Source organism: Anabrus simplex, chromosome 5 (assembly GCF_040414725.1).
Source record: "Anabrus simplex isolate iqAnaSimp1 chromosome 5, ASM4041472v1, whole genome shotgun sequence".
In the NCBI taxonomy this organism is placed as follows: domain Eukaryota; kingdom Metazoa; phylum Arthropoda; class Insecta; order Orthoptera; family Tettigoniidae; genus Anabrus; species Anabrus simplex.
Window position 1 is genome coordinate 406,516,238 of NC_090269.1, and position 72,089 is coordinate 406,588,326.

General features: G+C 40.9%; 1 protein-coding gene across 1 annotated transcript; it reads right to left on the reverse strand.

Moving 5' to 3' along the window:
* Positions 1-8,263: 8,263 nt before the first annotated feature.
* LOC136874577 (uncharacterized) lies at positions 8,264-44,568 on the reverse strand. Its single transcript, XM_067148213.2, has 5 exons — positions 44,545-44,568; positions 38,218-38,371; positions 28,868-28,938; positions 23,037-23,306; positions 8,264-8,380 (listed from the first exon to the last, which is right to left on the reverse strand). Exons 1-5 carry the CDS (start codon positions 44,566-44,568, stop codon positions 8,264-8,266), a joined length of 636 nt encoding a protein of 211 aa, XP_067004314.2.
* Positions 44,569-72,089: the final 27,521 nt, after the last annotated feature.

Genomic DNA, 72,089 nt, shown 5'->3' on the forward strand with positions numbered 1-72,089 from the left:
TCTTGGTAGTGGTGGTGGTGATTACTGTTTTAAGAGGAACTACAACTGGGCAGTCATTCTCTACTGTCCCCCTGTGGGTGGGGGCGGTAGAATAACACCCACGGTATCCCCTACCTGTCGTAAGAGGCGACTAAAAGGGGCCCCAGGGGCTCTGAACTTTGGAGCGTGGGTTGGCGACCACGGGGCCCTTAGCTGAGTCCTGGCATTGCTTCCACTTACCTGTGTCAGACTCCTCATTTTCATCCATCCTATCCGACCTCCCTTGGTCAGCTCTTGTTCTTCCCCCCCCCCCGAAGCTATTAGGTTTGCGAGGGCTAGGGAATCTTTTAATTTTCACGCCCTTCGTGGCCCTTGTCTTCCTTTGGCCGATACCTTCAATTTTCGAAGTGTGGGACCCCTTCCATTTTTCTCTCTGATTAGTGTTATATAGAGGATGGTTGCCTAGTTGTACTTCCTCTTAAAACAATAATCACCACCACCACCAGCATTCTCTACTGAAACTAATCAGAGAGAGGAAATGGAAGGGGTCCGTCACTTCAAAAAGTGCAAGTCAGCCAAAGGAAGGAAGGGCCACGAAGGGCCTTCATACATAAAAGCGTCCCGGTAGGAAAACAACAAGAGTTGACCAAGGGAGATCAGGTAGTATAGATGAAAGTAAGGAGCCTGGCACAAGTAACAGGAAGCTATGCCATGACTCAGCAAAGAGGCCCGTGGTTGCCAACCCACAATCCCAAGTTTAAAGCCTCTGAAGCTCCTGTTAGTCGCCTCTTACGACAGGTAGGGGATACTGTGAGAGTTATTCCATCGCTCCCACACACAGTGGTTGAACTCTCTTGGCCAACGTCTATTCTCTTCCAAACCTGACAATATCAGGTTTTCGATACCTAGGCGAGTCTTTTAATTCCACGCCCATCCCGATCCATTCCTTCTTTTAGCCAATGCTTCATTTTTCGAAGTGTCATACCACTTAAAATTTTCTCTCTGGTTAGTGTTAATAGAGGATGGCTGTCAAGTTGTACTTCCTCTGAAAGCAATAATCACCACCACCGCTGATAACATAGAAAGCCCGCCTGGTAGCCATGATCATTAAAGTGTCGAGTCTATATGATCTGACACCGTGGCTAGCCTGTTCGAGTCCCGTTGGTTGACAAAATGTACACCATCAGAATGTAGGCCGCTACAATTTCTAATCGCTGGATTGCGTGACAAAAGCCTGGTTTCAATTCTAAATCTCTCCACAATGCGTATATGGAGGAAGGCAGATGACGCTTTTGATGGCGATTAGTACGTCGGAGCGCCAAGTTAAGCTTTGAGCACACCCCTTGGTGTTATTCGACAGGAGTAGGCTATGTGCCGGCACCAGGTTTAATGCTCTTCCTATCCACTATCATATATTACGTCGTTCATTTCTGCTCATTAATTCTATTCACGAAGTTGACATCAGGAAGGGCATCCGGTTTTGAAACTCGTTACGAAGTTTCATTTCATTACACACCCGGCCCTGTAGAGAAACGGGACGTATATACATAAACTGTTATTATAGAAAATATATACATCACAATTTTGTTACACAAGTATCTTAATTGATATAACTTGTTGAAGAAGCACTTGCGGTTACAGAGTACACCTCTGCCTACGAATTGGCACGGCTGGTCCGTAGTCTGGCATCTCCACACTCCGACAGGCCAACCGAGCAGAGGAGTGGTGGCCGCGGCTCTGCCATGGCTCTACGCCTCTGTATTCGGGAGAGAGAGAGCGGCTAGTTCCCACCGCCGGCTGTCCTGAGAATGGCTTTCTATACTACTGCATTTAGGTGAATGCCGGGACAGGTCCTAGTAGCCTATAGGCCAAGGCGGCCAACCCCCTCACCTTCTCCGAGCATCTCCTTCACCGTAACAAATCTCCTGGTCTGAGAGACGGCGTCACCGTCTAGAAGGCCCGCCTCTCCCTTCAGGGAAGGAATTAAAATATTTAGTAGTTGAAGTAGTAAGCACTTGAGTAATTGTCAAGTACATAGGGATAGAGGGCGTCACACCCCAAGTACATATCTCGTCGTTGGGGGCATTGCCGCAGACCCAATGTCATTACAGAAAAAAATCTGTCTACGTACCGAGTAGTAAATACATTTGTTTAGATAATTACTTCAAGCTCTTCTAGGTTACATCAAGTCACAAATCATAATATTATAGCCTCAGCTGTACCGTTTAGCATTGGTGATGAGAGAAAATGAAAGTATGCACTAGGGCGGCTTTCTGACGATTTTATACATGCTGGTGAAGTTTGGGTACGCTGTTGACAGTGTACAAAAGGATAGTTTTAACGAAGAAATTTTGTTTCCAAATTCCAAAACATAGTTGCATTCATGAAATTTGGCCATGAATTCAATAGATTTAAATCGTGTGTACTCACGATTCTTATGTCCACCTGTACAGCAGAACCTTGAGGCATTTAGGAACTTTCCTTCGATCGGCAATGAGTAAAGATTGTCTCAATGATCTAGCTGTTCACAGTGAGAAAACAAATTCCATCAACTCCGACGAAATTTTCAATGAGTTCATTGAGCTGCGACAATTTCAATCTTTACCACAGAAATGTTACCACCGTTCCCAACTTCAGTTCATTGGTTAAAGTGGAAAATGCATGCGTTCAGAACGTAATATGTCTTCGTTATACGTAATGCGTCTGAATGTTATGAAAGGTCACTCGTGCTGCAATAGCACTTTCTAGCCCAGTGAGGAAAGCAATGGCAAACTACCTCATTCCTTGTCTTGTGTTGTACGCCTCATTTTGGCGCCCCCATCGGTTGTTGTGGTTTCCCCTTAACTGCATAGACTTTGGTGGTGCTATATGAAAATGTGTTCATAAGGGAAACATGCGCCTGGAAAGCTAACACCACTCGATCATTGTATGATGCCGATCAGAGGAAAGGAAAGTTTTTTTTGTTTTACTCTCCAACCTCCTATGGATGGGGTGGTTGAATACCTTCACGGCATCGCATGCCTGTCGTAAGAGGGACTCTAAATTTGGGAGCGTGGATTGGCGACCACGGGGCCCTTAGCTGAGTCTGGCATTGCTTCCACTTACTTGTACCAGCCTCCTCATTGTCATCTATTCTATCCTACTTTCTGCGGTCAACTCTAGACCTTTCCCGATCCCGAATCATAGGGAGTCTTCATTTTCACACCCTTCACCGCCCCTGTCTTTCTTTGGTCCATTCCTTCAATTTGGAAGTGCGGATCCCTTCCATTATTTCCCTCTAATTGGAGTTAATAGAGAATGGTTGCCCAGTTTCACTTCCTCTTAAAACAATGATCACCACCACCGCTATCAACAAATATATCTTTCTCTGAGTGTAATTACATTTTTTTTTAAACCTATACTAAGTCGAAATCTCTCCACAATTAACTTGAAGCAAATATAATATGAAAACTTATTACAAGTAAACTGACCAATTAATGACCTCTCTCAGACGTTCTCTTCCTTAACATCTGGAAGAGGCAAGAAATATTGTAAGGAGTGAATATGAACATACACGCCAATTAAGAAAAACATCAGCTGAAGTTTCTGCTGATACGATATCAAACGACAATAAAGGAGATATTGTCGCTGCACAGACGATTGTTCGTTGTGTCCATTTTCGTTATTTTAATGTGTAGAGAAATATTAACCTACTGTACCGCGCTGTAGGAATGTATGTTGTTATGACGTATTTACGCACTCCTACACTATAATGAATTTAAGGTTCATTTTCGTTTACTCGTCAGTATAGGAAAACGAACACAACGAAAATTGTTCTGAAGGACTGCATATCCATATGTGGTTGGGAGAGGTGACCAGTCTTACGGAGAATAATGGATAGGAAGACCATTGTAGAATAAGAGATTTTGCCGGTGCAGCGACGATAAAATATTTGGCACTATGTACAACTTATATAGGAAGACAATAATTTCCAAAACAGAAAATTGATGACATTAACATATGATAGACCTATATAATAATAATATACTATGTAGGTTTAATAAATGCAAAATATTTCAGTTCAGCATTTGTCTTGGACATGACTATGAATGCCATGAATAAGTGTAAGATTTTACTGATGTTTGACTGTGACACATTACATAAAGAAAGTTTGTTAAATCAAATACAAAATGTATAGGAATTTTACTATTACTTAAGTTTTATTTTCATTCTCTTCATTACAATTTTAGTCTCCTTGGAGGTAACAGCTCAATTTGGATTTAGTTTTATGAGTTACAAAATACTAAGGAAGAAGTTTCTGGTAATTATTTCAGGATGCAAAGGCCTGATTTACAGTATTTATCTAAAAGTGGCACCTCTGGAGCGGCTGAAATTGGTGTGCAAGAACATAGCTTATACAGGCAAACGTTTTACAACCAGACAATGAAGTATGCTAGAATGATTTCTGCAGAACACCAACTTCTGCACAATGAGATTACCACTGGACTGTTACAAAGATTAATTTTAGAATAAAATCACAATACAAAGTTTGAATTAACTCTTCGGTATTCTGAAGTAAATAAATACATATGAAATAGCTCAATTATATATAAACTATGTCCATAAAAGTCATCACTTTTCTATAATTTTATCGGAAAAATTATGGATATTTACATCCTGAACCATAACATAAAAATAGGAGTTGCCTACAAATTGCTTGGGACCCCCGGTTTATTCAGCAAGAGAATCTGTTATACCAAAATATAGCCTATGTGAAAGAAAAGGAGATGCACCTGAAACATTCAGAATTTTATTGAATAGCCATTGGTAGACAGTGGGTGGGGGACAGTAGAACAGTATCCGCGGTATTCACTGCCTGTCGTAAGAGGCGGCTAAAAGGGAGACCAAGGGTTTTCAACTGGGAGCGTGGTTTGGCGACCATGGGGCCCCTATCTGAGTCCCAGCATTGCTTCCACTTACTTGTGCCAGGCTCCTCACCTTCATCTATCCTATCCGACCTCCCTTGTTCAACTCTTGTTTTATTTTCCGAACCCGACCGTATTACGTAAGGAGGCGTAGGGATTATTTCATTTTGGTGGCCTTCGTGACCCTTGTCTTTCTATGGCCAAAACCTTCACTTTCCGAAATGTTGGGTCCCATCCAGGTTTTCCCTCTAGTTAAAGTTAATAGAGGATGGTTACCCAGTTGTACTTCCTCTTAAAACAATCACACCACCACTTGTATCAGGCTCCTGACTTTGAAATGTCCTGTTCAACCTCACCTGGTCAACTATTGTTCTCTTCCGACCCCGGCGATATTAGGTTTGCGAGGCCTAGGGAGTATTTCGTTTTCAATCCTTCGTGACCTTCTTCCTCCCGTTGGGCGATACCTTCATTCTTCGATTAACGGAGATTTTCTATGCAATTAGATGACTGGGACAAAGGATTTTCCATTGGGAATGCAACAACTTGAGATTTGCTGATGACACCCCTTGATATCATCATCTGAAGAGAAGTTGTCAGAGCTGATCAAGAGAGTGGAGGAAGCAAGCCTTGAAATTGGATTACGCCTATATCGACAGAAAACCAAAGTCATGATTGTTGATCGTAAGAACAAGAAAAGTCCACATATCCAACAGATTGGAGGTTGTGAAGTTGTACATCAGTATGTATACCTAGGCTCCTTATTATCCAATTCTGGTGGTTCCAAAGCTGATATAAAGAGAAGAATTGAAATAGCAAAGGTAGCTATGATCCGTCTGCGGAAGACCTGGAAAGATAACAACAGCTCGTTGAATCTCTAGTCTTCTCAGTCTTCTTGTATGGCGCAGATTCGTGGACCATCCTCAAACGTGATCGTGAACGGATAGAAAGCTTTGAAATGTGGTGCTGGACAAAAATATTGAGGATTCCTTGGACAGCTCATCGCACGAACACATCAATCCTGAACCAACTTCAAATGAATGTTCGTCCATCGTGTACGGTCTCCCAGCGGATCGTACGCTACTTTGGACATATAATGCGTCGAGATGGTAGTCTTCAAAAGTTGATTGTTGAGGGCAAAGTCCAGGGAACCAGACAACGAGGACGAGTACCAACGCGATGGACTGACATGGTGAATGGCCCCCTGCAGAGTTCCCTCGGAGCAACCACATTGAAAGCTTTAGACAGGGAAGAATGGCGGAGTATGGTTCATCGGCTAGATGGCTGAATATTATGATAGTCACGACGCCTCAGTCACGAGGCAAAACAAAGAAGAAGAAGAAGAACAGTACTTGAACCGTGTAATATGTGAGGAGGGCGCTAACGTTTTTTGCAAGTAAGCATTCAAGTGAAGATTAATGGAAAATGGAGCCGCAGTAGAAGACGAAATTATTGGTTGAAAAAAAAAATGAAATTCATCTCCGTACAGGACATGAAGGTCATTCGAGGGGTAAAAGTTAAAGGCTTCTTAATCCGTAACCTCGGCACTTGATACGGTACAGTGATTAGCTCTACGACCGTCCGCTTTTGTGCCAGGAATTAACCTGGTACTTATTTTTGGTGTAGGCTGAATGAACCTCAGAACCATGTGCATTCGAAAAGTGGAAATCTCATTTCACTGTTTGACTTGCAGACGGGGAATTGAACCCATGTCCTTCCGAGTGAATCGAGCTCGCCTTTTCCGCCTTCACAACTTTTAAAATTGGTTCTATTTAGTTGCAATGAACTGCTAGATCTAAGGATCAGATTATTTTGATGATTGCCAACTTTCTCAGAGCAGACAACAGAAGAAGGAGAAGAAGAAGAAGAAGAAGAAGGAGAAGAAGACGAAGAAGAAGAAGACGAAGAAGAATCAGAAGGAGGAGGAGAAGAAGAAGAAGGCATTTCTAGTAACTGGAAATACTTATCCTACTTAGTGTACTGACATGTATTGTCTTGCAAAGGAGTTTTACTGTGCTGTTTCAATAGTGTGTAATCAACGTCACTTGCAAAATGTGACAATCCAGCTGACGAGCCCACTATCACACTGGGACAAAGAAACGATTTTTTTAAGTCTTAACTTATCAATTTTGATTACAGTAGTTTGTGAAATAATTGTGGTTCCCATCCACAAACCTAATTTTTTAAATAAAATAAATCATGATAATGTCACAGTTCACCAGTCGCTCCAAAACACACGACCGTGTCCTTCTTTATCCTCGATATTCTCCAGCAGATTACCACCTGTTGCCCATATTCAGAATCCTGCTCAAGGTGAAGGTAAATGGCGCACTCACCCTACAGAACTAACAACCAAGGATGGACACTATGACTGCTTCGAAAAGTGGTAGGTGGCCGACAAAGCGCGTCACTGACCAAGAGGATTATTTTGAAGGTAGTTTTGTGTAAAGAATTCCACTTCTCTAATAGAAGCGGGTAAATGTATTCGGTTACTTTTTGGCTCTTTTGGTACCGTTATGTTCTCTCCCTGTGGAACGGGATAGTAGTATACATCCGCGGTATTCCTTGCCTGTTGTAAGAGACTAGTAACAGGGAGAATAGAGGCTCTGAACTTGGGAGCGTGGGTTGGCAGTCACAGTTCTCTAGCTGTGTCCGGGAATTTTTCATTTACTTGTATCAGACTCATAACTTTCAAATGTCCTATTCGACCTCCCTTGGTCAACTCTTGTTCTTTTTAGACCCCGATGGTTTAGGAGGCTTAGGGAGTCTTTCATTTTCACGACTTACATGGCTCTTCCCGCTCTTCTCCCGATACCTTCATTATTCGAGGCATCTTCCTTTTTCCTCCTGATTAGTGTTAATAAAGAATGGTTACCCAGTTGTACTTTCTCTTAAAACAGTAATCGCCACCACCTGTCCGAAACAGGAAGTGTAAATGGGTACTTGGTTATACGAAGAACAAATGCTACATTTTTCACATTGAGAAATAATCTTTGACGTGTATATTGAAAAAAAATTATAACCACACGTAGCTTTAATATTCCAATGTAAAGTTCTTTAAATGCCTTTGTTAAGAATAATAAATAATGAGTAAGGCAGTATTAAATCTATGTCTTCCTCAATAATTTGAAACCAAAGTGGCTACACCTGACCAGCTACTGATCGCAATGGAAGTTTTAGGCTCTTCAATATAGGACATTTCATAACCATAAAATATGTATTATGAGGGCAACTTTTTGGGCGCCATCTGATTCGGTGTAGCAAAGCATAGAATAAACTAAGAATTATCCCACAAAGGATTTGAGTCATGAACCATACACTTGCATTCTGGGGGTCCCATTCCTTAAAACTAGCATAATTAGGCATTCTTGACCTGAGTAGTCTCACTGCAGAGTGCAAGTGAGTGGGTGTGTGAGCACGTGATCTAGTAGGGCTGGTGTTCCGGCGGCGAGACTCGTGTCCGTCCTAGAATCGTCGTCATCACAGTCAAAATAATGACTCTGTAACAAGACACAACAAAATAAATTGTAAGTATTCAAATAATATAATTCACACATGAACACATGACATTTCCATGGAGTTGCTGACAAGGCAGGTTTCATTTTTGAGACATAGTATTCCTATACTTGACACAAAAAGCCATAGGAGTACAAGCTGGTGTAATAAAGACTCGTTTTACATCTTCCAATACATTCATTTTACAATTGGATTACACAAGAACCTCGTTTATCCGGATCTCCGGTTCATCCGGATCGAAAATAATAAAAAAGTATTTTTACTTGTATAGTATTTCTTTTACGGGGGCCGGGCTGAGTTGCTCAGACGGTTAAGGCGCTGGCCTTCTAACCCCAACTTGGCAGGTTCGATCCTGGCTCAGTCCGGTGGTATTTGAAGGTGCTCAAATACGACAGCCCCGTGTCGGTAGCTTCACTGGCACGTTAAAGAACTCCTGCGGGACTAAATCCCGGCAGCTCGGCGTCTCCGAAGACCTTAAAAGTAGTTAGTGGGACGTAAAACAAATAACATCATTTATATTATTATTATATTTGACGGGGTCGATTCTACTTGAATGTCTTTTCCGCCAAGGATATTTAAGGACAGGAATTGGAAGTAAGTCGGCCGCGGTCTATGAAAGGTATCATCCCGGCATTCGCCTGGAATTGAGAATGGGAAACCGTGGACTTTTCTGAGTTCCTTGACACATTTGCATGCATTCCCGGATGCTCGAACGTTGAAGTGAACGACGTAAATGTGTGGTTGAAATATGACTGTAATTCAGGCTACGGCACAATGATAGATGAATAAATTATCGCCTCTTGTTCCTCGGCAGTAATCACGAGAGTGATGGTGAATTCGAAAATGAACCTGGCGCTCCATCAGAAGAAACAATGACTCATGGAGACGCTACAATGCAGCTGGACAAACTAATATCTCATGAGAGACTACTGGCAAAAGTGAGTGCAATTGGACTAGACAAAAGAGTGATTCAGAGGGTTGCTATATTTCTAGAAAATAGACCTCAGAGAATTAGAGTACGCGAAGCTTTATCTGACCCTGTAATAATTAAAAGGGGAATTCCACAGGGGAGTATTATTGGACCTTTATGTTTTCATATATATATAAATGATATGGGTAAAGGAGTGGAATCAGAGGTAAGGCTTTTTGCAGATGATGTTATTCCATATAGAGTAATAAATAGGTTACAAGATTGTGAGCAACTGCAAAATGACCTCGATAATGTTGTGAGATGGACAGCAGACAATGGAATAATGATAAACGGGGTTAAAAGTCAGGTTGTGAGTTTCAGAAATAGGAAAAGTCCTCTCAGTTTTAATTACTGCGTTGATAGGGTGAAAGTTCCTTTTGGGGACCATTGTGAGTATATAGGTGTTAATATAAGGAAAGATCTTCATTGCGGTAATCACATAAATGGGATTGTAAATAAAGGGTACAGATCTCTGCACATGGTCATGAGGGTGTTCAGGGATTGGAGTAAGGATGTAAAGGAGAGGGTCTCTGGTAAGGCCCCAACTAGAGTATGGTTCCAATGAATGGGACCCTCACCATGATTACCTGATTCAAGAACTGGAAAAAGTCCAAAGAAAAGCAGCTCGATTTGTTCTGGGTGATTTCCGACAGAAGAGAAGCGTTACATAAGTGTTGCAAAGTTTGGGCTACGAAGAATTGGGAGAAAGAAGATGAGCTACACGACTGAGTGGTATGTTCCCAACTATCAGCGGAGAGATGGCGTGAAGTGACATTAGTAGAAGAATAAGTTTGGGTGGCGTCTTTAAAAGTAGGAAAGATCACAATATGAAGATAAAGTTGGAATTCAGGAGGACAAATTGGGGCAAATATTCATTTATAGGAAGGCGAGTTAGGGATTGGAATAACTTACCAAGGGAGATGTTCAGTAAATTTCCAATTTCGTTGAAATCATTTAAGAAAATGCTAGGAAAACAACAGATAGGGAATCTGTCACCTGGACGACTGCCCTAAATGCAGATCAGTATTGATTGATTGATTGATTGATTGATTTATTGATTGATTGATTGATTGATTGATTGATTGATTGATTGATTGATTGATTGATTGCCTATTTAGCATCCCAGACTGAAACCACACCAGCAGGACTGATGTTAGTAAAACGTCTTCGTGATCATGCTACGCGCAATCGCTACACAAATGTAAAACAGAAAAATATCACACATGTTTAGTGGATAAAACAGAGTCGTAAATGTAAGAAATGTGTTTTTATAATTTTTTTTCAATTTAAAAAATGTATTACTATAGAACTTATGTTAATATATTCTATAACAAGTATTGTATTTGTTTTTTTGTTTTCCGGATTTTCGATAATCCGGATCAGTTCCGGTCCCACTTAGTCCGGATGAACGAAGTTCTTGTATACTTACATTGCTAAAGGGTTATCAAAATAATTTGTAGTAATAGCGATAGATCTAAAGTATCACCGCCCTTAATTTTGTTGTACGAGACATTTTAAATTTGTAACTGAAATTAATTTTAAGTTCCACAGGGTGTTCGGAGGCAACGTGAACTGGGTATATAAGCATTACAGGACTGGTCATGCTGTTCATTAATTTCAAAGAAATAATTCGATATCTTGCACCATTGTTAGCCAGTCAGATCGCTTCACGGGTGAGACGGCGTTGTTCAATCTGCACATGACTTAACAACGGCCTGAGTGTCATGTCGAGAAAGAAGTATCGAATACAAGCACATCGTTGGTTTCAGCCAGTGTCACCGTAGCGTACTTGCTTTGGCGCGATCCTCTCAGCTCGGAGATGTGTACTCAAACCGCTCCCCTGGAGAAGTTTCATTCTTCGACTGGTGCTGTACGAATTTAGAAACATCCCCTCACAAAGACCATTTGAATTCACCCGCGAAGCGATGTGATTAGCCAGATTCAGCAGCTGATAAAGTGACAACGGTGCGAGCTATCGAATTATACATTTCTACGTATCTATCAGTCTGACCAACCCTCTAACGTTCATATACATGGTTCACGTTTTTCCTGACCACCCTGTATATTAGGTGCACTTGGATTATAGGCATAGAGTTCTCCATTTCATTGTAAATTGTTAAAATGAGTGCTTACTTTTCAGATCATAATGAAATCATCCATAAAATTAACAATTATGAACCACATTCTTTCTTCAAAAAAGGTTGTTGCCATTCTGATGATGTTAAAATGCATTTTGGGGCCGATGACATTCGATGTTAGGCTCCTTAAAACAACAAGTGTCATCACCATCATCAATAGGCACTTTAAATATATCTCCACTGATTCTGTAAAACAGCATGGTTTTCAACACCAAGCCAAAAATCAAACCTTTATCTTTAGTATTTTCTGAGAAAAGTGTACGCCAAGCGTACCTGTAAAATATTAGTCAATAGTCATCATGTATATAACTGCTGTAAGGTAGTGATGGGTAGGTCGTGAATGAGTAGTTCAAAATGAACGCTTCACTCCTATGAAGTGTGAACAAACCACTCAATTTCAATGAACTGGTAGTTCAAACACTCCACAGTACTCACACTTCATAACATTCACAACTCATTCGATTCGTCTGATTCGTCTGTCGCTCGCTCGCTCTCTTCCCACACCCATGATCTGCGTCGTTCATTACCCATTCGCTCCCAAGCCCATCCTACATGACAACTGTGTTCTTGCACGTATGTCTTTATGAGACATGCTTCTCTGCCCTTATCAACGAGGTAAGCCCTTACATAGCTCTGCCATCTGTTGGTAATATTCTTAACTACTATCAAGATTTCTTGAGTGACTGGAGATACTACGAACGAGGACGCTGCTAGTGAACAGTTTCATAGGCTTCTACTTCATGAACGAACTACTTCATTTGAACGATTCACAGTAAAGCATGTGCTTGAGTTAAGTCGTTCATACGAACGGACTGGTTCGACCCATCGCTACTGTACAGTAGACCACCAGTGATTTCTTCATTGAAATGTGACCTTCAGAAAGATGTTTTTCAAACCATTTACGTTAGACCTTCGGGTTTTGTGTCTTTCTAAATATCTAGGTTGTTTTTGATTGCAACACTGAAAAATAATTCGACGAATAAGGTTGAAATGAGCTGAACATCACTGATTTTATCTCAGGTGGTGGTGGTGGTGATTATTGTTTTAAGAGGAAGTACAGCTGGGCAGCCATCCTCTGTTAACATTAATCACAGAGAAGAAACTGAAGGGGTGCGACACTTCGAGAAATGAAGGTATCGAAGAAAGAAAGACAAGAGCCACGAAGGGCCTTAAAATGAAAAATTCCCTAGGCCTCGGAAACATAATACCGTCAGGTTCGCAAAAGAACAACAGTTGACCATGGGAGGTCGGATAGGATAGACGAAATTGAGGAGCCTTGCACAAGTAAGTGAAAACAATGTCAGGACTCGGCTAAGGACCCCGTGGTCTTCAATCCACGCGTCCAAGTTAAGAGCCCCTGGGGCCCATTTTAATCGCATCTTACGACAGGCAGGGGATACCGAGGGTGTTATTCTACCACCCCCACCCACAGGGAGTAGATTTTATCTCATGTTATCAGACAAACCTCGTCATTTCCTGATACAGCAGGGGGAATTATTTCCAGTTTTCGTTACACAAGTTGATTTTTATATTGTGAAGCGGTGATCAAAGGCAGCGAATAACCGTGAAATGTTTAGATAACTTTAGGACAGAGGAAATTGGTTTCGGTTGAGCAACAGTTTTAAGAAAAGTCTCTAATTACTCCCGAGGAGGACAGCTTGTCGTTTAGAATATCAGAGGCCCCCGTGAAGGTAGCGGCGAGAGAATGCATCAAAGGTATCCCTTGCCTGTCGTAAGTGGCGACCAAAAGGGACCCCACGAACTCACAACTTGGAGCGTGGATGGCAACCATGTGGCCCTAGCTGAGCCTGGATTGCCTCCACTTATGTCAGTCTCCTCACTTTAATCTTTCCTGTTCGACCTCGCTAGGTCAACTATTGTTCTCTAGGCCTAGAGAATCTTTCATTTTCACGTGCTTCGTGATCCATGTCTTGATTTTGCCGATAACATCATTCTTCGAAGTGTCGGAACCCATCAATATTTTCTCTCTGATTAGAGGATGACTGCTTAGTTACACAACCTCCAAAAACAATAATAATAATAATAATAATATTTTTCAACAAGTGAAGTAACCAGTGAAGCCTCCTTCCATTTCTTCTTTATGAAATACTATTTCTTTCACCTGGGTCCATTTCTCATCAACTTCAGCAGCTTTTTCAGATTTCTTCTCTTGTCCATGGACTTTTTTTCGATGTAATTTAACCTTTTCACCCTCTTTTCGTTCCCATGCAATTTTTCTTTCCCTTCGGATCTCCATCTTATTAGTGATATGCATTACCAGCAACCTGCGCTGTCCAACACATATGCTTCTCCTAGCATTACCGGTACCTTGCAGTCCCGTACTGTTGGTATTTCACTTTTCGATACATAGATATAATCTATGCTATCCTGGTGTCTTTCGTTGTACTTTATTGTATTTTAACAGTTTATATTTATTTCTTCCACCACATTCGCCCCTGATTCGTCTGATTTTCTTTCAGATAGGCTATTTCTCACATCTTAATTGATTGGAGCACCGCCGTCTCGATCCTCTTATACTGCCTGCTCTATGCCACTAGTTTAACACAGGAAGGCGCGAATACCAATATTTCTTCAAGTCACCGTAAGAGTGCAGTAGTAGACGCACGATCTTCGCTGTCAGTGTGGGTGTAGCACTGTGTTACTGGTGCATGAATGTATGAAAAGCTGAGTTATTTCGTGCAATGAGTAAACGTATCTGGTCACTTCCCTTCGTACAAGAGATATTTTGCATAGAACTGTGAACTTAATTAATCATGTTATGTTTATATATATTTCAAAAATGATTTTAAGGTGAACTTGTTTCTTTCCATTTGTGCAAGGTATATTTTATTGTAGAACTGAAACGTCAGATTCTTTCCCCGAAATATTCAACTGTTGTGTACCATTTTACCAATCTCGGCAAGGTGGTTCGCAGCCAGAAAAGACACGACTCCATGAAATACCGTCTAGAAGGGAATTAAGAGAAAAGCGGTTGTCGGCTTTATCTCGACAAGGACCTAATAAAGGAAGTAATTGGATATCCTCAGATTACTCTAGTATCTGTGCCTTTACACCTTATTTCAGAAGGTGATGGAGTATCCGTAGCTCAGGTGCCAGCGCGCCGGCCTCTCACCACTGGGTTTTGTGGTTGAAATCTCGGCCCCTCCATGTGAGATTTGTGCTGGACAAAGCGGAGGCGGGACAGATTTCTCTCCGAGTTCTCTGGTTTTCTCTGTCATATTTCATTCCAGAACCACTCTCGAACATAATTTCAATTCATCTGTCATTCATTAATCATTGCCCCAGAAGAGTGCGACAGGCTTCGGCAGCCGGCACAATTCCTATCCTCGCCGCTAGATGGGGGCTTCATTCATTCCATTCCTGACCCGGCCGAATAACTCGAAACTGGCTGCGGATTTTTTTTCAGAAGGTGATTTTGGACAACCTTAAATATACCAATCAAACTAGAAACAGAAAATCCAATCCTATTTTGCGGGTACTTGGTTCGTGTTGTTGAAAAGAGGATGGAGTGTGACATTTGCGTCAGCAACATCTCACTGCCTAGAGCTTCGACACCGCTAAATGGAACCAAATACAGTAGAGACAATACGCGACAGTCTGCGAAATATCGAGGGACAGCGATTAGAGCTCTGTCTAGCGGAGTGACCTGGAGTTACTGATTCTGTCATAAGAGCACGTGTATTTGTGAAGTTTTTGGCGTTATTTATGCGTTTGCAGTAAGTTGAAATAAGTAAATAGTAGCGTGTGTCATTCCTTTATATCTCCTCTAAACCTGAGTGGAAATATATGTGCTGTGTTCGGCTGCAATAACTATGAAGTGCAGAAGGATTCGCGGTCTTTCTCCTGTTTCCCTCGTGACAAGAAAAGGTAAGTAAATATTGTGTTTGCATATCTATTATTCATGTGACACGAGAATTTTATAGTACTTCCTAAACTTCTGAACTGCGCGACCCATATTTTAACCGGCTTAAAATGTAATAAGCTTATTTTATTGTATAGTGCAATAGTTAACTTTCAGTACCGATGTGTTGTTGTAGATGTGATCTGTGGATGTTGTATTAATTCAGGAAAATGCATGTGTGTGTGGCTGCTTGTGTTCCAAGTTACCCCATTTGGAACGCCGTAACGCGTTGTCAAGCACTGAAGAAAATATGGGTGACTTAAGAAATGTACATATTTTGTTGAAACGAAGTTATACTAATTTGATTTACCCTAATATAATGGCAAGTATTGCTTTTAGGGAAATTTTTAATGTTTTTCAGTCTAAATTTATAGATTTTCTTTCTGTTAGTAGGCTTCAAGTTAAGAGGAAAATTGTCCAGCTCTAAAATGTTAATCCATTGAATCATGTGTGTAAGAAATGTGCCGATAATTTTATTGACAAGTGTCTTAATGTGAATATACAATGTTTTAAATGAGAAAAAAATGACAGATCTAGCCGTAAACGTTCAGGCACGAATGCTAAAACTAAAAAACTAATGCATAAATGAAAGATCAAGCCCTTTCACAGCAGTCCATTTCACATCTTGATTATACGTCTAGTTTCAGTTTTTAAATAATAACCTGTTGAATAATTCTTCATTCATTTATCCAGAATTGTTTTACCAACTTTGAAGTTAATATCTTACTAACACTTTCTTTCTAGACGTTATTTATTTATCCATTTTCTTATGTGCATTTCCATTGATATTTGAATTTAGCGCGAATTTCCAGGTCACGCCACTACGAGCGCATATTGCGAAATATCTCCCATTTTAACAAGGCTAAATACGGAAGTGTCGCATATTGTCTCTGCTGTATTTGATGTAACTGATTATGCATCAGAACAGCGGAGCAGTTCGATACCTAAAACCTTGTTTTGTTGCTCAGGTGAAGCATCTGCAGAAGTTCTGCTGTGCTCTGCTGTCGAAGTCCTTCAAACGCACGACCGTAATACGAGGACTTGTGACGTCTTCCCTTTCAGAATGTATTTTGTTACAGTGTGAGGTCAAAGAACCAAGTTCGTAAGACCTCTGTTAACTGATATTGCGTTGGCAAGAACACAAAAAGTACGATACCACTCCAAGCCTTTGTCGAGGAAAATCTTTAAATTGTGACATGAAGAGGCCAACTGCGACTTCATACAGGTAATATTGCCGATATTTAATATTACTGATGTAATTTAAGAGCTTCAGTGAACATATGACCATACTGCATAGTATTTTGTAGGCAGTCGTCATTAGAATAAGTTTGGAAAATTGTGCATCTACGCCTGCCATCTAGCGGAGAAATTTTGTCGTACCCTATTCCACGGCCGACTTGATGCGTCGCTCTGCGTCGCTCTAGCTAGCTCCTTACCGGCCTTGACAATCGGGTCCACGTACTGTAATCGGAGTAGTTACACAACTCGACACGTGGCGCTGGCGGCCGACCTATTTGCGGTAGAAATGCATACTTCTTTATGGAAAATATATTGACTTTGGTTGCCGATTTATCGTAATTTAGAGCTATGGAGAATATTACATGGGTTAATACTGTTAAAATGAGTAATCTTAAAGGTTACTTTCGTTGATATTTGCCAAAATGATGTCGTGAAATGAAACTGCGGGGAGATGACTTAGTCCAGCTGACGTTCTGATATTGACTCTGATTGCCGATGTATCTTAATTCAGGGAATAAAATAGTATGTTACATTGACTAATATTGTTAAAATGATTAATCCTAAAGGCTACTTTCATTGATATGTGCCAAAACAACGTCGTGAAATGAAACTGTGGAGGATGGAGTAGTCCAACTTACGTTCCTTAATTGTGAGGAATAATAGTAATCGTTTTTATTATCATGGCATTCAGATACATAGCAGAATTTACCACAATGCTTTTGTCTTCTGATGTTAATATCGAGATTAAGAGTCATTGTTCAATTAGAGTTTTAAAATTATTCAAGCACTGCTCTCAGGAAGGGGGCTGGACAAAACATAAGAGTCTTACTTTTTCCATATTCGTTGTATGCAGAACATAAATATTTTGACTCAAACATGTTTAAATGTTAATTTCAATATATATAGTTTCAGATTATATTTCATTCATACCTTTCACTAGAATATTAAATACCGGGCAAGCTGGCCATGCTAAATTCAGAAAATAAATTTTACTTGAAATGCAGTAGGGTGGAACAAGTTGGCCGCGCGGCGTGGAGCTGTGAGCTTGCATCCGGGAGATAGTGGGTTCGAACCCCACTGTCGGCAGCTCTGGAGACGGTTTTCCGTGGTTTCCCATTTTCACATCAAGCTGTACCTCAATTAAGGCCACGGCCGATTCCTTCCCACTGCTAGCCCTTTCCTATTCCATCGGCGTCATAAGACCTATCTGTGTCGGTGTGACGTAAAACAAATAGCGAAAGAAGAAGAATTTTAAATAAAAATTCAGTGAGAGAAAAGTATTTTGAGTAAATAAAGTGTAAACTGTTCTCTGCTCGATGATGATGATGATGATGATGATGCTTGTTGTCTAAAGGGGCCTAACATCTAGGTCATCGGCCCCATTGCTCAGGTAACAACACTTCATACGCTGGCCTTACCGTCATAGCAGTAGTGATTCTTACTTGTCAATGTTTAAATGTTAAAGTTCAGATTATCTTGAACAAAAATATGTTGTGTTGCTGTCATATGGCAAATACGACACCGCCTAAAGGATTATTCTATGAAAGAAAATTCATGGGTAAAATTGATTAGCGGCCACTCACGGAGGCCCGGGTTCGATTCCTGGCCTTGCCACGAAATTTCAAAAGTGGTACGAAGGCTGGATCGGGGTCTACTCAGCCTTGGGAGGTCAACTGTGTAGAGAGTGGTATCGATTCCCACCTCAGACATCCTCGAAGTGGTTTCCCATAGTTTCCCACTTCTCCTCCAAGCAAATGCCGGGATGGTAACTAACTTAAGGCCACGGCTGATGCCTTCCCTCTTCCTTGGATATGCCTTCCAATCTTCCCATCCTCGACACAAGGCCCCTGTTCAGCATATAAGTTGCGGCCGCCTGGGCGAGGTACTGGTCATCCTTCCCAGTTGTATCCCCCGACCCGCAGTCTCACGCTCCACGATACTACCCTTGAGGTGGTAGAGGTGGGATCCCTCACTGAGTCCGAGAGAAAAGCCAACGCTGGAGGGGTAAACAGAGTAAGAAAAGAGAAAGAAAGAACGAAGGTAAATACCCGACATAGAAACGGAAAACTAAGACGTAGTTTTGTCCTGGTCTACAGAGAATTCGTAAAATGATAGTGTCCCTTTGCTTTTTTTTTCCTGTTCGGAATACAAAAAAGGCACACAGCAATATATATTCGAATATTTCCTAACACAGTTAAAGGAAAGCAAATCAACACACCATTAAAAAACGAATTAGCACATAAATTAAAATCCTTGTTCAGGACGAAGTTACAGCGAGAAATCACTTTGTTCTTGTTTCCATAAAATTTCTGCTCGAAGTACGAAAAGGTGCACAAGAATGTCTCAAATTCCAAGATTTGTAAACACAATTTAAAAAAATATAATCACCACACTACACAATAAAAAATAAACTCACTAGCGCATAACTATCAGATTTCATTGTCAAGTCAACAAGCACCTCATTGCGAACACATTGCTAACATTTACGACAGCAAAACCAAAAAATAAAACTGGAAATGCGGCAATTTGCGGTATACAGCATCCTGTCAATGGGTAGTAGGCCAGCGCTCCAGCGGCATTATGGCGAAACTTTCCAATTACAGCTTTATGCTGGGCTTCACAAGCGATTGTCAAGGCCGGTATAAGGAGCGCAGCGAGGTATCCAGTCGGCCGTGCCTATTCGCACAAAGCCTCGCATAGAGCCGTTGCCTACGAGATACACAAGGCCGGGAAATACAGCACACTAGACTCGTCCTCGAGATACTTCCGGCAAGTGCCGCTAGAGTTCTCTTTACCGATCTGTCTCGCCCGCTCATTGCAACACGTTCGAATATGAAAAAACTATAAAAATTCATTAAAACTAGTAAATTCAGAAGGCAGCAAACAGATTTGAGATCAAAGATAGACTAAGAGCAATTGTTTGTCTTATTTTCTACAACGTATTTCTTACAATATGCTTAAACGAAATAAGTACGGTAATTCACGAAAGAAGCAAAGAAATCTGATAGCGAGTTTGTCTCTTCTTACCGATTACTTTAATTGTGCCTCAGAGTATCCGATAAGCGGATCGAGATTGCGATTATAAATAACTTTGGGTTTAATCGTCCTTTCACCAATTATCAGCGATCCAATCTTTTCCTCCGCACATCTGATATTTTGACATTCGTATTGAAGCCGCTGTTTGGTGAGCGATGTTATGCCCGTTACGTAAATATTTAGCGTCGTTTCACCGTATTTCTCTTTTTTCTTCCCGTAAAATTGAATTTGTGTTCGCCTCTGTGGTGTAGTGGTTAGTGTGATTAGCTGTCACCCCCGGAGGTCCGGGTTCGATTCTCGGCCCTGCTACGAAATTTTAAAAGTGGTACGAGGGCTGGAACGGGGTCCACTCAGCCTCGGGAGGTCAACTGAGTAGAGGTGGGTTCGATTCCATTCTCTGCCATCCTCTCAGTGGTTCTCTGTGGTTTCCCACTTCTCCTCCAGGCAAATGCCACCAGGATAGTACGTAACTTAAGACCACGGCCGCTTCCTTCCCTCTTCCCTGCCTGTCCTTTCCAATCTTCCCATCCCTCCACAAGGCCCCTGTTCAGCATTGCAAGTGAGGCTGCCCGGGCGAGGTACTGGTCATCCTCCCCAGCTGTATTCCCCAACCCAGAGTCTAGTGCTCCAGGACACTACCCTTGAGCGGTAGAGGTGGGATCCCTCGTTGAGTCCGACGGAAAAACCGACCCTGGAGGGTAAACGAATGAAGAAAGAAGAAGAAAATTAAATTCGTTCTATCAGGAATAAAGCTCCTAAATGACCAATTTTAGAATGCTTTTCAGTTTGGTTTGCTTTTTGGTCAAGTTCAGATACCGTAAAACTTTTTTTCTGATTTCATTACCCGTATCCTACTTCTCAATTTACAGATTATTTTCTGTAATCTGGTATTTAATTTTCTCATCCGTATATTTTTAGATTTAACAGAGATACTTATAGACTTTCCTTGATATAGAAACGAGACCTGTACTCATTTTTCGTTTGTGGCTGACGTATGAAGATATGGTATGTTCATCGTTATCTGAATCGGAACGTTTACTAAATTTTGATGGCAATACATCATTTTTGGGAGCTGGACGCTTCCTGCGTTTGACATTTTCCTGTTTGTGAACAGGATACACAATGAAAACAGAAGGAAATTTGATTGATGTGCTTACACTGAAATCTGTTTTATGAGAAGAATTGTTAGGTACCTAAAGAGATCCTTAGAACCTTGCCTAGAAATAGTTTGCTTCCATTTCTCCCTTAAACCGCACTCGGAAGGGAAACTATGGAACGTCAATTTTCATGCTTTTTTAGTGTCATCCGAAATACAGAGAGGTACATAACAGTGCACCTTCTTCTCAACCTCACAGATACTCACCGACAGAAACAATATTCACAATAAAGTGCACAAAATCAACACAGCATCACAGTTACTCCGCATATCACAATGTTAAAGTCAGCCAAGAACAGGACGGAAACCTGACATCTAGCGGCCAAACCGTGAACACGGTCGGGCCGCTTTTTCAGCGACAAATTAGTTAGCTTAATGTTGTCGTCAGCCCCCGCTTGGAGCGCTGTGCGATTGTACAGTGAGCCACCCGGTGACGAAAGAGTGTACAACTACAGCTTCAATGGTAAAGCAATCTTAAATTCACACCCTCATTATTATAGAAGGCTTATTCGCGAACAGTCGAGATTTTCTTCTGAAGAAACGGAGAGAAGTTCTCTGCGAAACGTAAAGAGTTTCACCTTGTTATCTTGACACGGTCTTTAACCCAAACGCCCAATTCATGTCTACAAGTACGATCGTGGAAGCATTAATGTTAACAAGAATACAGTCTATATGGCTGGTGATATTACCATTATTGTACACGTACATAATGATATGCTCTTCCCGTCTATTAACTCCTTATCGGTTATTGGCTAAAAATGTAGAGTCAACGCTTTTTTCTCCATGTGTTTAATTTAATTTTTTTCTCCCTGGTCTACAAGAAATTGTGCTAGTGTACAATAGTTTAGATAGGGGTAATTTCAACAGACGTGTTTTGACTGCTTATCATCACATTTTTCTCCGATAGTATCGTGAAGGATGAGGAAAGATCGAGCGTCCATCTGCAACCGTAACGGATGCCAATATTGAAGAAGTGCGTGATATGATCCTGAACAACAGACGAGTAACTGTTGATGACGTGGCAAACAATATGCACATTAGCCATGGTTCCGCACATGAAATCATGCATAACAGGCTTAAAATTCACAAAGTCTGTCCGAGATGGGCTGCAAAACAACTCAATGGAGAGCAGAAGTGCAATCATGTGAGAATCTGCCCGCACCTACTGGACCGTCATGCTAACGAAGGTGAAACGTTTCTGAAACGGATGAAATGAAATGAAATGTCGTATGGCTTTTAGTGCCGGGATATCCCAGGACGGGTTCGGCTCGCCAGGTGCAGGTCTTTCTTTTTGACTCCTGTAAGCGACCTGCGCGTCGTGATGAGGATGAAATGATGATGAAGACAACATATACACCCAGCCCCCGTGCCATTGGAATTAACCAATTAAGGTTAAAATCCCCGACCCGGCCGGGAATCTAACCCGGGACCCTCTGAACCGAAGGCTCATACGCTGACCGTTCAGCCAACGAGTCGGACTCTGAAACGGATTATCACTGGAGATGAAACATGGGTTCACCACTTCGAAACAGAGAGCAAACGTCAGAGCATGGAATGGAAGCAACCTCTGTGGCTAAATATTCTCCCCGTGTTGTGCTGAAAATCTTCTATGAAATTCCGCTCCTGGTACACCCTCAGACCACAAAAACGGGATTATGGAACGCTGTTCTTTCTTGTTGCAAGCAGAGAGTAGCGTGGCCATTTTTACGTCGCAACAGCGCAAGCTGTACTGATCTGATAACGCTCAAACCTACCATAGGCGTAGACAACGGTGCAATCTAGCGGCTGGTGAGCACAACATGCCATAGAGCCCACCTAAAAATAATTAGAGCAAAATTGCATGTACTTAAGATTTGTCCTCCTATTAAAACAAAAATTATCACAACCACCACCACCATTTTCATTCCTCATCAGAGTAAGAAGGAATAGTTGCCAAGAGTTCCTTCCCCTCGAAAGAATGATCAGCATGCCTTGCCCTCATCAGAATCTTGTGATGATGTCACTCAGCTACAATGCCCTGATATTTAAGGATACTCTTAGGAGGCAAGATGTACCGTACCAATGCAATCTGGGAGTAACCATTTGAGGAAAATAAATAAACTAACCATTTCTCCAGATCATAAATGTATTATATTCTTTTATTCCCTCTAGGTTATTTTGAATGTCATGTTATACTTACCTGACATTCAATGCAGCGACAACTATCTGTCATACTGCAAGCGAGGCCTAGAAGAGCTGCTGCTTCTCTGTACAACTCGGCACTTGATTTGCGACGAGCTTTCCGCCTGGCTTTACTGCCATGTTGCTGGTACAAGTGGTGCTGGTAGATGTGTGCTGAACCATTGCTGGCAGTCACACCTGCTGTGTTACTGGATGGACCACTGCTGCTTGCCGTTACCAGAGCTCGGCCTGCTGGGGACCCGAACAGACTCACCATACCTTCCATGTCCTGCTGAGGAATCACACACACACACATTAGTTTAAAGTTGTATTTGTAAGAAAAAAATATCTTTCAGATTGTTAAATCCTACTTGAAATATAAGGGGCAGTCTAATAACAACCGAACACCCGCCACAACGTGGCCGTGGGATGGTTTTATTTTAAAGTAACTGCCAAAAGCATTAACGAATTTATCCCTTTGGGAGACGAGTCCATCATTTCCGGTTTTGTACAATTAGGTAGGTCGCTGACGAATCCACAACAGCACCCACTCTTGTAATTCCTCTTCCGAATGAAACCGTCGTCAACGAATGTCTTTCTTCAGGTTGCCAAAAATGTAAAAATCACAAGGTGAAATATCCTGGATCTACGGAGGATGTTGAAGTGTTTCCCAACCAAATCGCTGAAGAGTACCCTTCGCCATTTTGGAAGTATGGGCAAGGAACAATATCAAATTGCAAGAGACAATTCTCATGATTGGTCCGTACTGAAGCTGACTATAAGAAAATTATAACAAAAATTATTGTATTACCACCACCTATTCAATACAAGCCACGCGCTACGTGGGTGAAATCTACGTAATACTATACTCGCCTTTCCGCGAGATACATGGAACACTACAACGCCTTTAAACACAACAAGTACTCGGCCATGAGCCTGCACATGACTGAGACAGGACACCTACTTACAACTATAGAGAAGGATCTTACTATTATTAAATGTATCAGTGAAGGAAAGTTAATGAACGAACTAGAAAATTTACACATCTTTTTGGACCAAACTTATACCGGTAATAAAAATCATAATTTAAATGAGGTCACATAAAATAAAATTCGTCTACACGAATTAACTCCCAAATTAATACACATCGTGAATTCACACCAGAATAAAATCCCGAATCTTTGTAAACCCACTCATCCAAATATTTAATCCACCAAACCAAACGTCAGGTCTTCCCACACTAACCCGATTAATCCCCCTCCAGTAACGACACAGGCGCTTAAAGATCAACGTAACCCCTCCCCCTTCTACACCACACCCCTCTTTTACCGCAAAAGAATAACACCAGGAATAGAAGTGGTAGTCAGGCATGAGGTGCCGGAACAGTCAGTTCTACTTAACACTACCTTGACAAGTAAGTTGCTCCTCAACTGACATAGGCCTATTAACTACTTGAAGTTTCTTGTCAATACGCGTGCTTCAAAATACTAATTTTAACTTCTCTTTTAATTCATTACAGACATTATCCATCTCAAAGCCTAATAGTCACATCTACAAGTAAGAATATTCACACACGACTGTTCATAACGTCAAGAACACAATTCAACAATTAAGCAACAGCCTAGTGACACCGCTTTACGCGACAGAAAACATACGATCACAGTTTTAAATTTACAACATTTTAATCACAACACTCAACTTATATTTATTCTTAAATATGCAGCTGTTGTTTATAACAAATGGAAATTTTTTAAATCAAGTTCGGATACAGAACATTTGGGACTGATGTACCCAAAGAAGAGTCAATCTTTACTCAAGACCGTTACTATCCCAAGGATCTGCAAATTCTTAATTATCATTTAAACAATTTTGTAAGTTTTCAGTTTCATTTCTAATTTTCACGAGTATAGACAATATCAAATCTCAATACGCTTAGTGTGTAATGTGGCATTTTTATATTATAATTGTAACATGTTAACTTAAGATGGGGCCGATGACCTTCGATGTTAGGCCCCTTTAAACAACAAGCATCATCATCATCTAACTTAAGATGTTTTTAAGGTGTAACGTATTTTTCAGGGTGAACCTTGTATGAATAGATTATGTTTCAGATATTTGACCTTAAGGTTACCTACATGATGATGATGCCCGTAACACGGGACGAAACATGTCCCTGAGAAGTGTATATAGTATTGTATAGATTCCACCCACGTAGCACGTGGCTTGTATTGAATAGGTGGTGATAATAGAATAAATTAATTCTGCGATAATTTCCTTATGGAACAATATCATCCAACGGGATGAATCCGTCCGACAGCATTGCATGACGGTTTGACTTAAGGGCGCGTCGCAGTTTCTGCAAAGTTTCTTCATAGTGCTGCGCCATCAGAAAACGAACCACACTTCTCTGTTCTTCTTTGCTTGCCTCCATTTCTGCAGCTGGACGAACACAATTGACCAGTCCGCGCACCAGCAAACACATAACCCAACAACTGCGTGCATCTGTGACTTGACTCTATGGACTGTTCTTTACACAGCGATGGCAGTATCGGTACCTAACAACAGTGTTGCCACCTGTCGCGTGTAATTTGTGTTATGGTGGGTGTTCGGTTTTCATTTGTCTGCCCAATAGAAAAAGCAGATAGATGTGAGGCATGTGAATACAGATTTTGATTTCAATTGCTGGATACTTTGAGCTGATGTATTATGTAATCTCTGCCATACATATCTTGTTTAAAATTACGGGCACCCGAAAGGGTTTACCACTGCCACGGCAAATTAAGTGTTTTTAAGGAACATTCTAGGAACATTCTGTCAGAATGTTACAGACCTATAAACGGTACTTTGCATAATTCTTCTTTAGTCCGTATTGTATACATTGATGTGGAAATTTTACGTTATCCGCAGTTTTTCGAAAGCAATTTTGTGTACTTCAAAATTTTAAGTAACGAAATTAAAACGTTTGGGCAATAATTCAAAAACTATCTCTGATTTCAAAAATCCCGCGTTAAAATGTGATAAATAATAATTATTTACACACGATTTGTAAATTCGCGTTCATCATCATCATCATCATCATCATCATCATCATCATCATGAATTCCTCCCAGGGAGCCGGGTAGGATGCTTTAGAACAATTTGCCTTTACTTGTTACGGTCTTGGTATGCTTCTGTCTCGGGCACCTCATGTTTCTCCTTCTCTAGATCTTCTCTTATCTGGTCTAACCTTTCTTCTAGGGCATCCAATCGGTCTTCGTGCCGCATCGATCTTCTCAAAATACTTCTTATCGTGTCCTAGCTGCTTCAACCTTGCAACAATTAGCCTTTCTTCCATCTGAGGCTGACCTGCAGGACTCTTCGCATCTGACCATAATTCTGTCCTTCCTTGTTTTCTGTACAGCTGATCTAAGCAACTTCACTTCATAAGCTTGCAGTTGACTTCCTTCTCTTCTGTGTATGATGCAGCTATCCAGACTATGCGCGTCTGTAAAGGAAAACGAACCTTACGGTATCGTACTGTAGGAATGTTTGTTTGCATGGCATATTTACCCACTCCTAGAGTATAACGTATTTAAGATTCATTTTCCTTTTCACACGAGCATTGTTGTTCTGTGTTTGACCGATCGAGCTGGCCGGGTAGTTAGTCATGCGCAGCCGTGAGCTTGCATTCGGGAGATAGTGGGTTCGGATCCCACTTTCGATAGCCCTGAAAAGGATTTTCCGTGATTTCCCATTTTCAACTCCTGAAAACTGTTGACCTCAAATCCCTCCCAGCAATAAAAATTCTAGAGACAGATATTCATTATAGTGACACCGTTAACAATCTAGGTCTAATTTTCGACAGAACCTTATCCTGGTCTGATCATACGTCAAATGTAATCCGAAAAGTTGTGTCATCCATGCATATTTTGAAACGTAACGTGTCATGTACACCACCTTTCATGCGAAAACTACTTGTTCAAAGTCTTATATTTCCAATAATTGACTATGGTTCAGTCGTATACAACGACTTATCTGAAACTTTGAACATAAAACTACAGAGGGTACAAAACGCATGTGTTCGTTACGTTACACATGCCAGGCGTGATGAACACATAACACCCTATTACATACAGCTACAATGGTTGAAACTCCATGAACGTCGGGAAATCTCAGTAGCTGTTGCTACGCAGAAAATTCTCAAACTGAAGACACCATCCTACCTTTATAATGCATTTAAACCTACGGAGTCGGTACATAACAGAGATAATAGATTTACAAAAACCACCCTTCAAATTCCCCTTCATCGTACCACTAAATTTAACAAATCCTTTGTTTGCACTGCATCACGTATCTTCAACGTCTTTAATCTTCACCGTTTTGCAAGTAACACTAACTGTACCCAACTAAAGCAGTTCTTAACATCTGTCTTTCTGGAGGAGTACGCAAGAGGCTGAGATCAGGCATTCTTGTGTCGAACAATCAGGAATATGTATATTTCGAAGAAAATTGTTTCTCTGCTTTAGCTTTATATTCTTTAAACCCATGTAGTCCAGAATAACAGAAGGGCTTAATGATTTACTTTCTTACTTATTATATAATGTATGTCTTAACCTTACTGGATGTGGTATCTGTATTTTCATTTTTTTTTAAGTTTCTTGTTTAGTTTAATACTTTAATATTATAAAAATGTAGTTACTGTTTTCATAAATCTGCATTGTATTATAAGAAGACGCTGCATAAAGGGGCTTTTCAGTCTCAGTGGCATGTAAATCATGATCAATAAATTCAATTCAATTCAATTCAATTCAATCACCTCCTTACTTTTTCCTTCCATAATGCCTCGTGGGTACAATCTCACTCATGTCGGATCATATGGTGGGTGTCCGGCTCAGTAGCGTAACGGTTAGTGCTATTAGCTACCGTCCTCAGGGGCCCGGGTTCGATTTCCGGTACTTCAAGGAATTAGGATTGGCAGGACTGGTATGAGGTTGGAATTGTACATGCAGCTCACCTTCACATGGTGTAAGCTGAAAAGAGCTGCTCAACCTGGGGATGATGAGACGAGTTTATGTTTATGGTGGGTACTCGCAGATTGGACCATTTTCAAACTGACACTTGATCGACTTTCCGGTTAATAGAACCTCCCAGACGATCAAATGCAGGATGAAACAGATTTTTAGTGAAAGCCTGCAACAATCTCATCATTTTAAAATATATTTTATGCATATACGCTAATTTATAAAAATGGCATGCTGACTTGCTTTATTACTAAGGGAGTACTAATTAAATAATTTTAAAACAATGTTTGATGTTTATCTTTGGGTATAAATTATCTTCTTTTCCATCCTATAAAATAGATCAAAAGGATTACGAAACGTTTTCCTGGGGAATTATTCCATTGCTTAAATACCCCTGTGGGTGGGGGCGGTAGAATAACACCCACGGTATCCCCTGCCTGTCGTAAGAGGCGACTAAAAGGGGCCTCATGGGCTCTGAACTTTTGAGCGTGGATTGGCGACCACGGGGCCCTCAGCTGAGTCCTGACATTGCTTCCACTTACTTGTGCCAGGCTCCTCACTTTCATCTATCCTATCCGACGTCCCTAGGGAGTCTTTCATTTTCACGCCCTTCGTGGCCCTTGTCTTCCTTTGGCCGATATCTTCATTTTTCGAAGTGTCGGATCCCTTACATTTTTTCCCTCTGATTAGTGTTATATAGAGGATGGTTGCCTAGTTGTACTTCCTCTTAAAACAATAATCACCACCACCACCATTGCTTAAACTAAAATTTTATATAGTTGTATCTCATTCGCAATTGGTTGATTCTATTTAAGTTATAAATAATTATGTAAACATAGTCTTCACTCACCGAACAGGCATCACTTGCATCCAATACATAGACTGTATTATTGGTATACTGGAAGTAGAGCTCTCCAATGTCTGAAATGAGAAAGTCAAAATGTTCAAGTTATTCTTTGGATTACCTGAGATTCCTTGGAATGGTACCACTTATATTGGAAGAAGTTGTAAATCTGTAATTAGAAATTGATATGATCAATGTTACATTAGGTTAAATATTTTTTCTACGTGGACTGCTACTACTATTACTACTAGATTGTATCTCTATATGATAGATGTTCCCCGATGAATCTATTCAGGGATATCACCTAAAGTGGAGTACAAAAGGTGGTATTGGTAAAGATGTCTATTTTTATTTTTTATGGAAATTTATCAGTTAGAGTTTCCTCTTTAATTTGATGTACGTTTCATTCATTCATTCATTCATTCTTCATAAATCTAAAAGAATGTGTTACTGCATAAGCCATTTCTCCAGATTTCGTGAGCACTTGCTCAGTTAAGACAAGATATCTCGGGAACTATTTGTTCTAGAAGGCGGTAATTTATGTTGATTTATTACCTAATATCCTGACAAAAGGTTACTGTTATCACAGAGAATGGTGTGTTTTCCTTGGCAACCGTAGAGAGGTGTTGTTTGAATTTCAGCAAATAGTTTGAAGTTTACTGTATTTACTGGTATATTTTGAAGAACTTTGTGCCTCCAGTCGCTACCTAGTACTTACACATTACGATACGCTTAGTCGTGTGCTCCGTTTTTTCAGTACTTGGTTGTGAGGATTCTTTTTTCTTGTTTTAGTGCTAGTGCCGTGTGTTAAGATGGCTGCCTCCAGTGGAGGTGATAGCCTTTTGTTAGGAGATAAGTTAGTTGTCGCGCAGGAGGAAGAAGTTCGGATGCAAGACGAATCTTCTGGAAACCTGGCAGCTCAATCAGTTTTGACAGACTCACAATTATCATAAAATTCTAATTCTAATGGTGACAATGTACTGCCGCCTTTGGAACGTGAACAGTATTCCCATTCACACCTTGGACCTTATATTGTATACGTTGAATCTCTGGAAAACAAAAATTTAGGACAACTCCATCCTATGGCCCTTGGGAGACATTTTTATGAACGTAATATTTCCGTCCAGTCTATCTCCAGTAAAGGTCGTAATCGCCTACAAATAACTTTTAATAATGCGGGGCAAGCCAACGACTTTCTGTGCCACCCTCTGCTCACATCTCTACATCTTAAGGCATACATCCCGTCTAATATTTTTCGTGTGGGGATTATTCGAGATGTGGATAAGAACCTTTCTGAAGACGACATTCGACTTTATCTTACTTCAACCGTACCGGTTAAAGCAGTACAACGTCTCAATCGTCGCATTGTTTCCAATGATGGTGTTGGATATGTCCCCATTGGGTCAATTAAAATTACTTTTCGAGCCCAAAAGTTGCCTACACAAGTGTCTCTTTTCCAAGTCTACTTGCATGTTGAGCCTTTCATTTTTTCCCCTGTTCTCTGCAGAAAATGTCTCCGATATGGTCATACACAGGCCCAATGTCGTGCACAGGTAGCACGCTGCTCAATGGAGCACGCCACCGATCATTGTACATCTCAGATTGTTAAATGTGTATATTGTAAAGGCCCACATCCAACGGGAGCAATAATTTGTCCGGAACACAAATATCAACAAGAGATAAAGAAGGTCATGAGCACGAAACATATCTCATTACAAGATGCTAAGAACAAGACTTCCCTCCCTCATTATCATCCGTCTCAACACCCCCAGGATTTCCCCCCCTGGTACCAGAACAAGTCTCTTGTTCCCCTGTTCAAGATTTTTCTAGGAAACGTAAATTTACACGAGTAATCCAGAAATCTGCCCCTCCGCCTTTGACTCCGGGTTATGATAGAACTGGTTATCTTGCCTTGGTACGCCCTGACCCTGGTTCTACGGGCCGGGTTCCATTATGTTCTTCTCCGCCTGCTACAACATCATCATCTCTTCCCACAGCACCACCTCCCTCTACTTCGGGTCCTAGTTACCCGCCCCGATCCCTCGACTCGCAACTGTTAATGCAAAGAAACCAAGTACATCAAGAAATCCAACAAATCTTATTCTTGCTTCTTCAGAATGTGGGAGGAGAGTCTCCCATTTCACCGGTAATTTATCAACTACGAGATCGCATCGCTCATATCCTTACCCTATATGATACGCGTTTTGCAGTGGAACGCTAGAAGTCTTTTTCATAAAAAACATGAACTTCAACTATTAATTCAGGAAACATGTGCTAACATCATTATAATACAAGAAACGTGGTTTTATGAGACATCCTTTTTCATCTTCCTGAGTTTCGTGTCGAACGCCTTGATACTAATGGAAGTGAAGGCCTTGCCATTTTTATTCATAAGTCTATTCCATATGTCCCCTTCCCTCTGACGCATTGCATTCCAAATACTCTTGCTTTAGGTATTATCGTGCAAAATATATATTTCATCAATGTGTATTGTCCTCCTGATGTTTATATCTCTACCTCTCACTGGTCCCACTTCCTTACCCAATTTGATTCCACTGAAAATGTTTTTCTCTTTGGTGATTTTAATTGTTCCCATACTGCCTGGGGTAGTTCTAAAGATACATCTAAAGGGACAAATTTTCTTACGGCAACTCAATTCCATCACTTTACCCTTTTAAATGACGGGTCCCCAACTCGACTCACCCCTCCTGGTTCACCCCCTAGTGCTGTTGATCTTTCGCTCTGCCATGACCACATGACTCCTAATACCGTGTGGCATATACTACGTGACACTCATCTGAGTGATCATTTCCCTATTATTATTTCTTTTGGTGTTTGTAAACCACCCTTTTCCTCATCCCCACCCTCTCAGCTCAGTAATATTCGGTCTTTCTGAAATTTTGATAAACATTCGTATTGTAGTTTTCTTCACACCCATTTCCTTCAATACACGCCCAATACCTTAGACTATCCTACACTTCTACGCATTCTCTCCTCATATATTGAGACTTTCCATCCTTTAAAATTTATCCCCTCCCTCTGTCCCCGTCCTTAACAGAAAATACATTGGTGGGACGACGAATGTCACAAGTTAATACTGCGGCGAACAGCTTTATTTAAATTGTATCGTAAGAATATGACGCTAGCTAATTATTTAACATTGAAACGTCATAATGCATGTATCAAACGCATATTTAATGCAAAGAGACGCGAGTCTTGGAAAGCCTTCATCTCCTCTCTTAATCATCGCGTATCTGCAACATCCCTTTGGAACGCCATTCGCGCGCTCACCCGTGTTACTTCTGTACACCCTGCGCATTCGATTATTCTGCCTAATGTCCTTCTTTCTTTTCTATATACTATAACACCTGACTTCACAATTCCGCCTCCCTTTTCTTCCTTCCGTCCCATATCCCCCCAATTTTATGTTTTACTTCAACCCATCCAACTGTCCGAATTACAGTCCGTTTTACAAGCAGTTCGTAGTTCATCTCCTGGTCCTGATAGTATCACTTACACTATGCTCCGACTTTTACCCCATACCGGTCTTCTTGTTTTACTTTCTCTTTTTAATAATATCCTTCTCACTTTACAGGTACCGACACAGTGGAACAACTTTCATTTAGTCCCAATTCTTAAACCTGGGAAAGATCCCTCTTCTCCTTTAAGTTATCGTGGCATTGTTTTAAGTTCCTGTGTTAGGAAACTTTTTCAAAAAATTCTACTACGGCGTCTTCTCTGGGTTATGGAGAAACATCAAATCCTTCCTAAATATCAGTATGCCTTTTTTTAAAGGACGTAGCACACAAGATCCACTCAATATTTTGTTGACTGATCTCCTACTAGCTAGACATCGTAAACATAGCACTATTACTGTTTTTTTTATATTCAAGGAGCTTATGATTCCGTTCCTTTACACTTATTATGGTCATGCCTTGATTCGCTTGGCTTTCCCTCTGCTTTTATTTCTCTATTAGAACGCCTATATACTTCTCGTACTCTCATTCTCAAATCCCCCTACCCCCCGTTTCCAGGAAGACACGTTTCGCATGGAGTCCCACAGGGTGATATACTAAGCGGTATCCTCTTTGCGCTTTATATGCGATATTTAGAACGTATAATTACAAAGAACGCACGAGTTTTAGCTTACGCAGACGACTATGTTTTATACGTATCACATGATAGTGTTGATGTGTGTAGGAGAAAAATAGAGTGTGTCCTTCATGAGGTTGCTCTCTGGTTACATGAACATGGCTTCTCACTCTCGCCTTCCAAATGTGCTGCAATCCTTTTTACCCATACTCGCGCACCTAACCGTTCTGCTCTCCTTCTTGATCGTCTTACCATCCCCTTTGTCAACCAGCATTCCTACCTTGGAGTCATATTGGACCACAAATTATCATGGACTCCTTATGTGGTCTCTCTTCAACGTAAAACTGATTGTTTTATTTCTATATTACGTACGATCACCCGTCGAAGTGTCGAAGTTGGGGCGCTGACCCCGTTACAGCTATTCTCCTTTACAGAGCAACTATTCGATCCTTACTAGATTATTGTGCTCTTTTTATCGACACCGCTTCTGCTACTACCCTTGCACGTTTAAATACAATACAATACCGCGCACTACGTGTCTGTTTAGGAACACTTAGAACTACACCAACCAATGCCTTATTAATAGAAGCCGGTGAACAGCCTTTAAAGATTCGGTGACAGACCATAGCCGCTAAGTATGTCCTCAAACATTTTACTGTCACCCGGTCTCAGCTTATCCCCAAGCTACGACTTTTACATTCTTATTATTCTTCCAAATCTCCCCGTGGAAATCGTGTCCCTGCTTTATATACCGCATTTCGTTCTCTTATACCAAGAGAAGTTGAGCTCCTCCGTTTACCCACATTGCCTTTATACTCTATCCCTTATGACAGTCAGTCCTTTTGTCCTCAAGTAATTATATCTTCTTCTGAATCATTTTCTTGTCTAACACATTCTACTCCTCTTTCCCCTCTTGCTACTAAACGTATTCGACTTTCCCTCTACATAAGGGAAGTAAGTATTTATACTGACGGATCAAAATCAGCACACGGCGTTGGAGCAGCCTTTTATATCCCCCAACCGTATACTCTCTCTGAGTTTTCCCTCCCTTCTGCCTTTTCTGTTTTCACCGCCGAATTGTTTGCTATTCGACAAGCCCTCATTACCATCAGGTCACATGCTCATGGTAAGGTTACGATTTTCACGGATGCACAAAATGTTCTGCATGCCTTATGCTCGCATCTCTCTTCCCCTAATTGGTACTTATATAGCTTTAAGTATCTCTTATATATCCTTACTCGTTCTGGTGTTTATAGAACTCTAGTTTGGGTTCCCAGTCACTCTGGTATCATGGGGAATGAAACTGCTGATCAGGCAGCTAAACGAGCATCACAACAATCCCCCCCCCCCTCTTTTTCTTGCGATCCCCCCTTCTGATCTAATTCATGAAGTGCGGGATATAGCATATCGACATTGGCAGTCCGATTGGAATGAAACGTCACGAGAAAAGGGACGTTTTTATCATCAATTACAACCTGTTATTCCTCTTAAACCGTGGTTTTATTATGGTACGTACTCTCGGCGCCATATCACATCTATTATACGTCTACGTTTTAATCATGCCCTTACTCCCCAATATAAAAATCGTTTTCATCTTCCTCCCCCAACTTCCTGTGCTTGTGGCTTGTCTGATACTGACAGTAATCACCTTCTGTTACAATGTCCTGCTTTTGATGTTCCCCGCCAGCGCTTCCTATCCTCTTTGCTTAACATGGGCATCCCCTTCCCCACAAGTATTTCGTGTTTATTATCCTCTCTAACTCCTACTCCTTTGAACAGCATAAATCAGTTTCTTGATGATGCACATATTATATTATAATCCTCTGACAGTCTCTTTATACTCACTCTTCCATTGCAAAATGTTTATCATAATTTTGGTAGGATATAAATCTCTTTACCCTCTGTCTATATGTCATCATCGTTTCTTGTGTGACTCCTATGGTATGTTTTTTCTATCAGTTACATTTTAAAGTACAATACGAGTGATACATGTGTCAGTGTTAAAGTAATTAATGTTTTCGTGACTGGACGATAACACATGAGTCCAACCACACCTTTCAAGAAGAAGAAGATGCTAATATCCTACTACATGCGTTGGCTACATTGGTTGCTCTGATATTACTTCATACCTTGTGTTTATGTTGAAAGAAACATGTTACATTGCACTTTCAAGTGCAATTTCTGATAAACTAATTTTTTTGCGAATGTTTCCCATTTTCTCAGAAAATAGTTAGAGCTTTGAAAATTTTCTCTGTCATTAACAGCATACCTTTTTATACGTATCTACATTGCTAAAGATTCGACACATAGTTTGAGCATAACATCTTTTTAAAAAGTAAATACATGTAAAATGTATGGAATTGATTTAAAAAATCCATATATTAATTTTTTGGTTCTAACCAAGAAAGTAGATCAGTAAATGATTTAAATATTAATCTACTTCCTAGAGAAAATTAGTTTTATTACCTTGGACACTTCCAAAGAAACCGGGAAATAAATGTGTTAAATTTAACATTATCGGGATAGATCTTTGATACTCCCCTTAAAGAACTATATCATAAATTGTCCACTAGAAACATACAGGATGCTCAAGGTGGTCGGACATTTTCAGGAATGTTTGGAAACATTCTTCCATTTCGAAAGTATGGGAAAATTAATATTTTGTCTAATGAGATAGCATTTTTCCATAATGATTAAAATTTGTCTCACCTCTGAATCTTCAGATTACTCTAAGAACATGAAATCGCTTTTAATAATCATGTAGTGTATTTCTAGGAAAAATGTTAACCTATTATGTCCTATCGAGTTTATGGTGTATTAAAGCCTTCCCCAACTTAATATCACCTGATACCGTAATTACTCACAGCAATAGTCTAATCGGAGGAGCAGGTCTAGCGGCAAATGATGTTGCTTGCGTGGAACAGCATCGTCGTTCTACTTCCCAGGGTAAGGCTCCACAAGTAAGCAATATGTTCTCCCTATAGTGAATACTTTGCTACTAGGTGACTTCTACTACTACTACTACTGTTGATGATAATAACAGAAGATGGCTGTACATTTTTCCAACGTGGGAAACGACGAAATTGAAAGAGTTAGCTGATTCATCTCACACTGAGACAATACCGTCGAAATCAACTTCCCAAATGCAAGACCACCTGATGGCCGCTGTGATCTGACACTGTGGTTAGCGGTTCGAGTCCCGTTGGTAGTATAATATGTTAACCCTAAGAAAGTTAAAGGAAGGGTAGGAATGGTGGTAAACAATTCATAATCACTTGATTCCGTACCACAAAACTCGATTCAATTCCATATATTTCGCACAGTTTTCATATGCAGTGTGGGAGTATGATGCTGTTGATGGTGTTTTATTAGTCGGATGGTGGCGTTAAGCCTTGAGCACACCCCTTCGTGTTGTTCGACATGAGTAGAAGAGTAGTTCTTCACCAACATCAAAGATGCTAGCAGAGATACTACTAGAACGGGGACTGAAGACTGAGAAATTTAACAATCTCGGCGAATAGACTGAATCCGGCTTATCCGAAAGAGCATCCTTATCCAAGAGGGTCAACAAGTTGGAACTGGCCTATCGACTAACTAAGAACACATATAACAAAAATTGCCTGTCACGTAACCTGAAACTGAAGCACTACTCGTCAGAAGCTCCGTATGCCATGGAGTGACTTTCATCGAACCGAAGAGGTCTGATGGTGAAACTGGAAGTCAGAGAGAGGAGAATTCTCAGGAAGATCTTAGGTTCGGTAAAGGAAGATGATGAATTCCGCAGACGGCACAATTCGCACCTCTACGACCATATACAGGGTGATCGGAATCAAGGTGAACCGAATATAAGAGCGTTACAGAGTTTGTCATACCGATACGTAATTTGACAAAATTACGTCGATATTTTGCCCCGTTGTCATTTTATCAGCTGCTGAAGTTAGCCAATCAGATCGCTTCGCGGGCGAATAAACATGGTCTTTATAAGGCAGTGTTGCTAAATCTGTACCTGGCTTGGTCGGGCTTGAGAGCCATTCCGAGAAATGACCATCAAACACTAACACACCGTGGGTTCAGCCAATGCCACCGTAGCAGAGCCTATGACCAGGGAGGTCCTTGTTCAAGTCCCTCCCCTGCACAACTTTATTTCTTCTATTCTTCTTCTTCCACCGCTTTTCCCACATCTGTGGGTTTGCGGGTGCGAACTGTGCCGCGTATGTGGATTTGGCCTTGTTTTACGGCCGGATGTCCTTCCTGGCGCCAAACCTATATGGAGGGATGTCATCACTATTGAGTGTTTCTGTGGAACATCCCGGCCGGGAATCGAACCCAGGACCCTCTGAACCGAAGGCCCCAACGCTAAGCATTCAGCCAATGAGTCGGACATGTTTATTTCTTCTATTGGTGCTTTCAAACCGGCAATAAGCCATGTGCAGATTTATCAACACCGCCTCGCAAAGCCCATCTGAAATCGCCCACGAAGCGATCTGATTGGCTAACTTCAGCAGCTGTTAAAATGACAAGGGAGCGATTTATGGACGTATTTCTTTTTTTCAAATTGCCTTTCAGTGCGACCAACGCTCTAACGCTGATATACACGTTTCACGTTGTTTCCGACCACCCTGTAGAGAGGCTCTCTGATTGTGCTAGGAAAAGGAAAGTAGATTTCTATGGCCATGTAATAAGACTGCCTTCCAAACAACTGACCAATCGCCCACTCATCTTCTGGCAGAACAAGAAGATTCGTACCACTTGGCTGACAGAAATTGAGAGGTACATTGAAGAACTTGGAATATCAGATCTTCAAGATAGACGGTCATTACGACGTACCCTGAAAGAAGTCCATAGATTTCAGTAAAATACCCGGAAAGAAGGTAACCGGTGGACAGATGAAGGAAAGGAGTTACATCGGCAGAGAATTCCGGACAAAGACAAAAGTCCAAAAGTTGAACAAGCATGGTCCAAAGTAGGCCCATTCGAATCAAGAAGAGAACAAAACACACTTGTAACTGACATTACAACTGACGGTGAAATCTCGAGAGCAATGTAACATAACAAAAGTACGAATATATGCCAATGACGTAGGACGATCACGAATTACATTACAAAGTATACGTAGGACGCTTGATCACCCTACCAGAGACTTATAACAACTGTTACCATCAGCTCGGGTGATATTCTGGTCCTCTCAAGCCACATGTTTTAACGTGCGCGGCTGAGTACAAAGGTATGCTTAAGAATAAGATGGGACAACCAAAATAACCAACCTGCAGCGGTTACTTCATCCAGGTCGGAGTCGTCTAATGCCGACGTAAGGAGGTCCTCGCTGCTCATTGGCTGCTGCTGTCGGGGACCCAGCATGGCCGCCGCTTTTGGCCTCTCCCTCAGACAGAGGAAGTAGAACGCTGAAAACGAAACGAACTTGCATTAGAGAAGAAATCATAAGAAAATACTGGGATAGGCTTTACAGCAGTGGTGTGTGGTTGCTGGCAGACTGGCAGTGAACACATTGCTGTGATGTCACAGCCCACTCAGCTTCAGTGCACTGTATGAATGTAGAGTGAGTTTCTCTCATCGGGTGGCCGGCAGGCACGCCCAGCTTATCTACCTCCCGTTGACTCATCACTTCCCGTTACACAGTGCAGCGACAGCACGGGAATGCCCGCACTTCGCAGTTCAGGTCCGTGCTTAAAACTTGTACTATGCGTTGATCTGTCGCTCCAACTGCTCTCGAGTTGTGAAGTGTTCGTTCGGGGTATAATTTTCAGAATGCCCCCAGAGGCGTACACGGTAGAGGAAAGGGTATTTACATACGATAATTATTTGCTAACAGAATCTAGTATGGAACACAATTTTCAGGTGTACGCCCTCCACATAGAGAGACCGTGCGGAAACTCGTAAACACATTGGAAGGGACTGGTTCTTTACTGGATAAGAAGTGACGTTTTGGAAACGTGTGCTTAACGAGGAAAACGTAAATGAAATCGCAGAAAGATTACAACATACACCTACAAAATCACTAAGACGACTTGGACAAGAATCCGGGCTTTCGAAGAGCTCAACATGGTGGGTTACGAAAATGTTACAGTTTTGAAGGCCGTGTTTTTAGTACGGAATTATGGCCGCCAGGGTCCCCGGATTTAACTGTTTGTGACTTTTATTTATGGGGGAGCTTAAAAAATAAAGTGCATGTATGTAAGGAACCCTCACACGTTGGACGAACTGAAAGAACATATCCGGCGAGAAATAGCCTTTATTACGGAAGACGAACTTATGCGTGTGAATCAGAGTTGTCTAAGACGATGCCAAAATCTTGTAGGTGCAGGAGCAGAACATTTCCGACCTCTCCTGTCATAAGGTACGAGCTTATTTTCTTAATTCTTAATCACTCATGTTCTTAATTCTTATTTTCTTTTAATTGCTATCTCATATCATGTAAGGAGAAAGTGAGCGAAGTGCTGTCCTTTTTGCTATACCGCGGAGCGGGGAGTGATGAGTCAAGGGGAGGTACATAACCTGGGCGCACCTGACGGCCAACGCATGAAACACACTGTAGGTTTCAATAGTAGTTAACAACTGGGGCTTATTGCGGAAGCGGAGGCTCTCGACTTCAATTTCAAACGAACGATAATGTGATGGGTATGTTGGGCTTCACGTTCCTGCTGTATGTAAACAGCTCTTATCAATGATGAAGATACGCAAGTCCGGCAACAGAAGTAAGCTATCAGTCCTGAAACTTAAACATGCTCTAAGAATAGTGTATATTCAGCTTAAAACATTACATCAAACAATGAGGAAAATCATAAAAAATGTAGTCAATTACGTAAAACTTCATGTGTTGATTGAAAATAGTGGTACCCTTTAATTCCCTTAATATTATTAAAAACAGTGTCATATCAGCACTTGCAGCCCTAAGGGGAAATTTCATTGTGAAAAACACCCTATACAAAATGAAACTCATGTATATAACAGATAATTTATCTTTTGCCAAGTTTTCCCTTCTTGAGTATGTATATTATCTGCGTTAAAGGAACTAATTTGTAATTTGTAAATTAGTTATAAAATTAAGAACATAAGTAATATGTCTTCTTGTGTTAAGCTCTTATTATCATTATTTCAGATGTCCGGTTCCATGGCTAAATGGTTAGCGTGCTGGCCTTTGGTCACAGAGTTCCCGGGTTTGATCCCCGGCAGGGTCAGGAATCGCCGGATGTATGTGTCGCCTTCATCATCATTTCATCCTCATCATGACGCGCAGGTCGTCTACTGGAGTCAAATCAAAACACCTGCGTCTGGCGAGCTGAACTTGTCCTCGGACACTCCCGGCACTAAAAGCCATATGCCATTTCATTTATTTCAGATAAGAATTATCCATGGTTGTGATAGAACAATAGACTTAAAAAACTACGCTCGAAAGGAAAACCTTCTGTGATCGTACGGGTTGTTATTGCCAGTCGAATCATCGCTAGCGTATTGGCCTTGGCTGCTCGTGGGCTGTTCTAGCGAGCCAAGGCTAACCATACCTCTTCTACACGTTTCAGCGGTGGGGGAACTGCCTACGCTGTGGGTGACCGTCCAACGTGTTGTTGACATCCATTATAATATCGGCATGCAATCGCAGCTCTCGAAAATGCCACGTGACGAGTCTTCTCCTCCAGCGCTCAAGCTCCCCACTGCTGATACTCCAGCGCGATACTGACAAGGGAACATCGACAATGGTTAAGTCGCCGATCGCGATGAAACTTGGAAAACACATTGTGGTACACGTAAAAAAGATGTCGGCATCAATTTTGGGTGCCAGCACTCATTAGGGCATTAACTAAAGGGCTTAAAATTTGCGACATTTCAAATTCCGTGGGATCAGCGATGAATACCTGCTGGCCAATGATGCTAAGCCGGCACACTGCGTGCCTGGAGACACGCCTCTGCACCTCCTCCTCTACACACCTCCACCCCTCCTTCTGGTTCGTCACCACACGTTTCCCTTCTCCCCGCGCCTGGCCCACTCCTTAGCCCTCCAAGAGAACCGGTGCTACACTTAGCGTACTCTATCAGCCTTCCTCATATCTCTCCTTTATAATTTCCACGTCGTATTAGTCAGTTTGCGTTTTCTGAAATTTTTATGAAAACGTTTGCACCGGGCGAGTTGGCCGTGCGGTTAGAGGCGCGCGACTGTGAGCTTGCATCCGGGAGATAGTGGGTTCGAATTCGACTGTTAGCAGCCCTGAAGATGGCTTTCTGTATTTCCCATTTTCCCCACCACCGGTGGTGTACCTTAATTAAGGCCACGGCCGCTTCCTTCCAACTCCTAGGCCTTTCCTATCCTATCATCGCCATAAGAGCTATCTGTGTCGGTCCGACGTAAAGCAATTAGCAAAATAAATGTATGGTGCCTGTTGTTAACAGTGTTTTGTTTCGGTTTTGTTTTCACTATTTTTTAATGTTTCGAATAGACCAAAGATTGTTCTTGTTTACTATCATTTATTGACGGGGAGTTTGCCCGAAGTAATGTATACGGAGTCATTAATTGTGTTGCCTTGTAATTGTTTGTTGTTGTAACAGTTCGTACAATAGCCATTTAACTTTTTGCGTATGTAACTGCCATTCTACCCAGAAGACTGTAGCGTGATACTTTAATATCGGTACTTGTTGAATACATAGACCTTCGTCAGCTACAACGCAAAAGTACCGGTAAAGTAAGACCACAGGTCTGCCTGTGATTACTGTATATCTACTGAATCTATAAATGAACATATTTTTTTATTTGTCGAGGCTTTTCATATTACCTCAAACTTGACTACATTCCATGTCATACCCATGTCAAAGTTGCCTATGCATTAAATTTATTTATATTCGACAACCATTGCTGCAATCGAAATGTGTTGTGCCTGTCACTGCACAACATAAATAAATCGTTCAGTACAAGCACAAATAAAAACATTCTACCTTTAGGCCTATTCCTTATACCAGAGTACGCAATACGGAAAATACCAGTAGTTTCAAACTCGGAGTTTATAATTGTTGTTGTTGTCGTCCTGGATGTCGTTTCGTTATGACGAAACTGATAGCGTACACGAAATGGGTGAGGGAAGGGGACATAAAAAGAAGATCTGGACCTATAACGTGGTTGTGATATCCCGAGGTACAGAATCTCATTACATTCATTGAGATCCTCTACCCGGGCACGTAATTTCTTTACATAAAAAGGTATTTAACGTTGTTTAAAGGTGAGAGATTTATTTAGTGGTGGGTGATTTAATTTCATTAATTCCATATGTATGTCCACTCTAAAGGACAATACCGACAGCTCTAAGGCGTTTTAGAAGTAAGTCATAATTTAAGCGTAGGTAGGACGTGATACCCCATCCCACGTTTGACCACACCCGGTGGTACTTAACTCGGAGTTGTACCCACAAATGTGACAACTCGCCGGAATTAGCAGGAACGAATAAAAAAATTAAATAAAATATGGGTATATTAGTCTAGGTTACTTATTATCATTATGTGTGAAATGGAGCGTTATTTAAAGGATTTCAATAATTATAGTGCGAAAAGAAGCAAAGTATACAGCCGGTCCCGTTCAACAGGTAAGCAGCCGGCAAGCGCGGGGTGAAGGGAAACGTGCGGTGGCGAACCAGAAGGAGGGGCGGAGGTGTGTAGGGGAGGAGTTGCAGAGGCGTGTCTCTAGGCACGCAGTGTGCCGGCTTATCATCATTGGCCAGCAGGTATTCATCGCTCATCGCGCGGAATTTTAAATATCGCAACTTTAGGCCCCTTAGTTAACGCTCTAATGAATGTTGGCACCCAAAATTGATGCCGACGTCTTTTTTACGTGTACCTCAATGTGTTTTCCAAGTTTCATCGCGATCGGCGACTTAACCATTGCCGATGTTCCCTTGTGAGGGTTCACCACTCGCCGGTCGAGCTATAGAGTACTACTTACACGACCACGGGTGGTTAGCGTTTGCAAAATCTGCCTCCGACGAAAATGAAACTTCAATTGGAATGCAATCGTAAATACAAGATGTAACTTTTCTAATGAGCAACGAATGTGGCGCTATTTATATATACACTTTACGTTTCTCCCTGTTGGCTAGCAAAAAAGGAATGTGTCCATTAAGCGAGATTTATGGCTCAGTTTTATGCACATGTAAATTTTCTGGTCAACTGGTGATTTGGAGAGCATGTCTTCTGGTAATGGAGTGCTATCCAGAAATTGCTTATCAATTATTTTGCTGCGACAAGGAAGAAACCGACGTGAAAAGGTAAAAAGGATTAATTGGGTGAGAGAATGAATTTTAAGTCTTGAACACAGGGAAGTTGTCAATAATTTGCTACAAGAGCTGTTTGTGGAAGACCGTGCTGTCGATAAAAGTGTTCTGCGAATGTCAGGAAGTGACTTTGATTTTGTTCTCCACATACTCTCTTCGGCATCCACTCCACAAATGATCTAATAAGCTAGAAGTGTGTTTTAAGTACTTGATTTGTTTTACGTCGCACTGATATAGCGTAATGATATAGGAAGGGGATAGTTCTGGCAAGGAAGAGAACATGGCTTTATTTAAAGTACAGAACCAGCATTTGCCTGGTAACAAACTGAAAATCCACAGAAATCTGGCAATGTGGTTTGAAACCACTATGCAAACCTACTGCACGATGAGGTTGGAAAAGATACATCTTCAGTTCACGCTTTGTTTCGTATTTGTATTTTCTACTAAATCCCAGTTTCATTGCTCCCTTTTTTAAATACTTTCATTCTTTAGCTGTGGCCTCAGTCTGTGAACCATTTGTTTAATTTCTTCTGGTGTCATCTTGAGCTCAGTTTCATTTCCTTTTCAAGCATTTCGCCGTTTTTCCTTCATTCGGCCGTTTCAGCGTAACACAAACGTTATTTTGAATAAAATAATTCATTCAAATTACTCATGACCTTCGTTTTCTGTATCCTGAACCATTGAAGCCGATAGGGTGAGTCATTTCTTTCGTCGTGCCTTAATAATATCTGCCGTATTGTATTTTAATAAAATAGGTTCTTTTCTTTTACAATAAGCAGAAATATACATAGCCTTCTTCTTTTCCTTTTTCTACCACTTTTCTCACATCTGTGGGGTCGCAGTTGCACATATGGATTTGGCATTGTTTGGCGGCCGGATGCCCTTCCTGACGTCAACCTTATATGGTGGGATGTGATCACTATTGCGTGTTTCTGTGGTGATTGGTAGTGCGGTGTCTTGTCTGAATATGAAGATGAGAGTGTTGGGACAGACAAAAGCACCCATTCTCCGATGCAAAATAATTAATCAGAAGCCATTAAAATTCCCGACCCGGCCGGGAATCAAACGCTGGACCCTGTGAACCGATGGGCAGTACGCTGACCATTCAGTCGAACAGGAATACGCATAGCCTAACTACCTTAATTCTGTATTTTACGTAGTATTCTTAATATCCCTTCTGTGGGATGGCGCCGATAGAGTAACATCCACGGTATGCCCTGCCTGTCATAAGAGGCGACTGAAAGGGGCCCAGCAGCTCATAACTTTGGAGCGGGATTGGGAGTCCACGGGACCTTAGCTGACTCTAACATTGCTTCCACTTACCTGTGCCAGCCTCCTCACTTTCATCTGTCCTATCCAATCTCCCTTGGTCAACTCTTGTCCTTTTTACGACCCGGACGGTATTGGGTTTGCGGGGTCTAGACAGTAATTTATTTTCACACCCTTTCTGACCCTTCCTTTCTTTTGCCGATAAAGTCATATTTTGAAGTGTCAGACCTCTTTAGTTTTCCCTCTGATTAGTGTTAATCGAGGATTGTTTTAAAGTTATACTTCTCTTAAACCGGCGTCACCACCACTCTTCCTGGAACGGCCTAATTTCCTGACACTTAGAGGGTTGTGATTCAACTGAAGTGAAATGTAATATTCATACAGCCAATCAGTATTATTCAATAGATCTAAATATTATTTTAATCCAACGTTCAGTTTCAAGCTCAAGAATGTTGGAATTATTTTATAGTTGATGTTAACCACTTGATTTTGTATTTATAAAACTTATATTTGATTGTTCATTTATTAATTTATTTATTTCAATTTTCTTCTCCTTCTTCTTAATCTGTTTATCCTCCAGGGTCGGTTTTTCCCTCGGACTCAGCGAGGGATCCCACCTCTAACGCATCATGGGAAGTGTGTTGGAGCTTCAGAATTTGGGTCGGGGGATACAACTGGGGAGAATGACCAGTACCTCGCCCAGACCACCTCACCTGCTATGCTGAACAGGGGCCTTGTGGAGGGATGGAAATATTGTTTTTTTGTGTTTTTTGTTTTTTGCTAGTTGTTTTAGATCGCACCGACACAGATAGGTCTTACGGCGACGATGGGAGAGGAAAGCTCAAGGAGTGGGAAGGAAGCGGCCGTGGCCTTAATTAAGGTACAGCCCCAGCATTTGCCTGGTGTGAAAATGGGAAACCACGGAAAACCATCTTCAGGGCTGCCGACAGTGGGGTTCGAACCTACTATCTCCCGAATACTGGATACTGGCAACACTTAAGCGACTGCAGCTATCGAGCTCGGTGAGAAGATTGGATGGGACAGGCAAGGAAGAGGGAAGGAAGCGGCCGTGGCCTTAAGTTAGGTACCATCCCGACATTTGACTGGAGGAGAAGTGGGAAACCATGGAAAACCACTTCCAGGATGGCTGAGGTGGGAATCGAACCCACCTCTACTCAGTTGACTTCCCGAGGCTAAGTGGAGCCCGTTTCAGCCCTCGTATCACTTTTCAAATTTCGTGTTAGAGCCGGGAATCGAACTCGGACCTTCGGGGGTGGCAGCTAATCTCGCTAACCACCACAGCACAGAGGCGGACCATCATTTTATTTATTTATTTATTTATTTATTTATTTATTTATTTATTTATTTATTTATTTATTTATTTATTTATTTTTGATATTAACTTGATTTTATGTTTCAATTTTAAGTTTAACGTAATAGCTTGTAATTAGAATGTCTTCTCATTGTATAATTAATTACAAATCTAATTTTATATATGGTAAGTGTTTAAATGGCAATGTATGATTATTTATTTTTTATTTTTATTTATTTATCTCCTTGAAAGTACACAAGCAGTAAGTTCTTAACACACATATAATAGGCTACACAATACGTAAGTAAAAATAATAACAAAATTCAAACAAAAAATATTAAGACAAAGAAAGATAAGAATAAGATATGCATAGTCTAAAGTAAGTCCAGGATTTTTCCATACCGGAATATACATGAAATGGGACAAAAATATAAATAAAAGTAAAAAGTGATTGAAAACAACAACAATGCTTATCGATGGCTACAATAGGCCTACCTACTCTTCACGTGCTTCTGTTTGCAGGTAAGTAGTTCACTTCTTCATATACTTCCCACCCGTTATCGCGAAAAGTCTTTTGCAACAAGGCCGCGTAACCGCGTGTTTTGTGATGGTGCGTATTCCTAAGCAATGAACGGAATGGCAGTGGCCGAGAACATGTCCCAACGTTTCAATCTCACTGCAGGCTCCTTACTGGCGCCACGTCTGCTATCATTTTAATGCTTTCAGGCATACCTTTTCTACGAACCACGTATTTTCTTGAGGGTGCTGTGTGAAGAGCGCAATTCATTTACCTTTTTGGAAGGGAGCACCATTTCTTTAACTCCTCGTTTCTTAGCATATACCTGATAGCTTTGCTATTTGATTCTTTTTAAATACCATGTTGATGTATCTTCGAACTATGCAAGCAAATTAATTTACACTCCACTCGTTCTGCGTGACATCTGCATGCAAAGCTACACCACACCGTCTTTCAGCCACCAAAACATGCCTTACCTGACGCTAATAACGTTGGTGGAGTTTCAATCAATTTCTACATTACATGACAAGCTTCGCACTTGACATCCATTTCAATGCGAATGACGTTATACGTGGAAGGGAAACTACAAAGCTCGAGTCTCACACAATGAAACTGTGTTTAATTGCAATTTACTTGATTGCCAGAGCCCGAATAGTGCGGTCATGATGACGAGGGATATCAATGAAAAGATGAAACAACTTTTATCTTTCTGAAAATCAAATGATCATAAATATATCTCCCGATCATGGCCACCCCTCAACGGCTGCAGATGGCAACCAGCTATAACACATAGCCTACCAGGTAACATTGTCTGACCATTCATCCATACCACACTGCGCGGTTGCTATGGTTACACTTCCGTCGCACATTTTATCGCATTACGTAACACACATTTTCGGATGACCCCCCAGCCATAAGGACATACCGGGTGTCCACAACTAAAGTGCGCTAAAGGACGGGCTGTAATGATTGTAGGAGTCTGAAATTTCGCAGATATGCTACCTAAGCAATGCGCTCGCGAATTGTGCATTAAAAATTATTAGTTCCAAGTTTTGCTACGAGGTGGAAATATGGCACTCTAAACGCTCAGAACGTACAATATTCCTTAACTCTGGCGTGAAAATGCCCTTCCGGTAGAATTGCGTTGTGTCAGTTCCTTGGTTGTTGTTTGGTGACGCATGATGATTTCTTTTGTGAAGTGTACATTCGTTGTAACGTAAGAAAGTTGAACTTCCGTGTGAAACGTAATATCTATTGGGAAGAGAGACCGTGCACCACTGCTGAAGTTATTTTGTCAGAATGGCAGCAATAGCAACGCTGCATTGCAGGAATATCATCGATAGAAACAGCAGACAAGAGAGAGGTCCCATGACAAGTAATGGGCTGAAGAAAATGATTAAGAAATTCAAGGAAACATATGAATTAGGTGTCGTGCCAGGGATGTTTTTGATGAAGATGCGTGGCCTTCGAGGTCCCCCGACCTAAGTCCAACTGATTTCTGGTTGTGGGGATATTTGAAAGACCATGTCTAACACGAACATGTCTGGTCTCTGCATGATCTAAAGTAGGGCTTCTCAGAGTGTCCCTACACCTGTCTCACCCGTTCGCCTTCTCCACCTTCCCCGCTGATTCTCAGCTCACTGCGAAATGTTTATGTGCGGTGAGCGGTGACACTGTTGTATGGGACACTGCCACCAGTGTTAAAACACTCTTCTTTCAATTTGGTTTGAGCAGACAATTTACCTTCTGAAGCTCTTATTTTACTTTACCATTGCAATGATACCAGTTATGCCTGGAACAAGGGACTGGCTGGCAGCAATTCTGAGAGCCTTCTTTAAATTACAATCAGAAATAGTTATACTCGCATGCAATCTAGTTTTCCTACAATTCAAAACAGGAAAAAATTCCTTTCACATATGCATTTGGAGCCAAACATGAAATTTTTTTAGCTGCTTCTCGATGCAGCTTAGGAAAACCTTTCTTCAACAAATCCTCGTAGAATTTGAGCAAAGCCTTTGTATTGGAAAATAGATCTTTTTGATTAACTTATCACATAATTATTGTTCATAGATTAAGCATTTGACTTTATCGTCACGACTGAGAAAAAATAGTTCCCAGTTCGATTGAAATGGATTTTCGGAAGTCTTTGCTTTCTTCGAAACAGGTTGCTCCATTATGTTGCTGTCTTGCGCTTATCTATTTCACTGATAAACAAGCCGTCTATCACCGAACGCTACGTCACCCTCAGCACACTACACCATCCGAATCAAGCCGATTTGAGCCGAGTCGGACCGATGCACAGTGCACGGAGCCCTTGCGCCTCGATTTGCACGCGTGACATTTTGGGCGTTTGAGAGGCCCTGTTCTAAAGGCTAGCATACGGCGACATGGCGCTTTGATTTCACCGGATATGCTGTGGGCAACTGTCGATCATGCCGTGTTACGGATGCAGCATGTTGCTGAGTTCGGAGGCCATTTTGAACAGTGTTTCTAACCATAAATTATAATAAACATTCCATAACCACCATTATCATGTGTTTGATTTTTGCTGCCTTCCTTTCTCTGACCTCTACCATTGCCTACAGCGCTATATATTCGCCTGGTGGCAAAACTTGGAACTAAAAATGTTTGCGGAATAATTTGGAAGCGCATCGCTTAGTTACCATATGTACTAAATTTCAGACTCCTAGGATAATTACAGCCCGTGTTGCACGGCGCTGAATACCATAATATTAATTGTGGACTCCCGGTATTTACGTAAAAAAATCGCAATTGCTGGAAACGCTTTGATGTCTAAGAACAGCAGGGTTATGTGATGAAGCAGTTCTGTGTCCGTAATCCACTCTCTGATCTGCTCAGTAAGCCCTTCAAGTCAGGGTGGGACGTGCCTACACCTTAACTGAAGGCATCTACCCGGGGCTCTGAACTCGCATGGTGTAGTGCTGACTACGCGGTTTCTAGTTAAATTTGAGCTACTTGTGTGAGGCTTTACTCTTTCATATTTCCTACCTAACGCCCATTGCAACTACATTTCTTTGCAGAAACAATTAAACCTACAAGTATAACACACTCATGTCCATAAAATAAACCAGAACACCTTGCAAGACTAGAGATAGGAAGTTCATATTCAAAGTGCATGTGCATCAGTATATTCTGAAGGAATGATTAGCATTTGGACCATGTCGGCCTCAGGTTCAGAGTCTACATCGGTATTTCCGCGCACCACCACCGACTGGTAAAATGTGCCTGCGGTTCTCGTTGTCGCTATACTGTAAACCGAAGGTAATGGATCAGTGAGACTTTGGCAGACGTGCATTATGCTTCGCAGATGTATGCGACAACCGTACCATCAAATGATTGAGTTAGGAAGAGAGCGCATTATTGGCATGAGAGAACATGGTGCATCCATCCAGGAAATTGCTGTCCGTGTGGGATGAAGTGTGTCGGCACTACAACGGGTGTGTACAGAATGGTTCACAGAAGGCCATAGACTACGATGAGATGGGTCTGGTCGCACCACATAGACCACCCCCGAGAAGATCGACACTTCATTGCAGGATCGATCTGCGCCTTCATCGGCTCTGGCGCAATAGTGGAGCAGTGTAACATTGTACACTATCAGGAGTAACAGTCCATCGCCGTGTATTACGGTCTAGGATACCGGCGCTTCATCCACTTCACCGCCTACCATTGCCTAATGTGCATAAAAAATGCTAGACTACAATGGTGTATGGAACGACGTCACTGGGACAGGAATGGCAACAGGTAGTGTTTTCGGACGAATCCTGGTTCTGTTTGTTCGAAAATGATGGCCACATTTTGGTTCACCGCAGTGAGGGAGAGAGGCGTCACATTGTCTACATTCACACAAGAAATACAGCGCCAACTCAAGACCTTATGATGTGGAGTGCTAAAGAGTACAACAACAAATCACAGTGCTGCGTGTCCAGGGCACTGTGATGATGAGTTTGACTTATGTGAATGACATCCAGCGACCCGCAGCCATAACCTTTCTGCCCGACACCCCAGACGCCATATTTCAGCAGGTAATGCGTGACCACATGTTGTTGCACGAACACGTGCCTTCTTGTTGTCACAGGATGTCAGACTCTTTTCCTGGCCCGCCCGATCACCGGACTTGTCACCAATCGAAAATGTGTGGGATATGGTGAAACAACGGGTGCGGATCTGTGACCCAATGCCAATCACCAAAGATGAACTGTGGACCCAGGTGAATGCAGCATGAATGGCTATAACCCAAGACGAAATTCGCACCCTATACGCGTCGATGACGACAAGCATAGAGCAGGTTATCAGTGCCCGTTGCGAACCCAGTGCCTAGTAGGCAGCAGAAGACATGCTTAACCTAGGTGACTGAAATGCTAATCGTTTCTGCGGAACGTACTAATGAACATGTCCTATGAATATGAACTTCCTATATCTAGTTTTTCAATGTGTTCTGTTTTTATGAAAATGAGTGTATTTGTTTTAGATATCTAAAGGACTCGTGTGAATTCATTTCGATAATAATTTTTATATCTGATCAAATATTAATGCAAGGATATTATAACACCATGCGCTCATTTTCTTTATGAGTGAATATCGACGCTGCTCTGCCAAAATTTCGAATGTAACAATGCTCTTAAATCCCTTATTTCCCTTAAGACTGGCCACGCCTTCCAGCCACATATTGATATGCAGTTATCAGAACAATTTTTGTTGAGTTCATTTAACTATGCGCGCGTTTAAAGGAGAATGAACCTTTAATACATCATACTCGAGGAGTGGGTAAATATGTCAGGTGAACTAGCATACCTGTAGGTACATTACGTTAAAGTGCCTGTGTTATGTTATGTCCTCCACATGATGATGCACATTTTGAAGACATCCTGTACCAACGTAATTAAATCACATTTCAGTGTGATTTTTATTTCCGCATACGACATGTAAACCTTTCCCGTGTATTCATTCCTTTTGCGTAACATAAAAAGCCTCTCTCTGATGGAGACCTCCGACCCAGTTTCAATGGCATTTCGCGTGGAGAGAAAACTCCGGTCTCATACAAGGAAAATGAGTTTCATTGCATTTCACTTGATTGCCAGAGGCCGAATGGTGTAGTCGCAATGGCGAGGGCTATTACAGAAAAAAAAAGTGCTGATGCTGGAATTCCTTTGATGTCGAAGAGCAGCAAATTTATTTGATTATCTATGCACATAGAGCACTTCTGTGTCCCTAGGTCACTGTCTGGTCTTCTGCTGAATTTCTTGAAGTCTGTGTGAGACGTGCCTAAAGCGGGAAGGATTGGGAGCTCAATGAAGGTGCCTACTAGGGGCTCTCAACTTTGGAGTGAGAAGTTGTGACCACGGGATCTCCAGTTAAAGTTCGATTTACATGTATATGGCCCTACCCTTTTAGCTTTCCTATCTAACACCCCTTGGTCCAGTCCCGTTTCTTTCTTCATTCTCGACTCTATTCGGCGTGTGATGAGTATGGAGTCTCTCATTTTCACGCCTTCATAGCCATTCCGTACGTATTTACGTTTGGTACAAAATTACAAAATTAAAATTATTAATTACACGCATACACATGCACTGATCTGCATTTAGGGCAGTCGCCCAAGTGGCAGATTCCTTATCTGTTGTTTACCTAGACTTCTCTTAAAATATTGCAAAGAATTTGGAAATTTATTGAACATCTCCCTTGGTAAATTATTCCAATCCCTAACTCCCCTTCCTATAAACGAATATTTACCCCAATTTTTCTTCTCGAATTCCAATTTATCTTCCTATTGTAATATTTCCTTCTTTTAAAACATAACTCAAACTTTTTTAACTGCTAATGTCATTCTACGCCATCTCTACGCTGATAGCACAGAACATACCAGTCAGTTGAGCAGCTCATCTCCTTTCTCCCAAGTCTTCCCAGCCCAAACTGTAAGATATTTATCTAACGCTACTCTTTTGTGGGAAATCACCCAGAACAAATCGAACTGCTTTTCTTTGGATCTTTTCCAGTTCTTGAATCAAGTAATCCTTATGAGAGTCCAATACATTGAAATCTTGGTCTAGTTTTGGTCGTACCGGAGAATGATATGCCCTCTCTTTTACATCCTTACCACACCCGCTAATCCTTGTAATCATGTGCAGATATCTGCACCATTCATTTATGATCCATTTTTTGTGACTACCCTAATGAAGATCTTCCTTTATATTAACACCTGGGTACTTACAGTGTTACCCATAAAGAACTTTCACCGGGCGAGTTGGCAGTGAGGTTAGGGCCGCGCAGCTGTGAACTTGCATCCGGGAGATTGTGGGTTAGAACCCCACTGACTAGTCGCCAAAAGACCTATCAGTGCCGGTGCGACGTAAAGCCTCTAGCCAAAAAAACCACTGTCGGCATCACTGAAGATGGTTTTCCGTGGTTTCCTCATTTCACACAAGGCAAATCCTGGGGCTGTGCCTTAATAAGGCCACGGTCTCTTCCTTCCAACTCCCAGTCTTTTCCTATCCCATCACCGCCATATGACCTATCTGTGTCGGTGCGACGTAAAGCAAATCCCACCAACACAGTGATTAAAATTGGGAGGACTCTTTTCTCTAGTTGAAATCTACTGTACAATTTGCTATTATAGCATTGTCTGCTGTCCATCTCGCAACATTCTCGAGGTCTTTGCAGTAGCTGACAATCCTGTAACTTATTTACTGAGTTCAGTGGTAGTGGTGGTGATTATTGTTTTAAGAAGAAGTACAACTAGCCAACCATTCTCTATATAACACTAATCGAAGAGAAAAATTGGACGGGTTCCAACACTTCGAAAAATGAAGATATCGGCCAAGGAAAGACAAGGGCAACGAAGGGCGTGAAAGTGAAAGACACCCTTGGCGTCGAATGCTCTAATACCGTCCGGGTCGGAAAAGAACAAGAGTTGACCAAGGGAAAGAATAGATGAAAGTGAGGAGCGTGGCACAAGTTTGTAGTAACAGATTTTTAGGCAAAAGTGGCGTAAATAACGTTGTGGCTGACGCTGGTGTACTCATTTAAATGTTTGAGTGATCTAGGTGGAGCTTCATTTTTCGATAACATTATCGATCGATATGAATTTTCTAAACCTTTATTATCTTACGCCAACAACTGTGTCACACACACAATATATAATATTATATAACATTTCTCGATGCGAAACTTGTTTCTAGCATGAATTCTATAGTTTGGCCAAGACCGACTACAATATATCAGACCTTAATGTTACTATCGATTGGAAGGAAAATGGCGACTTCGTGGGCGAGCTTTTGAGACATATGGTTGGTTCATATCTGTGTTTACATTCTGTTAAAGAGTGTTATTTTGATCGAGTTATTGAAGTATAAAGTATATGTTTGGTAAAATAGTAATCTATAACGGTTTATCAGTATGGTATTTGTTAGAAGTTTATTTGATGGTATTTTTAATGTATAATAGTGTTTATATTGCCGTGCTGTAACATAGCACAAAATGGGTCGTTCCTGCTGCGTTCGTGGTTGTAGATCTAATTATACCGTTGCTGAAGCATTTAAGTTCCCTGAAGATAGATTTCTACAGGAGAAATGGATAAGGAACATTCACCGGGAAAATTTGGAAGTAAAAGACCAAATTATCGTAGGCTATGTGTGTAACCAAAATTTATGGTTAGGGAAGATCTCTTTCCAACCGATAATGGTGAGCCTATTCGTTTTTATTTTCTTACTCAGTCGGAGTAATTTCATGTAAGTTGACGATAAGTATTAGTTTCTATGTAGAATATAAGTGTGTGAGTGTATTTATATGGGTCAGTGGTCACTAAGATCTGTAATTATACGCAGTCATGTGAGAATAGTTTGTTTTGATCGTGTTGTGAACCGGATTTAAATCAACTATGGCAATGCCTCTCATACATCTATTCTTAAGTTCGATAAGGAATGAAACATTAAGAGAGAAGTGGATCAGGAACATGCATCGTGAATATTTCTACAAAACAGTAGTGTGCATATGTCATCTGACAGTAAGTCTGAGATTAGGGAAAACTATTTTTCTAATTCTAAATGGTAAACCTATTCGTATTCTTCTACCAAAAAAAAAAAAAAAAAAAAAAAAATCATTTAGATAGTGATAATTGATATGGTGTCTATGTGCTTCAAAGTGTCGTGTGATTTAGATGCAATTTGAAAGAATCTGTGCTTGCCTGCGGGAACATTTGGCTAGATCTTGGTGTATAACAAAACTTATAGTGTGCCAGCAATCTGTACTACACTGTTACACAGAATAAATAGTGCCTTGCAGGGATGGTGGTGGTGGTGATTATTTTTTTAAGAGGAAGTACAACTAGGCAACCATCCTCTATATAACACTAATCACAGAGAAAGAATGGAAGGGGTCCGACACTTCGAAAAATGAAGGTATCGGCCGAAGGAAGACAAGGGGCACGAAGGGCATGAAAATGAAAGACTCCCTAGGAATCCATACCGTTGGGGTCTGAAAAGAACAAGTGTTGACCAAGGGAGGTCGGATAGGATAGATGAAAGTGAGGAGCCTGGCACAAGTGGAAGCAATGCCAGGACTCAGCTGAGGGCCCCGTGGTCGCCAACCCACGCTCCAAAGTTCAGAGCCCCTGGGGCCCCTTTTAGTCGCCTCTTACAACAGGCAGTGGATACCGTGGGTGTTATTCTACCGCCCCCACTCACAGGGGGGGACTTGCAGGGATTAGCATTGTTTGTAACTCAGGTGTTTTATTGTACCAATACCTTCCGATTCACGCTGTGGATATCTGCTATCAAGCAGTCTACACCAAATTGTAGCTCGTCCATGTAGGTTAAAGACATCATTGTTTAGAGTCAATAGTGTTGTTTTACTCATGTTCTTCAATGGGGAAAATCCTATTATATCTTTAGTGTTTGAGCACTTCATTTCTAAGTTTACCATCATGGTTGGAAGTGCTACTATATCATATGTCAACATACGATTTAAGAGTTTCCAGTAAGGAAGGCTTAACATCACCGGGACTGTTCATTGGGCTGGCGTAATCATTTTGGGTGTACTTCATTTTCATCGAGTGCTGAACATTAGAAATTGTCCACCACTTCGAAACTAAGGCAACACGTTATGTTTCATAGTTCTTATGAGATTGAATAAATTTAGGAATTTCGAACCTTAAATTATTTTTAAACATTCCAAATTATGTTATAAATATCATTTTAACAGTTTTATAATGTATTTCCATCTATCCAGCAAAGTGTAATCTAAGAGAAAACGTTATTTGACTCAGTGAAATTTCGAAATAATCAGCTTGTTGTTCTCTTTTGCTGTGGGGTCGTCCATCTATTCTAGCACAATATGTGTGATTCTAGTTATTTATATGTGATGAGTACTTGTTCGCGAAGCGTTTTCATCGGTGCAACAGTGATTTTCCCTATGATGTTACATTTATCATGTTAAATTACCTACCACCGTTTGCAAAATATGTACGTGATCTTTTCGTAATTTCTAGCTGATTGAACCAGATATTGTGTAGCTCTTTCAGTGGTATCAACACAATAATTTAATGTGACGCCGGGCTGAGTGACTCAGACGGTTGAAGCTCCGGCCTTCTGACCCCAACTTGGCGGGTTTGATTCCGGCTCAGTCCGGTAGTATTTGAAAGTGCTCAAATACGTCAGCCTCGTGTCCGTAAATTTACTGGCAGGTAAAACATATCCTGCGGCACTAAATTCCGACATCTCCGAAAATCGTGAGTTGGTTTATCGTCGAAATGAAGTTATTGCGTGCTACCCTAACCTTCATCAGTCGGCAGCTACTGCGCCCACGACGTCCACCATCTTGATTTTGATATTACGGTCTGATATATTGTAGTCGGTCTTGATTTGGCTTTGCTGTGTAAACAACAACAGTACGAGTACTTAAAGTGTACGCCAGATGTCGCACAGCGATCATAAGCGATTCTTAGTTTGTGTTTCAAAGGTTGCCAATACGAATGTCGAAGATAACCAAGGTCGACCGATTCAGCACTAGGGTGTCCATGTCACGCTAAAAAGTGCGCATACAATATTCTCTGATAGAATGCAGTGGTATCCATTGGGCTTGTGAAAGATATTTAAAAAAAATCCTTTGCATCGTCAATGGTCTCATAATTATTCCTATAGCAGGTATGAGTCCATCTGGTAGTTTGGCATGTAAAGATAGAAGAGGAAGGGAACCGGGAAATAATAACAGCAATACAGACTTTTATGAATTATTAACAAGAAAAGTGCGCTCAAGTGGAACATGATTATGCGGAAATAAAGATCATCAGTTTAATATTTTGTATAGTCTGTAAGTGATTTTGTTCTCTTTGCTCACGAACGATATTTCGTACAGTTCTGCTCACATTCTTCGATCAGTTTATGGAATCTCTTGTTCTCGCATATTTGGTGATTAAAACCCTGGATTAATGTTCCTGTTGTCACTGGCTCTTCCACTCCTTTCTTTCAGCTGTCATCCATCATGCCTGAAGTGGTGTATAATTATAGTCTTATCCCCTTTGTCTTCTTTCCTCTGGTATTGACTAGTTCCTGGTAGTGTCCTGTGGATGGTAACCAGTACTGTAGTCTGAATATTTGTCAAACAACACAGAGAGATTCCCAACCATGGACACTCACTATATCAGGAAGTCCAGCAGCAGCAAGTATCTCGATAGTCAACTCTCTGTCCTGAAGATACACCGCTTGTATAAAGAGTTCTACAAAGAACAGAATCAATTTCCAGTTAGGAGCGGTACATACACATCCATATTTTGCATTAGCTACAATTCAGTCGCTGCACGGACGAATCATATCTACCAATGCTCTTCCTATCCATTATTTTCCTTAAGACTGGTCACGCCTCCCAACCACATATGGATATTTAGTCCATCAGAACAATATTCGTTGTGTGCATTTTTCTGCGCTTACGTGTAGGCCTAAATGAAAATGAACCTTATTGTACCACACTATAGGAATGTATGTATTTACGCACTCCTACAATATAGTGTACGGTACTTAAGGTTCATTTTCTTTTACACGTTAGCATACGGAAACGAACTCAAGGAATATTGTTCTGATGGACGACATATCAATATGTGGCTGATAGGCGTGACCAGTCTTAAGGAAAATAATGGACAGGAAAAGCATTGCGAGATACGACCTTTTGCCCGAGCAGCGACGATTTGTTCTCCTTTAAAGCTAAGAAGGTTCAATGTGACTTTTTTTTTTTTTTCAAGTATTTACCAGCTGATCACGAAAGGAAGTTAGTTGCAGGTAACTTACGATGCACATTTGAAACGAAATGAAAACTGTAATGAGGCAAAAGAATTAAATAAGAGAAGGGATCAGACCGATGCCTCGTTTAAAACTGTAACATTTACAAAGTGGTCTTCAGATACCCTCTTTCGAGGTAACTCAAATTTATTACAGCAGGAAATTGTATTTGTATAATTTGACTCGGTATGAAGGAGCTGACTGTTACTATTGAAATGAAATACGTAGGAAAAGGGGAAGCTCGGAGATTTGAAAATTTCTGGAGGCACATAGAGAAGATTCCTGAAACTGTGACAGAATGTGTTTCTTCTCCGTGGTGGTCAAAATCGTAATCAGCATATTAGCAGCTGTTCTTCTGTATACCATATCAACGACACACCTGAAAATTTTCGAATCAGGGCACACTTACACGTATATTCAGTGCGATTCAATGCATTCTGCAATTCAAAATACCAAGAAGAGCAATTCTATGTACATTATGAATGACTGGAAAGATATGATCAATAAATCTCGAACAAAGCGAGGAAGGAATAAGACAAAATATCCTTATGAAGTGAAAGAGCTGAGGTACTGCGAATTCTACAATATAAAAGCTCTAAGTTCTTCTATGATTCATAGTGGAAACATAAATGAAAATGGGGTCCAGTAAAGTGACTTGCCGTAAAATGCCTTCGATATAAAGAGGAATGATCTGGTGTGATATGACCACAGTGGAGAGTATAAGAAGCGATTTGTACAAGAGCGAGGGAGGAGCCGTAAAAAGCCTTTTCAGCTTTCTTCGGCTTACACTGCACCATTACCCATCAGTGAGGCAAGAAAGAAGTACTGGTATGTTTGTGTATAACTGGTGAATTCCAGCGGAACTATAAAATTGGTACAAGAATTTTTTAATCGACAACCAGAGCGCGCAGCTTTTGATGGATATGATTTAGAAAATTAGGTACCGGTACGATATTTGTTACTGTCAGTTTTGTACCACACACTTAAGTAACTTAAAAGTGACTAACGATATTTTCACTACCTTGCTGATGTTTGCTGACTATTGCTTTCAGTTGATAATTTATTGCTTGAATCAATCATATTTTGTGATCGATAGCTGCAGTCGCTTAAGTGCGGCCGGTATCCAGTAATCGGGATATAGTGGGTTCGAGCCCCACTGTCGGCAGTTCTGAAGATGGTTTTCCGTGGTTTCCTATTTTCACACTAGGCAAATGCTGGGGCTGTACCTTAATTAAGGCCATGGCCTCTTCCTTCTCATTCCTATACCTTTCAAATTCCATCGTCGCCATATGACATATCTGTGTCGGTGCGACGTAAAGCAAATAGCAAAAAAATAAAATAAAAATAAAAAAACACTTCTTTAATGCCAATAAGACAGGAATAAGACAAAAGATCCTTATGAAGTGGAAGATCTGAGGTACTGCGACTTCTACAATGTAAAAGCTCTAAGTTTTTCTATCATTCGTATAAATGAAAATGGGGTCCAGTAAAGTGACTTCCCCACTTATCCTCAAATATAACATTAACAAAAAGCCACTAACTGACTTGATTGAAAAACTGTACCAGGCAAAGATCATTAAGTAACTTTTTCGGAGGTTTAGCTAAACTATATATTGACTTTTTAAAAGCTGCAAATACATTGTCGAAAGAAACCCAGTGAAATAGATGATAGCAAATTGATCACAGTGACACAATACAAAATTCCATTGATCTCAGGACCACGAACATGTCACTTTCTCGTTAGCGAGTATTTACCACTAAACCAATGTTATATTGTTTTATAGGAGAACAACGAATGCCCACAGAAGCTCACGTTATGCACATGACGACATCACAAGATTGCCATCCAGTTAAGAAATTTTTGTGGCAGTCGAAAGTCACTGCCTGCGTCGTGTAATTTGGTGTGTAGGGTAACAATTTACTCCAATATGGTGAGACACACACGATGTCACAGCGCGCAACAAAATGGCTGCCAATTTATGAACTTAGATACGACTACAAGAACATTAGCTAGTGATAACAGCATTACAGATGTTGGAATACGTCCGGCTAGTGACAAGATCATTGTGCTGGATTGGTTACGTCCCGCTAGTGACAAGATCATTGCTCTAGATTAGTTAGGTCCGGCTAGTGACGAGACCATTGGGCTAGATTGGTTAGGTCCGGCTAGTGACAAGACCATTGGGTTAGATTGGTCAGGTACGGCTAGTGACAAGACCATTGGGCTAGATTGGTTAGGTCCGGCTAGTGACAAGACCATTGGGCTAGATTGGTTAGGTCCGGCTAGTGACAAGACCATTGGGCTAGATTGGTCCAGTCCGGCTAGTGACAAGACCATTGGGCTAGATTGGTCTAGTCCGACTAGTGACAAGACCATTGGGCTAGACTCGTTAGGTCCGGCTAGTGGCAAGACCATTGGGCTGTATAGGTTAGGTCCGGCTAGTGACAAGACCATTGGGCTAGATTGGTTATGTCATTGGTCTAGGAGCAAGTAAAGGGGGTCTTGGGGGCGCAAATCGCTAGGTGAGTGTCACGTAATGGCCCACAGGCCACTAGTATTCCCTGTGACAGTACTGTCCAGTGACAAGTCCATAGATATTTACAAATATCATTGGCTAGTGACCAGAGCATGACGGCATACGTTGGCATGATACGTCACATTCAAAGTCCTATTGCCGTCGGAGGAGTTTGATTTCCGCTCCAAACGGTCAGCTCCACTTGCGTATTACGCGTGGCCCAGTATGAGAAGACACCATCCAATATACGGCGTAACTTGATATCGAAAAGGTTTCGTCAGTCTGGCACGACAACCTCTTAGTCAAACTATTGGAACTGTATAAAGTTACCCATTATCAGGTTACAATAACGCTGTCATATTTAAGAAACCCGCATTTTTTGTCGCGTGCGAAGGTGAAAAACACACCCCTCGGTAGCTCCTTATATGCGTGCCATAGAGTGAAGCCGTCTCGCCACTTTAATACGCCCTGTACATGAATGATCTCCCATGGGTAGCCGGAATATATTGTGATGCCACGACAACACTTCAAGCCTGGTTACCAAAAATGTTATTCTTGTGTACCAGGAACAAGATAAAGTAAATCCGGGAAAAACCCGGCCTGGTTTTTTACGAATAGACAAGCGAGATTTCGTCATCCCAAAATTCTCAACAGGTACTTTTCATGGTTGATGAAATTTAAGTACATAGGTCTGAAACTTGACCTTATGTTAACCTAGAGATGAAATATAGACCAGTCATTACAGCAAGCCAGGGCTAGAGTGGCAGCATTGCGTCCTCTGGCCCAAAACGAACATCTAAGTGACGTTATCACGAGATCGTTGTACCTCGTGTGTACGTACTATCATCTCATACGGCTGTGACGCCAATGCGGTGACTTCAGGTGTTTCACAGGAAGGCATTGCAGCGCATGACTGGCTCGCCGTGGTACAAGTCGAACCTGAAAACTCACCGGTATCTTAACACCCCAAAAATTCGGCAAAAAATTCAGAAAGTAGTAAAATTACGATCTCAAATTTCCCTCAGTCAATCGTACGACGAGAACATTGCCCTATCAAAAAGGCTTTCATGACCAGGAAACACAACATTCTATTAAGACATCGTGAGCCTTGGCTCCTGTACAACAAATTTTAATTGTCGTCCTTTTCTCTTCTTCTTCTCTTTCTAACGCTTTCGTAGCCTACATACTTCTTACAATTAGGCCCTATTTGGAACCGTTTAGGAGGCGTTGGGAAATGTTCAATTTCTAAGGAGCATAACTAAGGCTCCAATATTTTTAGAATGAGAATATGTGGAAACAAACCATTATGTCCAATGAATTATGTAGGAAATTGAAGTAGCTAGCTTTCATCTTCAGTCTTCATCTATCGACGCTAGTGGGCATAAGCCTAATTACTTTAATATAAATTAATTAAGAAAGGCAACTTTGTAGAAAATGATGACAATCTTTGAAGAGGTGAACGTTTTCCTATAAATTTCAATCACGATATCATCAGGTGCTAAACTTCTGGCTGGTAGTTCAATGGAGGGGTAGTCACCGCCACCGATTTCTTGCAAAAAATCAGCGAATTCCATTTTAGTGGTTTTTCCCACATATTTGTATTGTAACAGTAAATTTGGTACTTTGGCGAGCACGAGAAACGCAGGGCGTGTACCAATTTGTTGAAGTGCATACAGAGGGAGAGGGTGTGTTTAGAAGAAAATCTTTCAATTTATTTTCTGAATTTATTAATAAGTTCAAAACCATGTCACCTCTGTACAGCAGATATAGTAGAAGTATTCCCCGTCCTAGGGCTGGCGACATCCTTGGATTCCGGCAGCTCCTCTCCCTTCCATACCAGTGGACAACCATTTGTCCCTCGATGGAAGTTCTAGAAGATCCATTCGACGACTAGAAGATCCATACGGTGCTGATGAAGGGCGTTGAGACCGAGCACGTAAATGACGAACGTGAATGAACACCGTTACGCCTTGGGGCGAGTTAATGCAAAAAACTGCTTCTGCACAGATGAGAGAAAGGTTTATCACTGGTTTTAACAAGGTTCATGACACGTGATAATGTCTGAAGGTCTATCACGCCGTAGAAATCTATCCCGTGTTAAATCCTCAATCATTTGAAATAAAAAAAGAAGGTTATTAAACTTGAATGAGTATATAAGTTTAACATTCATAAAACGAAAGTCCACTCGAAACTTATTGTCGAATTTCAAAATAGTCACTTAAAGTTTGTGGCACTTGGCATAATGTGAAGTTTTGCCACACGACTTAGTTGTTAGTTTGAAGCACCATTCAATGTAATCAATTGCACTGGAAAAAATAAGGATGTTTCACACGTGAATTCAGACTTGTTCACGCATTGGTAATGACGTAAAAAAAACGAAATTAATCATGCATCAATAGTCCTCGGTTCGACTGTTCATAGAGTCAAAACGCACAGCTGAATGTTCGTAGAATTGAAATGTACAGTTCTTAGTAGAATTGAAATGCACAGTTCACTCACGCAGTCTACAGTTCATTACCTACAAATATTTACACAGTTCATGAAATGGTAAATTAGTGACGTAGTCATGCTTGCAATTCGAGTAATTCTGAATTAAAGCACAGTCTCGTTAACTTGAAGTATTCAGTACTTTGTAAGGAGCAAACTGTTCCAAATCCTGTCCACAACATTAAACTTTAAATTACGAGTACTTGAAAAATATTCACAAGTCTTAGACACTCGTGTAGAATAAACAGTCACTTGATGATGTTCAGATGAAGCACAATTTATATCACGCCCCGTTGGAGCAGAAGTTTATCACTCACAGTTGAAAGAAACTCGTACAAGTTCATACTCGTCGCGATTGAGTTAAAGTCCACGGACTCGAAGTATGACGGCCGCTTCACGCTATATCGCGGTCCTCGCGAACCGACTGCACGAATTCCACTGCCATGTGTGCACATACACACGCTGGTCACACACTGCTCTGCTAAGCGAAACAGTACTGTATTTATATCCGATCCGTGCCTTCACATCTCGTTCCATAACTTCGTTGTGTCATGTCGGATTTACGTGAAACTTTGCAGGAACGTAGATAAAGGATCTGGCTGCACGATGATATGGTTAAATTTGTCTAATTATTATTATGGGGAAAGTTATTATCCATAGAAGCTCGAGGAACATTCCACACCAGTCTAGGCTCTGTGTGTTGCGGTGTGGCAGGCGTGTGACGTCACTCGGTCTACGTCACACGCACACAGCTGTTGCTCGCTGGTCAGTCAGTCTTTCGCTGCCGGGTCGGAGCGTAACGCGTAAGTTTTAAATTTTCATTACGGGAACTTAGTTTCGTACCGCCGTTACCGGTACAGTATATACGCGGTGTATTTTGAAGAAGGGTCAAAGACAAGAATATTCAATACAATTATAAATAAATAATTGTTTGGCGATAAGCACGTGGCAAAACAAACAAAACCTTTGTGTAATCTCCATTAAGAACAATAATTTTCTCACCAGAAGGAATGGAATGCCGTTACCTATGATATATTTCAGAAGACGATACACACACATTAATGAATGATTCTTTCCATTCGAGCTTTATACAATACTGAGTCGCGCTAATCTAATATCGTCAGCTGCTTTGGAATTTAATTTTAATCCAGACATCGAACTCTCATATAAATTTAGAGGAATTTTGAATGTAATATGCACTGGGCAGCAAAACAGACGGCTATTGCTGTCCACGAAGTACAGCTCAGCAGGAAGATGTCTGACTCCCTTCCACTTCCTCTACTGTGCCACATGCCACAGCACTCTCACGTTTGAGGTGGACGCATTGGCGAACGCTTTGGACAATCAGAATGCTACATTTCTCTTTAATAATTTAAAAATATGAGGCAAGATTTTTATTTTTGCTTTTAAGGACATTGCATATCAACTGGCCAAGAGCAGTTGTTAGAATGCTTTACGATGCCAATCGGTTCAGCCGTTCTCTCAAACTCTTGGCGACAAATATCAGGCTGGTGTTTTAAATGTATACAGTAGATTCGTACTCTTGGAGCGTCATATTAGGCTTTTCTCTTCGTTTCTGTTCAAAGGTAGACATAATTTATGACCAATTATTTGCAAATACCGAATAAACTTTTTAAAAGTTTACATTTTGGTAATGATGACAGCACTTAGTCACTTGTATTCCATGCATCAGCATGAAGAATTAAATTTCTAATTCAGATTAAAAGGAATACGTTTTGGTACACCGAAACAATACATTCCATGGTGAATACACAAGCGAGTGTTATCCATGATAATGAAAATATCCAAGTTTCAAAGATCGAAGATAATAGGAAAAGGAACTGACGTTCGTGAATACAGGCCTTATCGTGGCCACCTCTCTGAGAGATAAGGCTGGAGCATTGAACCTGCCATACCACGGTGTTGTCACATTCCTTTCTCTTTCCCCTCGTTTACAGCTCACTTATTCGTTCGTTCAGACCGCTCAGAAGTGAGAGTTTTGGCAGCTCCAAGCAAATCAACCCGGCCAGCAGGCTCATCTCCATGGCAGCCGCTGTGAGCACGCCCACCTTTCCATGGCAACCATAGCCCGTACTCCCTTCTCCTTACCCAGGCAGGCAGAAAACGGACCTCTCTCTAAGAACTGTCAGAACGCATCTTTCAATATTACGACCATAGCCAATGCAGACCCCTGATACAGAGTTGAAGATGCCTGGCGTAGACTGTTTAAATGATGGGTTCTCAAGTGAGCATAATTTATTTATGTCAGTATCATTTAAATAAAGGTTTTCCGCACTGGATGAAATGAAATATTGTTCAAAAATTAAGTACTCAGAAGGAAAACATAATTTAATTTCATCGATTGTAAATGTTAACAAGAGTCAAGCTATTTAGAACTTTTTAATCGTGAAATTACTAGCGTTTCACCCCAGGCATTTATACAAGCGGAGGCGCATGCTTCTTCTAGTGCACTGTTACTGCGTTGTCCTTCATAGGAGGCTTCCAGGGTGTCTCAACGGCGCACCAGCCGTCAGCGCCCTGGGAAGGTGTAGCTATCCAATTGATGCGCCCACTGCTTCACTGGAGTGAAACGCTGGTAATTTAACGATTGAAAAGGCCTAAATAGGTTGAATGTTTTAAGAATATTATCTGTTACATTGGCGAACTCACCCAAACTCATCTCTCACGTAAAAGCACAATTTCGACCCTTAACGCTAACAGTAAACGACCTCTAACCTAAAAATAAAATACCTACGAAATAAAAGTTCGTTTGCGCGCGAAAATAAGGTGAGAACGAAATAAAATTTTACAGTTTAGCATAACATGCACATTTCCCTCCATCAGTAAAGAACCTGCGGTGATCTACACTAACGTTGACCACCACCAATTCTGCTTACGCCCAGAGATACGGCAACGTACACTGTTTCAATAAAGCTGTGCCATAAACATTTATTCCTATGATGCATGTTCAGGATTGGCAATTTAGTACGGCGTACAGCTTCCATTAGATGACTTCAGCGCTATCTGCAGAGACTATTAAAGGTGTGGCGAAAGAGCTGCAAATAGTAATGTGATCTAGTATGCGATATCTGGGATATAACAAACTGGATTATTCATCTGGATTTTAACCACACAATATCTTCGGTTTTCCATTGTAATCTATTCTATCATAAACGAAATGTGTTTAATATAAATACTATTATTTATTTTGTATTTATGTCTCGAATGGACTCATAAACTGCTGGACCGATTTGGCTGAACATTTCACAATTTGTTCTTATTACTCCTGGGAGGGTTCAGGAAGTGGTTTGAACGAAATCCGACGGGTAGTTTTTATGACGATTAGTTTTTGCCATTTATTCTTTGTCATGTACCGTCCGTATTTGCCGGACGTGAAGAGAGAGTAATTGTGACAAAACAAGAATTTATGGAAAGGAAAAATATTACAAGGGAATAATTTGCAATAATAATAATAATAATAATTTCGTGTGACTATTTCTAGCCGAGTGCAGCCCTTGTAAGGCAGATCCTCCGATGAGGGTGTTATGTGTGGTGTGTAAGTTGCAGGGATGTTGGGGACAGCACAAACACCCAGACCCCAGACCATTGGAATTAACCAATTAAGGTTAAAATCCCCGACCCGGCCGGGAATCGAACCTGGGACCCTCTGAACCGAAGGCCAGTACGCTGACCATTCAGCCAACGAGGCGGACAATAATTTGCAAAATCGTTTGTTTCGAGAACATAGCTCTAAAGTCCGTATACACCAACGTCAGTTACTTAGATTTCCAGAACTCGGATAATGTCATTATCTCGGCTAATGCTCACTTCTATATTCACCACAGAATTTATTATCTCAGTTTACCAAAACTAAGTTTGCCTTTCGATATGGATTTGAACCTTAAATTTTTCATACCAACGCGCGTAAACAAATGACTACACACTACCGCCGCTATCGAAATGTGAACAGGTTTTTATTCCCTTCTGGTTCGCAAATAATTTATCATAAATTATGTCCCTTATTGACCAGAATGAAGAAGAAAACGTAATATGACTTTCCCAGGAAATGAATTGTTAACGAATTTGGTGCCTGGAAGCATTAACATTATAGGAAATAAGAAAACTCTCGTCATATATTTCACTCAAAAAATAAGACAGTATTCCTTAATAATTCTTCATTGAAAGTCATCCAGTCGTGTTCCGTACAAGACATAATAATATAATACAATAATGTAAGTTATAACAAGCTAGAATTCATCTGGGGCCTACTACCTATGTGTTGGGTATTCCAGCTTATATTCGATCATGGATAACAGTGACCGTGACGAAGATTTATATAACCTAAAAATGTGTTCCAAATTCATAGACATCGCAGTCTTCAAAGTTTTATTCCATGATCTTTGTTATATTACTCGTTGCTGTGATTTTTCCTTTCATTTGAATAGTCCAGCATCTATCCGTTGCCATCTTGAAAGGAAAATCTTAGATTTCCTGTTTTACCAGCCAACCTCTCTCCGTTAAAATTTTAAACCGAGATAATACACATTACCCGAGATATTGTTGCTGCATACAAATGTAACTGTTATCTCTGTTTTCTTAGATTTAAACCAAGATAACAGCTTTTACTCGCAGTGGTGAATACGGACCTAAGTCATGGAAGCGAATATTATGCACCGAAAAACTGGTGAAGACCACTCGTGAACGAATTAAAACTACGTGAGGAGGATTATCGCATTGTTATCGCTCTATATTTTCTTTCTTTCTTTCTTTCTTTCTTTCTTTCTTTCTTTCTTTCTTTCTTTCTTAATCCATTTACCCTCCAGGGTTTGTTATTCCCTCTGATTCAGCGAAGGTTCAAACCTCTACCTCCTCTAGGGCAGTATCCTAGAGCATGAGACTTTGGGTCGGTGGATACAACTGGGAGGAGGACCACTAACTCGCCCAGGCGGCCTCACCTGCTATACTGAACAGGGGCCTTGTGGATGGACGGGAAGACTGGAAGGGATAGACAAGGAAGAAGGAAGGAAGCGACCATGGCCTTAAGTTGCGTACTGTCCCGGAAATTGCCTGGAAGAGGAGTGGGAATCTACAAAAAAACCACATCGAGGAAGGCTGAGCTGGGAATCGAGCCCCTCTACTTAGTTGACCTCCCGAGGCTGAGTGGACCCCGTTCCAGCCCTCGAACCATTTTTCAAATTTACTGGCAGAGCCGGGAATCGAACCCGGTCTCCGAGGGGGTGGCAGCTAATCACACTAACCACTGCACCACAGAGGCGAACATATTATATTTCCTTTTAAAATAATCACCACTACAACCACTGCAGTGTCCCGCTCCAAATGACGTAAACAGACCATATAAACCTTACTTTGGCCATTGCTTGATGTGTGACTGGAACACTAGCTAGTGCTTTGTCTTTACAGGTACAGGTACAGACGGAACGCGTGCGGTTTCAGACAGTCCATTAACAACTAGTACGCCACATTTTGTGACGATGGATGCATTGTGTCGAAACGCTAGGCAATTTCTGCTGCGCCATTCTCAACTTGCCGCCCGTATGGAGCGAAGGCTATTCGGAGCCCGTATGGCGGGAATAGGGGACAGTCGCTTCAAATCAACATATGAGCACTTTGAAACAAAACGAGCATTTCAACAGCTTGGAGGAACGTCTGGGGCATGAATAATGTATAAAGTAAGATTTCTCACATATACATCGCCATTTACAGTGTGAAGAGAGGCACTAAGAATATATATATATCACATAATCTCAAGGCTGGAGAAGACAGTATATATGAAAGGCCACTGCTGTATGAATCAAAGACATTAATATTATTATCTAGACTCACAGAGTGCGCTGGTGTTATGCGTAAAATTGAACATCTTCGCGCATTGCCATCTTGCGGGCACTTCAGTTTTGAATGCATGGTTAACACGTGGTTTTGTTTACATTTCGTTGTGGGTTTTTCATGGTGTTTCCTATCGGTTAGTGGATCTGTGGTTGTGTTATGTATAAAGTGATTAATATATAGTATTGGCAACTATTTTTAGTGATAACTGCGAGCTTACATTGATCGGCGATATTAAAGAGTAGGCCTAAGTTAAGCCGTAAGTGTGGAGTGGAGAAGTATTCACGATGGTGACCTCTTGTGCAGCTTTCAATTGTACAAATCGGCTTCGTAAAGGATCTGGTATTTCTTTTCACAAGTGAGTACAAATTGAAATGTTATAAAATTACCATAATCGAGAATGGGCTATAGAGTGGTGGATCAGGGATGTATGGACGTGGCATTCTCAATGTTTAGGCTTCTTCTTCTTGACGTTTTTCATTTCATTAGGGACAGTTCTTAAGAATTAAACAGCTATTCTGAAAAAGCTCACATTTTGTTCTTACAGACTATGTAGGGCTACCCGTATTAAAATTTCGGTAACACAGCCTAGAATCCGGAAAATATGATTGATAAAAAGCTTGGCAAAGCCATCTATTTTAGGTCAAAATATGGTTTCAAATTATTAATAATTATGAGAAAAATGATTTATTGATACCATTATCCACGTTTTCACATCATTTTTATAATAAAAGAATGGTTAAATATGCTGTTCCAGAGAAGTTTGACTGGGATGACTCCTACTTTGCACTAGAACACATTAATCAAATTACCTGTTTAACTGTTGTATTCATATATGCTTAATATTCAAGCTCCTTTATCTTCTTCCTTATGTGAATCATAATGCTCCTGTAATAGACAAGTTAGAACACATTTTCAATTTTAATTTGTGTTCGGAAAATCTCCTTTCAGTTCGAGTTTATAAAATCAGTAGGCCTAATATTGGTATTTAAGATGATAATATTATGAGAGGGAATTTTGCATCCTAAATGATATATTTTTCCTCTCTTAAATTTAAACAACTGCTAAAAATACATTAAACTCAGAGAAACTCAAACTAAGCTAGGTATTCTTTTCTTTGTTAGATACATTTAGAATTATGAGGTAGAGTAGCACTAGTGTAAATGAGCTTTTTCAGGAAGAAGATTTTCAAAATGTAAAATAATGTAGTGAAATGTGAATGATTGCTGGCTCCATCACTCTGTTCTGAAATATATCACATGAGGTTCTATTTATTGAGCAGAAGAATATTTTGTGATAAATCAATGGGGGAATGTTCTGTCTTTGTACCAGGAATTGTTGAGAAAAAAATGAGGGATAGAAATGTATTATACATTTCTTTGGTTTTGAATATATGGCTATTATTTTTAGACATACTGCTTACAGGTTTCCATTAAATAAGCCTGAACTTCTGTCAAAATGGCTTGTTGCTGTTAAAAGAGACAAGTTTGTTCCAACTTATTCCCATAGATTATGTTCAATTCACTTCTCAGAAGCAAGTTTTTGGAAATCTGAAGGGAACAAAATTTTGAAAGATGATGCAGTGCCAACACTGTTTGATTTTCCAGATCATCTAAGAAAGGTACTTGTAGGTCAATTAACTTGGATTAGATATTGTATTACTTCATATTTAAAAACAACAATGATAAGGTTTTGCTTATGGTAGACTTAACAGGCCTATGTATTTTTATTTTTTTCAGACTGAAAAAGTTCCCCGTAGGATTTTAAAAAGGAAATTAGATTTTGGAGGGACTCAACAAAATAACACCATAGATCCCAGTCCATGTAGCAGTTCAGTCAGTACTGTTACACAGAGCATTTCATCTGAGCATAATTATTGTAGTGCGGAAAGCCCCACAAAACAAATAAAAATTTTAAGTGAAAGGCTTGAAATAAAAAATAAACAAATTGCAGCATTGAAGAAAGAGAAAGCTAGGAGTAAACAACAGTGTGACAGGCACAGAATACAAATCAGTGACCTTAAAAACTTAACCAAGGAATTAAAAGATCAGAACTTAATTAATGAACATACTCTTGAAATTATAAATACTAACTTTTCTGAGGTAATGTTTGAGATAATTAAGAGATCTGCTGGGGCACACACTAGTGAATATTCAGACACACTTAAGAAATTTGCTCTGACCCTTCACTTTTATTCTCCTGCTGCTTATGAATATGTGAGGCAGAGTTTCAATATGAGTTTGCCTCATAGAAATACATTAAGGAAATGGAGAAATTCATTATCTGGAGATCCAGGTTTCACTCCAGAAGCTTTTATTGCTTTAGAAGAGCAAGTATCACTTTCCCAGGATCCAATCTTTGTCAGTCTAACATTTGACGAGATGTCGATCAAGAGATGTATTGAGTGGGATGGTAGAGGCTTCACAGGATATGTCGATATGGGGGAAGGGATCTGTGTAAGTGAAATGGAAGAAGCTAAAGAGGTACTAGTGCTAATGGTTGTTGCAATAAATGCACCATGGAAGATACCTGTAGGATATTTTTTGATCAATGGATTAAATGCTGATGTTAGGATGAACATAATTTCAGAGTGCATAAGTCGCCTTCAGGACTGTAAAGTAACTGTTGTTTCAGTGGTGTGTGATGGACTGAGCAGTAATATAGTAATGGGGAGCAAGCTAGGCTGTAATTTCCAAGCTGACAGGGTAGATACATCTTTCGAAGTAGGTGGAAGTGTTGTACAGATGATGTTTGATGCTTGCCATATGGTCAAGTTGATGAGAAACCTGTTTGGTGATATGAAAGTTTTAAGGGATCAAGATGATAATGTAATTGAGTGGAGATATGTGGAGATGCTGGAAAAGCTACAAAGTAAAGAATCCCTTACCCTTGCCAACAAAGTAACTAAGCACCACATATTTTTCAAGAGTCAAAAAATGAAGGTTCGCTTGGCAGTACAAGTGTTAAGTGCTTCTGTTGGAAATGCATTGCTGTTTTTATGTAATGACTTGAAATTGAAAGAATTTCAGGGTGCAGAGGCAACTGCGAAGTTCTGTCTCTTCTTTGACAGGTTATACGACATCATGAACTCAAAAAATCCACTTGCTAAGGGTCAGAAGAGTGTTTTAAATTCTAAAAATAAGGAGTTAACTTTTGCTTTCCTTGAATGTGCTGAGGTGTATTTACTGGGTCTGAAGGATAAAGAAGGCAGACCCTTGTATCAGTTGCCAAGGAAGACTGCCATCATTGGGTTTCTTTCGTTGTGTAGGGGAATAAAGAACATTTATGTTGCATTAGTGTAATCCTGTAAGCTGAGCTATTTAGCAACAAATAAATTCAGCCAGGATCATATTGAAATTTTTTTCTGCATGGTCAGGAGTAGGCTTGGTTATAACAACAACCCTTCTGCTCAGCAATTCAAAGCAGCATATAAGTGCCTGCTTATTGCCAATGATGTAAGCAGCAAAATTACTGGCAACTGTGTTGAAGAAAATGTAAAAACAAAGTTGTTGGTATGGGATGGAATGAAGAAGGCTAATGTTATGAGCAGCAGTGAAGACCAGTATCACCAGAGTTATGATCATCGAAGAAGATTTGATCAATTAGACCCTCCACCACCATTTGATGGATATAGCCCC

Coding starts and splice junctions, on each gene's coding strand:
- LOC136874577 (XM_067148213.2), bottom strand. CDS start 44,568: ATGAAAGTGAGGAGGCTGGCACAG. Junction 38,372..44,544: donor AAGTGAGGAGGCTGGCACAG/GTAAGTGGAAGC, acceptor CTCTAATGCAAG/TTCGTTTCGTTTTCAGCGTT. Junction 28,939..38,217: donor GGATGAAGTAACCGCTGCAG/GTTGGTTATTTT, acceptor TTCTCATTTCAG/ACATTGGAGAGCTCTACTTC.